The 60948-nt window shown below is 41.9% G+C and overlaps 4 protein-coding genes and 1 non-coding gene across 6 annotated transcripts; 4 read left to right on the top strand and 1 right to left on the bottom strand.

Annotated features, from left to right (window-relative positions):
* Positions 1–881: 881 nt before the first annotated feature.
* Positions 882–5667, top strand: setd7 (SET domain containing 7, histone lysine methyltransferase). The gene is made up of 8 exons (XM_061291306.1): positions 882–1193; positions 2269–2398; positions 3501–3702; positions 4075–4267; positions 4595–4676; positions 4777–4894; positions 4963–5120; positions 5192–5667. The coding sequence occupies exons 1-8, from the start codon at positions 1154–1156 to the stop codon at positions 5382–5384; spliced, it is 1116 nt and encodes a 371-aa protein (XP_061147290.1). The 5' UTR covers positions 882–1153; the 3' UTR covers positions 5385–5667.
* Positions 5668–6250: 583 nt separating this feature from the next.
* On the top strand, positions 6251–13366 carry zgc:113425 (uncharacterized protein LOC541425 homolog). Its single transcript, XM_061291342.1, has 6 exons — positions 6251–7253; positions 11113–11172; positions 11351–11482; positions 11577–11723; positions 12834–12891; positions 12978–13366. The coding sequence occupies exons 1-6, from the start codon at positions 7089–7091 to the stop codon at positions 13082–13084; spliced, it is 669 nt and encodes a 222-aa protein (XP_061147326.1). The 5' UTR covers positions 6251–7088; the 3' UTR covers positions 13085–13366.
* Positions 13367–15728: 2362 nt separating this feature from the next.
* On the bottom strand, positions 15729–17556 carry rab33ba (RAB33B, member RAS oncogene family a). Of its 2 annotated transcripts, XM_061291329.1 has the most exons (3): positions 17402–17545; positions 17018–17261; positions 15729–16469 (listed from the first exon to the last, which is right to left on the bottom strand). In XM_061291329.1, exons 2-3 carry the CDS (start codon positions 17246–17248, stop codon positions 15975–15977), a joined length of 726 nt encoding a protein of 241 aa, XP_061147313.1. In that variant the 5' UTR covers positions 17249–17261; positions 17402–17545; the 3' UTR covers positions 15729–15974. The 2 variants fall into 2 exon arrangements, with proteins under 2 accessions (XP_061147313.1, XP_061147305.1); XM_061291321.1 differs by having other exon boundaries at positions 17018–17556.
* A 1281-nt stretch (positions 17557–18837) lies between these two features.
* On the top strand, positions 18838–29954 carry hspa9 (heat shock protein 9). Its single transcript, XM_061291279.1, has 16 exons — positions 18838–19137; positions 20061–20119; positions 20382–20469; positions 21226–21407; positions 21479–21603; positions 21701–21774; positions 22931–23037; positions 24386–24548; positions 24628–24720; positions 25392–25601; positions 25687–25914; positions 26016–26238; positions 26908–27002; positions 27299–27391; positions 29156–29296; positions 29591–29954. The coding sequence occupies exons 1-16, from the start codon at positions 19057–19059 to the stop codon at positions 29681–29683; spliced, it is 2055 nt and encodes a 684-aa protein (XP_061147263.1). The 5' UTR covers positions 18838–19056; the 3' UTR covers positions 29684–29954.
* Positions 29955–60489: 30535 nt separating this feature from the next.
* Positions 60490–60602, top strand: LOC133165552 (U5 spliceosomal RNA). Its single transcript, XR_009717617.1, has one exon. It is a non-coding gene; the product is annotated as a U5 spliceosomal RNA (small nuclear RNA).
* The last annotated feature ends 346 nt before the right edge of the window (positions 60603–60948 follow it).

The raw sequence follows: 60948 nt of genomic DNA, 5'->3' as shown, positions 1-60948 counted from the left end.
CTCTGAAGCAGGTAAACCGTGATGGCTTACTGACCGGGGGCTGCCGGCTTTAGGCGGGCGACTGCTGACCAGTGAGACTTCGATGGTCTCTCCCACCGTCGAGGACAACCCGTAGCGTACGACTCTGCATCAACTGAGCATGGACTTATAACTCGTAAACTGCTGTCAAGTCAAGTCAAGTTTATTTGTATAGCCCTAAATCACAAGCAGTCTCAAAGGGCTTCACATAGACAAAAATTGACAATTATTCCCAAAGCATCCCCTGATCTTAAGCTCCCAAAAGGGCAAGGAAAAACTTAAAAACCCCTACCAGGGGAAAATGAGAAACCTTGAGAAGGGACCACAGATGGAAGGATCCCCCTTTTAGGATCACCAGGTTGAAATGGATGCAGAGAGGGCACAAATGATACAACATGAAAATCAATTAAATAAAAAGTGGATGTCCATGTCATAGCAGAGGGCTGCCGAAGGAGCCCTCAATTGTCCTGGCAGTGTCTTCGAGGAGGCTGTCCTCTGTGTTGTGCTCTCACCAGACGGCGAGGCTGGAGTATCCTCTCCAGGGCGCTAGCCAGGGCAGAACTTAGAGAGAGACAGAGACAGAGAGAGAGACAGAGAGACAGAGACAGAGAGACAGAGACAGAGAGAGAGAGACAGAGAGACAGAGACAGAGAGAGAGAGACAGAGAGACAGAGAGACAGAGAGAGACAGAGAGAGAGAGAGAGTGTGAGAGACAGAGAGACAGAGAGAGACAGAGAGAGACAGAGAGAGAGAGAGAGAGAGAGAGAGAGAGAGAGAGAGAGAGAGAGAGAGAGAGAGAGAGAGAGAGAGAGAGAGAGAGAGAGAGAGAGAGAGAGAGAGAGAGAGAGAGAGAGAGAATAATTATAATTTGCTGTATTTCAGGACTGATTCGGGACTATTTCGGGGGGAAAAAAAAACGTCTTCCCAAATAGATTTTGGGTATATACTGGTTCATTTTTTTCTGTTTGTTGTCCATCAGATAACTCGTGATAAACACATTCGATCTAATCGTAATTCGATGCTTCAGTGTGAAAAGTGGCAGAAGGCAATTGCCATGTCCTGGTGACGCCCCACGCGTGGCGGACACTGTAGCTGTGGGAGCTGTGTTCATTTCTGACGGTCATCATTCAGCAGTATGGACAGCGAAGATGAGAACGTGGAGGAGGCCGTGGAAGGTAAGACAATAGAGATGCTCCGCATTTAAAGGATATCTGAGATCTCGGTGGCAAATCTCTCTCGAATGTCCGCACGACGGCTCGCTAGTGGGCCCCCACGGTAATTTAACGCACCGGGGACTCGATTTCACAAGGAAAGCCGTCTGGCCGGCGCGCGAGAGCGGTCTGGCTTCTCCCACCTTCACGCAGCAGCTTCTCGTGTCCCCAAAAAGGGAAAAAGAACATGAAAATCAAACGTGTATTATACGGCAGTGGTGCAGGAATGCATGTTTTGTTCCGATCGGTTTTAGATCAGTACGTCTGAGATTTAATTGTTAAAGGTGTCGGTCGCATTGTGAACCCGAACTGCACATTCGACAGATAATGTACAATCGTTAAACACCCTGACTCTAAAACGTAAACCGCAGCATGAGCATGGGGAATCTGAGATCTGAGAATCTCATGTGTGGGTCAAAATGTTCGGCCAGGGTTTGTCTGAGTGGTCACTCTGAGACAGAGATAGCGCTCCACCGGGGCTAACGGGTCTGCAGCCCCGTCACATATCTGTGTAGCGGTAGCCCCACCTAATCCCCTTTAGCATTTGGAGTATGGTATTTTAAAATAACCATAAATTATTTTATTTTATGTATCGTTCAAGCCCCCCTGTTGTTCTTGTAGCGGAAATGGTATAAGGAGAGTAGAGTAGAGTAGAGTAGAGTAGAGTAGAGTAGAGTAGAGTAGAGTAGAGTAGAGTAGAGTAGAGTAGAGTAGAGTAGAGTAGAGTAGAGTAGAGTAGAGTAGCGTGCCTTTATTGTCATCAAGGAGCAAGTATAGAACAAAATTGGGAGCACCGCTCCATTGGTGCGTAATAGAGGGAAGAAGGTAATACATGATCTGTCTCAAACCTAAGTTTGTACATGCTATGAGGTAAGTCCATCACCAAAATTGTTTGTTGTCTATAAAAATATATTAATATTGAAAACATTGAATGGCAGGTGATGTATTTAGGAATGTGCTGTCCTTAAATTATGCCTCATAACTTTAGTCTTACAAATTTTATATTTTATAATTATTCACCAAGTTCAATACTGTTTAGGTCCACTAGATGAAGACGAACAACCTCATGGACAGTGCACAGTGACCTACTCATCCAGTGATCGCTTTGAAGGCCACTTTATACACGGAGAGAAAAATGGGAAGGGCAAATTCTTTTTCTTCGATGGAAGGTATTTTCATTAGAAGATATTGTTGGGTTTCATTACTTTGACTTGACATTTTTAAGTTCTCAAAGTGATATTCTCTCACAGCACCTCAGGCTTGTACAAGGAACACTGAAATAACAGCTTCCATATACTATTCAAAGGGGAATGTCCCATTTAGAATTCAAAGTTTTCCTTTGTAACGTAACAGAGTTATTAGATTACAGGTGAGTAGTAACAGGCTAAATTTACTCAGTTAGAGTCAAGTCAAGTTTGTTTCTATAGCCTTTAATCACAGAAACGTCTCAAAGGGCTTGCATGCCCACAGTAGACAAATTCTAACAACATTCGCTGATCTTAATTCTGAGGAGGGTACTGCAAAATTCAAAAACCCCAACTGGGGGAAAAAGAGAAACCTTGAGAAGGGACCGCGGATGGGACAATCCCTCTTCCAGGCTGCAATGGTTACCAAATGGGCAACATGCAACACACATTGTACAAAACCTAGTCCTATAATAAATGCATTGCAGTGTAACGTCATTATTTCGCCTAATCAGCCACTCGTTTCATCACATAAAACGTTTATCATTTAAAATTTATCCATTGCCCTTAATGGTAAACAGAGTAATTTATTGCAATATCGGAGAAACAGCGCTGAATCAATTTTCCTTCATGTAGCAAATATAAGGCAAAAAACCTGGAAAAGAAACTGGGTCAAAGCACAGAAGAAAAAAATATCTCCGTATTTTTCACAACCCAAAGTTGGCAACTGTATGTAACATGGTATGAGTTACGCACAGTGAGTCAGTAATTGAGTAGTTGTAGACTACTTAATTAACTTTGACTTTCTTCCAAAGTATCAGCACACTTAGTTAAGTAGCCTTGAGTAGTCAATCATATGAACCAATAGACATCTCTCTTTCACTCATCGTAATAATAGCATATAGTTTAGCTCTCATTCTTTAATGTCCCCTAGTGGTAAATCACTTGGTTAAATAAATAATTGGTAAAGGTCCCAGTCCCAAGCCACTTTAATGAAGTACTGGATCAAATTTATTCAATATGTACTAATTGTGTTCAGGTTATTTAATCGAGAGAGCTCTGCTATTTTTCTGCCTCATCTGCTCAGCACCTTGGAGGGCTTCTACGTGGATGATGTTCTTCAGGGACAGGGCGTGTATTCGTATGAAGACGGAGGTGTCATGCATGGCACGTATGTGGATGGTGAACTCAACGGGCCGGCTCAGGAGTTTGACATAGAGGGTCGCCCGGTGTTTAAGGGCCAGTACAAAGACAACATCCGCTGTGGGGAATGCTGGGCGTACCACACTGTGAGTCATCTCGGATTTACCGCCTATAATTCTACAGAAGCATGGAGTTGCCAATGTGAAGTAAAAATATTTTGACTGGCAAGTAGGTTAAAACGTACAAGTACATTCAAAAGTACGTAGTTGTAGCTAAATGCTACCAACGCAGCTTTTTTCCCCATAATGCAACGGGGTATTGACTTGTGCACGTGAGTGAAAAAGCTATTTTGTTTTTATCATTTGGCCTACATTATACTAATATGTTCACAAAAATGAGGAAAGTTGTTTATTCATAAATTTATGGTTTTATTGTGTGTATGCGCATGCGGAAGGCTATAATTGATTATTTTTTAAGTGTTTTATTTTGTATGTTTGTATGCACCGTGTTGCATCCAGGATGGAGGCTGTGTGTTTGGGGAAGTGAACGAGGATGGAGAATTGACTGGTGATTCATTAGCGTACGTCTACCCTGATGGCCGCACAGCTCTTCATGGAAGTTTTGTGGATGGTGAACTCATCCAGGCTCAGCTCGCCACCCTGATCCTCACTGAGGATGGAAGACCATCTTTTGAGGTCACACCGCGTCGTGGTAAGCAATGTACATCCTTTTGCACTATATTTCACTGTATTTTACAGGGAAACGTATTCCAACTTGTTAAATTATAGGGATTCGGCCGGGATAGTCCTTTTTCCACTAACAATCACAATTTCAGTTTTTTTTTTCTTTTTATCAGGTAAATGATTATAACTTGTATTTTCAATTTTTTTAATTTATTTTTGAGAAATCAGTAAATAACCAAAACCCACTGTCCAGAAATGAGGAATATGGCTACCCCCCCCCCCCCCCCCCCCCACTGTGTCATCCTAATGTCTGTAAAGCACAATACAATTTCAAATGTGGTTCTGCTTTTTCAAGGGGCTGTATATACATATGACAAATCTACATCCACTTGTATTGCTACCCATGCTATGCTGCCAGATCCTTATGAGAGCCAAAGGTACTGAAGGATAGCTTTATATGTATATATATATATATATAACGCTTGGACGCAAACTTGCAGGACTTATCCATATTTACTTTTTTTTGTGTGTGTTCAGGGTATTTGTGTCAGGCTCCTTGATTAAAGGAGCTGGCCAAGGTCTGTTTGCCAAGACAGATGCTGAAAGAGACACCGTGATGGCCTTTTATAATGGAATACGAATCACACACTCAGAGGTGTGGAACCTGTATGCTTTTGCTTGCTGTGTGGATTCTCATTGAACCTGTTTCCCACTAATCCTCAGGTGGACAACAGAGACTGGACGTTCAACGGCAACACAATCTCACTGGACGAGGACACTGTGATTGACGTACCTCAGCCATTTGACCAGATAGAGTGCTATTGTGCCTCTCTTGGTCACAAGGCAAACCACTCCTTTACCCCCAACTGCAAATATGATGTGTAAGTACAAAACTACTTGAAATATTTGATAGTGTGATTGAGCTTGAAACTGTTTTGTCCCCACCCCCTAGGTATGTTCATCCCCGTTTTGGGTCGATCAAATGCGTCCGAACAATAAGAGCTGTGCAGAAGGATGAAGAGCTGACCGTTGCCTATGGGTACGATCATGAGGCGACTGGGAAGAATGGCCCAGAGGCCCCTGACTGGTACAAGCAAGAGCTGTATGTGTTCCAACATGGACAGGCACTTCCCACAGCCTCTTGAGGCTACACATTAAACTTGTGGACAGTACAATAACACCCTGCTGCTTGGGATTCACTTTGTCTTCCCTGTAGCCACATATCGTACCATAAATGCAGTACTAAAGGTTACGATGCTGAACATGCTAGGCAAACTGTTTTGCGCTGTGGCCCTCTGAGATTGGGGCAAGATTTTTAAGTATGCACTCAAAAGTATTTTTAATGTTTACATTTAGGGTATTGAAACACTGTCATTTTGCCCCTTTGGCTAACAATTTACAATCTAAATATATACATTTTTGAAAGTAGTTGATTGTCGAGTCACATTCTTACAGCCGCGTACGCACAATACACATGGTCTTCATTCATTGAGCTGTTAGTATGATACAAAATAGTCACAGCTAAAATACAAATTAATCTGCTATCAAGTTTTACTAAATACAATCAGTGTACATATGCATTCTGATTTATCCATTTGGTGGACTGGGTATCTGGGCTATCAGTGTATACTTGCCACTTCATAGCACCATTATGACACCCCAGGTATAGAACCCCCCATCAATACTGTATTAAGGTGTGCACAATGCTTGATATGATTTGCTTGGCCAAGTTGCAATTTCTCCTCTGACCAGGCAATCAAGAGACGAAAATGATGCTGATTCTCTGGCTGATGTGAAATCTGATTGATTACAGAAACAGTACTGTTCCTTAATCGTTGGAAATTCATTGACTGAATGAAATAAAATTATTCAATACAACACGTGCTAAAATATAGGTGTAAATGTGGATCATTGCAGTACTATAATAGTCAAAACTGTAGATAAGGAGGCCTTCGTTACTCTCATACTATATAGTTATATACGTGTTTAGTGGCATAATTTGTAGTACTTTATTTATCGGCATAAATATTTATGAAGATGAGGATCCTAATGTGTGACGGGAGTTACCGTTTTTTTCCATGTATAATGCGCCCCCATGTATAATACGCACCCTAAAAGTGGCCTGTTGATGCTGGAAAAAAGCCTGTACCCATGTATAATACGCGCCCAAATTTTGACTCCTACTTAAGTCCGTAAACGTAAAATTATTTCAGAAAAAATATCATCTTTGGGAACAACCGGATGTTATTCTGCCGGTCAGTATCACTGCGCATGCGCTAGCAAACTCAATAGCGAAGAAATGTTTCAGATTTGTCTAGGGTACATTGTGACAGCAAACGAGCAGGTGATCGAGCAAGCGTCTGATACGAGAGCATTGTGTTCGTATGGAGAGTGTTTGAAGTGAACAGCAGAGAAGAAAGCGCATCTGTAATGGCGGCCTCCGTATGATATACGGATTAAAAAAAAAAAAAAAATTGTATCCATGTATAATGCGCACCCCAGATTTTAGGACAGTAAATTAATTGAATTTTACGCATTATACATGGAAAAACGGTATGCATAAATTCCTGCCAGTCTAAAATCAGGACAAAACTACCGGAATATCCTGTCGCTTCATGCACGGGGGCAGGTTAATGATTAAACTTTCTACACTTCAGACCGAAAGCAACTTCACAACCAGTCCGCTGCCGCTGTGACGCCACTTGAAGATAACAATGTCGTTTTTCCCCAAGACACGATTTGTGTTTCTCTCCTGACAGCTAGAAGCGTGAATGCTAAGCTAAGTTTTTGCTTGGGTCAGCCTTGGCGTCCGTCCTTTGCTCGACCATCGAGCAGGTTGACGTCTGGAGATGGACCGCTTCAGGTACTTCATTTTTAACCAAAAGCGCATACTCGTCCTTGGTATCCTCCAAGTGGCGTGTGCGGCTATCTGCGTGATTTGCGGCTTCATGGATGCTTTTTTCCGCAAGGATACCCCGCTGAGCATAACCAGGACCCCAGTATGGGGAGGAATGGTGAGACACCACACCCTTGACTTGGCTTTCCTATGTTTCTGTTTGAAACAAGAATTGAAACTTGGCTTCATTCACATTGACCTACATCCACAGCAGGAGTTCAGAACATCCAGAGAGCTATATTTCTACATTACCATCAGAAATAATAAAAAGATCATTTAAAGCCCCAAAGTATAGCAAAATTGCAACATTTAACAGCACAATGGGTTCCATGAGTCTATCCCAGCTGACTTTTGGCAAAAGGTGGGACACACCCTGAATTGGCCGCGAGCCAAGCTGGCTACAGGCAATTTACGCTCTTGACCCTATTATTTTGCAACATGTGAGAAACCCACACAAGGTGAGAACCTACAAATATCAAATGGGAAAGCCGGATCCCTGATTTAGACCCACAACTTTGGAATTGTTCGGTGGACGTGCAAATCTATTGGCCAACATGTTGACTTTGATTTTATTAAACGATATATAAACTGAAGGGTGGCGTTTTCAAAAGGTTACTTTCATCCTTCAATTTATCAGAAGATTGATTTGAAAAATAATTTCCTCTCTAGGGCAAGTCATGGGCAAGGCAGCTTTAGTCATACTCTGTAGCAGAGGTCCTCAACCTCTGGGCCTCGGACCGGTCCGTGTATCATTTGGTATGTACAAGAAAGAATAACTTGCATTAGTTCCCTTTTATTTATCTGCGTCTGTTTGATCTTTTATCTTGAAAAATGGACCGGATTCTCTCCTACGCCTCAGTGATGTGAACATATTACCGTAATTTTCGGACTATAAGTCGCACCGGAGTATAAGTCGCACCAGCCATAAAATGCCCAAAAAAGTGAAAAAAACCCATAAATAAGTCGCTCCGGAGTATAAATCGCATTTTGGGGGGCAATTTATTCGACAAAATCCAACACCAAGAACAGTCATGAACGAGCAACAACAGGCTAAACGATAGGTATGCTAACGTGACATAAACACAAACTAAGAGCTGAGAACGGCCCTGACGGGAAATTCAGAGTTATTCAATAAACTATTACATAAATAACACGTTAATAAAACCATCTGCGTCACTCCAATTCATTAAATCCATCAATCGTCCTTTGTCAACAATGCGTGCGCGCCGCTGACGGCTCTTGCACTTCAAAATATTCCACAGGCCCATATAACGATATATAAATTATACATCAAATAACTATTATATAAGCAATAATGTTATCAAACATCTGTGCACTCTAAATCTTTAAATTCATCGATCAAATTCCTCGTCCTTTGTCAACATCGCCGCGCGTGCGCCCTGACGTCAGCCTCGTCGTTATTCCACAGATCTACTATATAACTATATTGTAGCGTTAACAAAGTTCAAGGAAAGACGTGGGTTTGGTAAACGGCTCTTTATTTATCAAAACAAACTTACAGGCGTGTGGCGGCGTGGACTTCCAGCCACGGAAGTGGAAGAGAGCTCCATAGAATAGGACTGGGCGTGCGTAAAAGCCATGACCGAGCCCCATCCACCGTCCTCGGACAGCCACCCGGCTGAGCGCCGGCCCTCGACTTCCATCCACGGAGGTGAAAGACAGCTCGGTAGAGTAGGACCGGGCGTGCGTAAAAGCATTGTCCAAGCCCCATCCACCGTCCCTGGACAAGTCGATCTTTGTCCTTTATGTAAACAACCGCCGCGCTGCTGACGCGACAGAGCGCTGCTGCTCATGTTAGGTTGCGAGTAAAGTTGCATAGGAGTATCCAATGGATTCACGTTTTGTATCGTACCATTGTTTTGTTTTTTTGTGTTTTGTTTTTTTGTGCGTTTTTTTTTATTGCCGGTCGTATCATTTTATTTTGTTGTATTCATCCACCACGCCTTAAAGGCAAGTACCGTTTTTTTCCGTGTATAGTGCGCCCCCATGTATAATACGCACCCTAAAAATGGCATGCTGATGCTGGAAAAAAGCTTGTACCCATGTATAATACGCACCCAATTTTTATGAATTTTTAAAAAACAATTTTTTTTTTTTTTTTTTTTTAAGTCCCAATGATTGTCACACACGCAGGGAGACAATGGGTCCCATTTTTATAGTCTTTGGTATGGTCTTAACTAGGCTGGATGTAATTTTTTTTTTGTTGGCGTTGATTTCTCCGACTGCCCGTAAACGCACCACCGCGCTCCGTGCGCGCACGGGAAAGAGGCGGCTCTGTATGGGAGAGACGTTGAAGAGGAATAAAAACACCCTTGGAAACCAAAACTTGCCCCTCGTCGTGACTCGGAGCCGCAACAAATGTTTCGGATTTGTGTAGGGTACATTGTAACAGACAGCAAACGAGCAGGTGATCGAGCAAGCCTTGTCTGATACGAGAGCATTGCGGTCACATGGAGCGTGTTTGAAGTGAACAGCAGAGAAGAAAGGAACAAGGCAAAGTGTTGTGAAATAAAATGCACAGAACGGATGCGCAAGACACGTCAGCTATATAAAGAGCGAGAGTTGTTTTCTTCCTATTAGTTTCAATTCACAGTTTAATTAGCAGTTTCAATCAGCAAATAACAAAATGCGTATTACAGGTAATATTTTATTTCACAACACTTTAAAAAAATTAAAAAAAAAAATTAAAAAATTTTTGTACCCATGTATAATGCGCACCCCAGATTTTAGGACAATAAATTAGTTAAATCTTGCGCACTATACACGGAAAAAAACGGTACATGAAAATATTGTCTGACATTTATCCGGTCCTTGGTGCTAAAAAGGTTGGGGACCACTGCTCGATAGTACAGAAGGTAAATCAATGTGTGCTTCACCTAGTGACATAACATTTAAAAGCCAGAGAATTAGACATTAGAATTAGACAGGGAAATAGAGTACCGTTTTTTTCCATGTATAATGCGCCCCCATGTATAATACGCACCCTAAAAATGGCATGTTGATGCTGGAAAAAAGCCTGTACCCATGTATAATACGCACCCAAATTTCGACTCCTACTTAAGTCCGTAAACGTAAAATTATTTCAGAAAAAAGATCATCTTTGGGAACAACCGGATGTTATTCTGCCGGTCAGTATCACTGCGCATGCGCTAGCAAACTCGATAGCGAAGAAATGTTTCGGATTTGTGTAGGGTACATTGTGACAGCAAACGAGCAGGTGATCGAGCAAGCGTCTGATACGAGAGCATTGTGTTCGTATGGAGTGTGTTTGAAGTGAACAGCAGAGAAGAAAGCGCATCTGTAATGGCAGCCTCCGTATCATATCCGGATAAAAATTAAAAAAAAACTTCTTTTTTTTTGTACCCATGTATAATGCGCACCCCAGATTTTAGGACAATAAATTAGTTAAATTTTGCGCATTATACATGAAAAAAACGGTAGTTTACTAAAATTACTAAAGTGCAAGATCATAAATTTTGAAAAAGATATTTCAAAATTTAGTAATTTTATAGACCAGTAGCAGACGTTTTCATTGAATAATCCATTCTACAACTGGGATCGTCTTTAGGACGAAGAATATGTTCTCATCTCTTTCTTCCGGTCCAAACCTCAGTTGCAGTGTTCTGAATGAGTTGCAGCTGTTTGATGCTCTTCCAGCCCAGACAGAAGACCATTACAATAATCATGTTTACCAGTCATAAAAGTGTGGATGAATTCTGGCTTTCTGAAGAATTTCACCCTGGTTAACAGATACAGGGTGAACTAAAAAGGTGCAAGAACTGACCTGTGAGGGACTCCACATGCCACGGCCATTTAGTCAGATTTAAACCTTACGATGGTTGCAAAATAAATGTTTCCTTCAAATAGGACCGGAATCATTTTATGGATTCTACTACATTTAGTCCTGCCCTAGTTTCCAGTATGTATCGACTTCATGGACCTGACACTCTTTTCAGATCATGGCTTGTCCTGGTGTTTTGGCTCTGTTTGCATCTCAAAGGAAAAACCCAATACTGGTATGTATTCCTGTACACGGGTTCTGTGTATTGAAAAACATTAGTTTCAAGTGATAGACAAAAGTAAAAGTTTATAGGTGATAATTTTTTAATATTGCCTGGGTATTGCGCCACAGGCTCATAATTAAAACATGAATGGCAAGTCGTGCACTTGATTCTTTGACTGTGCTTTCTTCAGGTGAGTGTGATGGTGGCAGTAGGATGCCTCTCTTGTGTGGCTTCTTTCTTTGTATTGGGCTATTCTTGTCTAACGCTCACTTATGGAGAGGAAGATAAGGAGGTCTTCCACCATCATGACAGTCCCAAAGTGGTAATCACATCCACAAAACGACCCCTATTTCCATTTGTTATCGTTATCACACAGGAGTGCAACAACCATATTTGCTCTTTGTTTTTTTCCACAGACTTTCGTGCTCCATCGAATGGTGAAGGGCGCCAACGCCACCATACTGCTGTGCTGCATCCTCAATGTGCTCCTATCGTCTCTCATTGCCTACGTGGGTTGCTCTAGTCTACCCCGGTGTGGCTGCTACGACACACATACCGGACTGGTGGGAACAAATATTGTCGGCATTAGTGATTACATTTACCATCAGATTAACAAAAGCTATGCCATGGACAGTAGAACCTTAGAACAGGGCTCGAAGCTTATTTTTTGCCCAAGTTGCCCTCGGGCAAGTTGGAGAAAATTTTACTTGCCCGAAACAAAATTTTACTTGCCCGAATTTTTTTGGAGTGGATTTTTACTTGCCCGACACATTTTTGCAATAAAAAAGACAACACTATAAGTTTTGCCTTCATATGCCTTCGTATCCGCCAACCGGAAACAAGCTCTGCTGGTGCGCAGGCGCAGAAGAGCCAGGGACGGGTGAGAGAGCATGCATTTAATTACGAAGCGCTTTGCCGTTATCAATGTATTGCAGACTTACACGAGAAACTAACCGCTCCCTAGAAAACAAAATGTCGGACCAGAAGCGGCAGAAGTTGCGAGAAATTATGCACAAAATCGTCTTTTTACAGCTTGAAAACATGGTATTATGGCAGGGCAAGTTCGGGCAAGTGAGGAAAAAATTCTACTTGCCCGTCTGCCATCGCTACTTGCCCCGGGCAATCGGGCAATCGTTAGTTTCGAGCCCTGTAGAATCAAGTACACAACTAATCATTTGTACACAAATATTTTTGTGTAAACATAACTGCACTCTGAACTGTCCAAGCTGCTTGACAACATAATCAGAGGCAAGATGAACTGGTAAGAGTATCTGGTTAACACATTTATTTTTACTGACATATGGATATGTCTGATGAGGATCACAGATGACAACCATGGATCATTTTGGACTTTTTGATGAACAAGAATCATCCTAAATATAGAAGATGCTTGATTGACTCACCTAAATTCTAATCTGTAATCCTATTGCTTTATGAAGACCACCACAATAAATACTAGACACTGGCTTGTTCCATTGCTTTTATGTGTAACATCTAAATGAGTGGTTGTCCAATATTTGTAGATTTTTTAAGATCCCCTACTTTCCACACATACATATTTTGCTTTATAGCCCTTTAATTGTATGCACTTTAATAAATTAAACTTGTACTGAAATATCAAAACAACATATGCAAACAAACCAACTCTCTCATTTATATTGTGTGTATTGTAGGCAACATTGGTTCCAGAGTGTGACCCTGGGGATACTGAGTTAGTGTGTACCTGGCAAGGTAAGTCTTCAAGTCATTGAGATTTGACCATTTACAACCCTCGTGCTGTCAGCTGTGAGAGTCTGACGTTGTCTTTCTGCTTGAAGCTGGAGGGGACGACAGGCTCTTCAACTCTCCAGCTCAAACTACAGACTCTGGCACAGCAGAAGAGAAAGTTTCCTCCAAGTTGCCTCCATACAGCAGACTGACTTAAGACAAATCTCTGTCATACAATCATACTTGACTTAAAGATGTGACACTATTTTAAAAGATTGTGCCAATTCATTTAATTTGTTTTCTTGAGAGAGCAGATAACAAGCACTAAGCACTCCAGTAGCATCCTTCTTTTGAATATTACTGTACATAAGTTGCTTACATAATATATGAACTGATATCTGAATGTAAGTGAATGAGAGTACTGTATTTTACTGCCTCTATGTTGTCACAATGTGAGTTGTTCTTAATTTCTAAACCATTTAATTAATAAATTCTGCTATACAGGTAGTTTTGTTTTGTTTACCTGCTATTTGGAGATGACACTAAATACACGTTAAGAATGTTTATTGCAAGGTTACACGACAAAACCAATCAATGCACCTAAATCTCAAGTTTACGCGCTTCGATTCTACGCGACTTTTTGTCTAATGCAGTTTGGTCATGTACCCCAATATTGTTTGTCATGAATACATTTTCAATTAGTATTTTAAATGGAGCGACTCGGTGGGGCACCGGTTAGCACGTCCGCCTCACATTTAGGTGGGTACGGGTCAGATTCTACCTCCGGCCCTCCCTGTGTGGAGTTTGCATGTTCTCCCCGTGCCCGCGTGGGTTTTCTCCGGTTTCTCCCGGCACTTTGGTTTCCTCCCACATCCCCAAAACATGCTTGGTAGGCCGATTGAGCACTCCAAATTCCCCTTAGGTCTCTGTGTGCCCTGGCTGGCACCATAACCCGCCTACTGCCCGATGACTGCTGGGAGAGGCTCCAGCACGCTCGCAACCCCCGTGGATGAAAATGAAAAATAGAAAATGGATGGATTTTAAATGGATGGATATGAGGACTGTATGAAGCTAAATGACTAGCGCGTAATGTTAGCGCCAGACCCGGATAGCAACCTTAGGTGGAAGCACCTCATTCACACAGTCACTCAAGTCACTAGTCCTTACATACACTGTTTGGCACCTTTTTAGGACTGTCTCACACACAGCAGTCTACTCATTAACTGAAAGAATAGTTACGAGTTATGTGTGACAACAGGAATACAATGGTATCTTTTTCCAAACAGCAACATACCAAGAAAAAAAACTAAATACTGGAGGTTGTCCATTGCTGCCCTTTGTTAACTGTGTTATAATACTCTCTCTACTTTGCAGAATTCCTTGTTGAATGACAATATATACAAAATATACTGTAGATATGCCGCCTTGACTACCACATCTTGACGACAATGCCAGCCATTAGATTCCACATTTCAATTACCTTTGCCAACTGTACCATGTTGAGATTTATATAACAATCAAGTACATGTATAGAGGTGCAACAATTAGTAATCAACGAATAATCGATTATTATTCTCAATTAATCGGTTCATCATTAAGATCCTTTTTTTTTTCTTCTAATTGTACAAAATGTCAGCTTCTCAACAATAAATATTTTCTGGTTTTCGGTTGTGTGTCCTCCGAGATAGCAGATTGATTACACTGGGGAACAATTAAAAAAAATAAAAAATGTTGGGTTAGAATTTTATGCTGATTAGAACTAAAATCGGCAAGATGATTCCAAAATCAGAGTCACCCATTTCCATCCGTTTTTTCCCCCACAACATAGAAACAAATTTCCACAGACTAAATGTAGTAAGACTTGCCAGGATATTATTATTATGGCTCATCTTCAGCTATGTGGCAACTTGTTTGTGCGGTCGCAATACCTAACAAAGAGGTGCAGCTCCCAATAGGTCAATATTATCAATACTTGCAAACAGAAAGCTAGCAAAGTAGAAATTAAGAGGATTACCGCTGACTTTTCTCTTAACCCTGTCAACATGGGCATAGCGTGTTTTATGCTGATTTTTTTTTTAACGTTTCCATCTTAATGGTTTATACATATACAAACACACTTAATAGAAAAAAGGGATACTATAGCTCAAAAACTTGACGCAATAAAGAAAAGACAAGCTCTCTTCCGTTTTGCATTAGTTGAAAACAGCTGTCAGACCGAACGCAACAAAAATTGTGCTCCCTCGTGTTATTTTTGAGTGGAATTAAAATAAAACTTGATTATACTTTGGAAAACAATCTGGAACCTTTTCTACTGATTTGTCTCCAAACTGGTGACTGAATGTTTGTTTCATTGTGCATTTACTGCAGTCAATTTGAAATGTCATGTTTGTTGGTTTGTTTGTTTTTAAATAAAGGGATGTGAATTTGGAAAAAATCTGATTCATTGATTAATCATTTACTAAAATTGTTGGTTGTACCCCTATATACGACATCAAATGGACACATACATGCAGAAATCCTATACAGTGGATCCCCGCTACACGCAGGGGATAGGGACTGGGCTGACCCGCGAATAGCTAAAGTCTGTGACTAATACTGTAAAGGTGTTTTTACTAATGTCATTCTTGCAGGTGTGTCCTTCAATCTCAGTTCAAAAGAATCGTCGCATCACATGTTGCAGGTTGCACAGTTGTGACTGACCGTTTGAACGTGTACTGTTAGAGCAATGCATTGCCAAATATCTAGTGGTAAGTTCTCAAGAACTTAGTAAGTATTGTATTGTTAGAAAAACTGACTAAATGCGGCTGACACTTTATCATGCTTAGATTTCACATTTCAAACATTGTTGCAACAAATCCAGGTGAATTTTAAATTCTGTATTAAAGCTACAGTAATTATTGTTTGCAAAGAGCACACACCACAGATGAAGTGATTTATGATCATACAGGTGCACCATCTCATTTTCATTCCAACACGGTAATCTGCCTGCGACCCAGCCAATACAGTCATTGACGAATATAAGCACAAGCATGTACGACTGTCGTTTCTTTGTAGCTGCAAATCAGTTTGTGTGTCCTCATGAACCATTGGTCTGGTACCTCCAAAAATCAGCAGCTGGTGCAAGCCCAGCCCCGCGACCCATCGGTGCCATCCTCCCTGCTGCTGCTCAAGCTGATGCTGCCTCCTGATCCCACAGGAAGCTGGCTCAACACCAGAGGCTTTTGAGACTTGAGCTTGTGAGCCACCGTCATGAAAATAGCCTCAACATGGTCACTATTGCCAGAGCTCATGCCGCCCTGGCTATTTGGGTTCTTAGCAGAGGTCTCAAACAAAGGCATAGAGTGGGAGTCAGCGAACTGCTGCGCCACATCTGTTCCTACTTGGACGGAGTCTCGTAGGTCGCACTTGTTTCCAACGAGGATCCTCGGCACTTCTGTGCCTAGCGCGTGCTGCTTACACTCCTCGATCCAGGCCGGGAGGCTGCGGAAGCTGGCAGCGTTGGTAACATCATAGACAAAGACGACAGCATGCACATTGCGGTAGTAGTGTTGCACCATAGACTTCCTGAAGCGCTCCTGGCCTGCTGTGTCCCATAGCTGGATCTGTCCATTGAAGTGGTGCCGTTTGGAACAAGTATTGCCAAGAAATCCAAAGAAAAGGAAAAACATAACTGTAGTGTTAATCACAATGAATTCACTGTGATCATTTGAGTCTATAGTACATGTTACAAGCGAGCGTTGCAATTTAATTTAGCTAAAATCATTGAACGACATAATTGTACAGTGGTGGAAAGCAATGAATACCTTTTTTACTGTACATAAGTAGATTTTTCAGGTCACTTTACTTGAATATTACATTTTTGATAGATTTTTTACTTGTTTTACTCCCTTCATTCAAAAAATGGTAAGCTCTAGGCTAATTGAGTCAAAATAGGTTTCTTTCTTTTTTTAAAAAAAAAAAAACCCTCTGCGGATGGTAGGCGTGCAATCATCTTATAAGTATTGTACTGTACGTCCCGGTTTTGGGCAGATAACAGATTTCTACTGTGGAGCACTCCTTTGATTGATTCACGTATCTATCTAACAGTTAGATAGATACGAGTTAGATTCTAACTCGTCAGGTTACGCATGACGATAGGTACAATGCCCACCTTGAGCTTCTCGCCGTCAATATCCACCAGCCTCTCCCTGAAGTCCACCCCGATCGTGGCCTCGGTTTTCTCGGGGAACTTTCCGGCGCAGAAGCGGTAGGTCAGGCACGTCTTCCCAACCCCCGAGTCCCCGATGACGATGATTTTGAAGATTCGAGTCCTCGGCGGAGGTAGCCCCGCGGAGTTCGTCAGAGAGCTCGAGAATTCACCAGAGGAAACGCTCTCCGCCATGGTCGCTGACAAGCTGCTGAACGACAACCAATGAACGCACCTTTTCCTTCACGGCAGCTGAGTCTGAGCCTCCGACGCAGTTGTTGACAAACAAGCAAGCAATAAAACGAGGTTTCTGAGCAGCTGCCACTGTCTCTCGAAATGTATGCTTACTTGGTATGTCTGACTGATCATGCATGACTTTCAATCATAGTCATTCATTTGTGATATATCTGTAAAAGTGTGCAGATTCTTTCCATTATTTGCGTTTCAGCCCGAAAGCCACGTTGACCTCTCTACTCACTTCTCGCGAGATGATCGAACGTTCCATTCTTGGAGGCGGAAACGGAAAAAGTTTTTTTTTTTTTTTAATATTTATTATTTAACATTTATATCAAATTAAAAAATTATTCAAACACATTAGATATAATAACACCCCTTTGCACATATCAGCAACTACAGACAAACAAAAACAAAATAAAGCATACACGATACCAGGAAACACACGCACACACGGTACACGCGCACGCGCACACGCACGCATACATTTTAAGGAAATGTAGGATTTCAGATCATTCTTCCAATGAAGGATGTTTGGTTTGGTTTGTGTATATATTTAAAATATTAATGTTAATGAAAGAACATCTTATTTAACATGATGAAAAAAGCCATATTTAATATGATACTAAGAGTAACAAAGAGTAACCCTTTTGAACAAGTCCATTGTTAAAAGTCAAGCCAAAACCTTTGTACAGACTCACATCAAAAGAAAAGATGGTCTAAATCATCAGTTTCCTTTTCACAAAAAAAAAAACACCGTTCCCTCCATCCATTTTAAATTTCGTCTTCAAAAGTTTTTTAGTTGGGTAAATATAATTGATAATTTTAAATTGAAGTTCCTTTGTTTTTGCTGGGACCGGAAATCTCAAATATTTGCTTCGAATCACTCATATATTCTAAGCTAAAGTCTTTCAAAATATAACCACGATCGGAAACGGAAAAACTCAATCGAGCAAATATAATCATTATTATCGCAAATCTACAAACTATATTGGCATAGTACATTGTTAACAGTGTTAGACTACGTTCATAAAACTGGCGCCTGAAAAGCGACCATATTCAACTTGGATTTTTACCAATGCTATCTGATCACAAGGAAATTATAACAAATGATACATTGTATTAGTCTATCTCACTCGTTTTTTAACATGGTACATAATATTGAATTTCCCGTGAATGATCAATGACTCTAGAAAAAAACTATGTAAGTATAATTATTAATGTAATACCAGGGGAAAATTTCCCAATGCCAAATTACTGACTCCTGACAAACTACACGTGACACTGTCGATGTCGACGGCACCGTTACATCATGACCTTCACATGGAAACAACCATAGTTGCCCGATACTAATCGCGATTATAAAATCCTCCCAAAATATAACAAATATTATTTTTATGAAATTATAATATTCATAAAATATTCAAAATATATGTATCGTTCATCATGAATTAAATTCATTTTCTCTTAAAGGGTATAGTATTTCTTAATTGTAAAATATATTCAGGCATTAAATCTCGATACTGTTTAGGGGTCCTTCAGCCTTGCATGGTGTAACATGTGTTGGATAATTCCAGAAGGTGCGTCGCAGTTCTAAGGCCTTTCTACTGTCTACTCACCGGTAGCTTGACTGCACGTCGGAACTAGCATTGATCAGGACGTGACGCTTGAGAATCTCCAAGGCAGCGTTTATTAAAATATTCGCTAATATTATCTACTGTCAAACGGTTTAAGTCGTTTTATTTCAGTTGGTTAGCCGAGCTGTCAAAATGTTGAGCATTGCCAGAAGCGTTTCAAGGACTCTGCCGACAAGAAACTGCGCACGAAATGTGTCGTCTTTGCTAACAAAAGTAAGTTGCTCATACACGCAAACGACATTAATAGACATCCTCTTCTCCGTTAATTGTGGCTTTTGCAGTGTCACTGCGAGGTTTAATATGTTAGCAGCTAGCTTGAGGCTAGCTTTTACTTGTGAATTTTGAAACTCAATTTCTCGTATGGTTGTTAGGTGAAATGCTGTATATTGCAGTCTTTGTGACTTTCATTAATTTGTAGCATTGGTTTGTTAATTCTTGCTTGTTTTGAGTAAACGCATTTTCAAATGTTAGCCTGAGTAAGACATTTCGGCGGGTGGGTAGTTTGATCATGTAACCTATAATCGTCGAAAATGTCTTATGTTATATTGTTTGATGGTTGCAGTCTTTAGCAGATACATTTAGCCCATTCAATTTGTCTGTCTGTGGCGGATGTGTGACTGGTTGACCTTCAAATTGATGCCCTCCTGCTGTAATTTTGTTCCAAAGCGCACTAATGAGGAGTTTCTCAAGCATTGTGGGTCCAGAGACATTTAACGGGGTGAAATTTCCCAAAACGGATTGTACTGATGCCAACATAAAACTACCTGTATATTTTTTTATGTGATGAATAAGGAACAACCAAATTCAATTGAAATAAAACCAGCGTTTCAGTACATGAGGTGCACTGCTTCCCCTAACATAGCTGAGAACAGAGAGCACATAAAATACTTGATCACTGAATTTATCATCTGTTCTCGCCACTTCAGGAATTTGTTTTTCTAATAAAATATGCGATGAGTGAGTTTGAGTCCATCCTGGAAACAGACAACATAAGTGGAATTGTTTCCTCATTTGACCTGAATTATGTGCTTCCCAGCAGCTGTTACGGAATGATTTATGTCCATATTTGAGCATTTTCTTGGTCCAAACCCTTGGCTTTTTAAACTACTATAGTACATTGTGATATCACCCCACAGGCTCATTGGAGCGGCTTCCAATCTGATGCGCTCAGAGCCCTGTCCAGAAGAGACTATGCGTAAGTGTACTTAAATTGTTTATAATGAGTCTGGACATACATGTCATTCCAAATGTAATCAATAAGTATGATGTATACATAAATAGAACTGTTTCAAGAAGTTATTGATAGTCTTTGTTGCCTTCTTTTGACAGTTGTTGGATTGTTTTAATTTGTATTTTGCGTAAGAGGTCCAGGTAAATGTTAGATATAGCGATAAATTGGAGGAAAATATATTTTCATTGCAAAAAAAAGTGTCTCATGGTCAAAAGTTGTCTTGCAGGTCAGAAGCCATCAAGGGGGCAGTCATTGGAATTGACCTGGGAACCACCAACTCTTGTGTTGCAGTCATGGAGGGTAAACAAGCAAAGGTGATACCAAATATGTCGATTCCGTTGTTATATGGATGTAATTCAGTTTGCGCAATGTACTTTAGCGCATTTATTTTCAACATTGTAGGTCGTCAAAATGTTTGTTTGATCATGCTGTATAATCACGGGTCACCAACTCTGGTCCTCGAGCTCTGATCCACAGTGGTTTCAATGTATCCATCGTCCAAAACACCCGATTCCAACAATGCGCTGATCAGCAGGCTCTGTAACAAGCATGATGACGGTCCTGATCATTTCAATCAGGGGTGTTGTAGGAGGGACACACCTAAAACACTGTGGGATAGGCATCCCGGAGGACTGGAGTTAGTGCACCCCTGCAGTACATCTTAAACAACTAAGTTTGCTGTAATTCTGTACAAACGATTAACCAACCTTTTGTAACTATTATTCACTTTAATGAGGTTACAGGTGATCAATCTTAATAGTTTACCTTTTAGGGGCAAAACATTGCAAGTGACCGCTTATGACTTTCTTTTTTGATCCTGCAACGTGACGTACGTTGCAGGCTAGCAAACTTGTTATTCATTGTCGACCTGCTTCCAATAAAAAGTGCCTTGAGATAATTTGATACGACTCAATAGCGTCGCTTTCCCAAAGCTTCCTGAAGAAACTGAGCATTTAAATCAGGTGTGTAGTACAAATACACCTAAAATAGGCTGGATAAGGGCTTTTGAGGACCGGACTTGGGCATCTAGGATGTACATGAAACCTATTGGGTATGTTATTTCTTCACAGGTGTTGGAGAATGCGGAGGGAGCCAGGACAACTCCTTCGGTCATTGCATTTACCGCCGAAGGGGAGCGCCTCGTCGGTATGCCTGCTAAACGCCAGGCTGTCACCAATCCTCAAAATACGTTGTACGCCACAAAGAGACTGATTGGCCGCCGCTTTGATGACCCTGAAGTCCAGAAGGACATGTAAGGATGTGCTAATGTCGGATGAGAAGAAGATCTTTTAGCTAATGTAATTGTGGTTTATCCATCAACAGGAAAAATGTCTCCTACAAGATTGTGCGTGCTTCTAATGGTGATGCTTGGGTGGAGGCTCATGGAAAAATGTACTCCCCCAGTCAGGCTGGGGCCTTCGTTCTGATGAAAATGAAGGAGACAGCAGGTAATGTGACTCTTTTTCCTCTCTGGTTTGTTGTACACAAACAGTCAAACGACCCATTTTGATCTGGTGCTGTTTTTTTTTATTTGCTGTGTTGCAGAGAACTACCTGGGAACTAAAGTGAAGAATGCTGTTATCACAGTACCGGCTTACTTCAATGACTCTCAAAGACAGGTAAAGCACACACAGTTAGATTGTTACTGTTGCACATAAGCAAAAAATTGGACTGTCGTTCTGTTGCTTAATAAAAAAAAAAAAAAAAAATCTTCATTTTGAGTTGCTACTTTTTTTGTAATCTGCTGATACCGTACATGCATGCATTCATAACAAGAGTACATACTCATCTTGATTGTCCTAATTTTATTTATATCAATGAAAGTATTCTATCATGCTACCTTATTATTTGGCTATATTTCCAATCATATGATCATTATCTTAGTGGTTATTTGTTTTGACAGGCCAAAAGTACGTCAGCTCATCGTGTTCAGAGATGACAATTTTCCGTGGCTCTGCGGAGTTCCGTGTTTTTTTCCGTCGAAAGTATCATCTTCGTGAATTGTGTAAATCCGTTGAGAAAATGTTTATATATGAGGGTGTGTGTAGGGAAGCAGGGCACCGCTAGCCTCGGCGACTCGCGAGCATTCGCCCGCCCGCCGGCTGCGACGGCATCTTACGGAAATCGGCTTGCCTCTATAAACCTAACTGGCAGCAGTGATGCGACAACGTCCGCCTTATTTTCGGCAGCATCTTGGTGCTACTTTCGTAACAGCATTTCCACTTGTTAACTTAACTTACGCTGAGAACTAAGTGTTTTTACACCGCCACAATGTGAAATTGCGATTGGGTTTTCATCACTTGTAGATGAGTTATTTAGTTAAATAGATCTAGGGCAGGGGTCACCAACTCCGGTCCTCAAGGGCGCCAATCCAGCCTGATTTAGGTGCAGCCCTACAACAACACACCTGATTCAAATGATCAGCTCATCAGCAAGCTCTATTAAGGCTGATAGCGATCCTGATTATTTGAATCAGGTGTGTTGTTGTTGGGCTGCACCTAAAACAGGCTGGATTGGCGGCCTTGAGGACCGGAGTTGGTGACCCCTGATCTAGGGCCTACTCAGCCTCTCTCTCGCTCTCTCCCTCTCTTCCACCTCCCTCCCCTTCCCCCCCAGACCCCCGGCTACTTTTCAGTGTTTTTTTCACATTTGCCATTCTCATCCCTGCGAGTTTGTAAAATCTGAGCAACAAATGATTGGACGATTACAATTATTTCATCCTTGTCCCCTGACCACCTGCCATTGCCACTAATTGCTGTGTTAATGTGCATTCAGGCTACCAAGGATGCTGGCCAAATTGCTGGTTTGAACGTTCTGCGTGTCATCAATGAGCCCACAGCGGCCGCACTGGCCTACGGCTTGGACAAAACCCAGGACAAGATGTGAGTCGAAGTGTCACTTGTGAAAGCCAAACAAAAATTAAACTATTCAGTAGTATGGACTGGGTTAATAAGCATATTCTAAATCAGTAATTGCCCAAAAGGAAAGAACACATTTGGATTAATGTCATCATTTAACCATAGCATGTGTGAGCTTAAATAATGACATGAATTTGACTTAACAAATGCAAACAATGATTTATTAACTGGGTTTACACTTAGTTCAGAGCATTGTGTTCGTATGGAGCGTGTTTGAAGTGAACAGCAGAGAAGAAAGCGCATCTGTAATGGCGGCCTCCGTATGATATCCGGATTAAAAAAAAAAAAAAAAAAAAATTGTACCCATGTCTGAGTCGGAGTCAGCTTTATTGTCAATTCCTTCATGCCAAGACACACAAAGAAATCGAAATTACGTTTCCTCCGTCCCACGGTGACGAGACACAGTACACGAGTAACATACAAGTAAACAACGGGGCAGAGAGTTATAATGCGCACCCCAGATTTTAGGACAATAAATTAGTTAAGTTTTGCGCATTATACATGGAAAAAACTGTAAATTTTATCTTTTTAAATGCGCCCAATAGCGCGGAAATTACGGTAATGTGTGAATAAAAATAAATAAATAAAGAAAAGATTGATGCAACAAGATGTCATCAACAATAGCCCAGTGCCCACTAGTGACCGGAAGAAACCTCGACAGTGCATGTTAAGACCCAAATCGACTGTCTTTAACTTAAAAGCGGCAGTTGTACTAAGTTCATCTTGTTTTTCCTTTTTAATCACTTCACGGTTCTTTTATATCAAACAAATTATTTTAGGTGTATTACTTGACATGTTTCGGCGGTTTCTTCCGCCTTCGTCAGAGCATCATATGCATTTCTCTTGTCCTCGATAATGAGGGTTTGTGTATAAAAACCTTCCTTTCTTTAGTAATGTCCGTCTTGATCTCGTTCTGTCTCTTCTTTGTGTGAATTATAGTACGGCACTATTTGCCTGGCGGATGGACATGCGATCAACATACCACTCTTCTCCTCAGTGTCCATGTCACATATCCCTCCGCCCAACAAAGCGGTGCCGCACAACAGCGGTCCACAGCCTTTTCACGAGTGTATAAGTGATCGAGTCATCAGAAAAATCCATAGATACGCCGCACCAGACGACAAGTTGGAGAGTTAAAAACTTGAGCAAAAAGTAGCAGCTTATATTTTGGAAATTTCGGTATTTTAAAGAAAGATTTTGATGGAGGTGACTTTTAAGTTGGAATGGGATAATTTGGCCCCTAATTTGTTTTGAGTGGTACGATGCCTTCTTGTGCTCTAACCTTCGTAAAACTCGCTTGTCTGTTTTCCAGTATTGCTGTATATGATCTTGGAGGAGGTACGTTTGATATCTCCATTTTGGAGATTCAGAAGGGAGTCTTCGAGGTGAAGTCCACCAACGGCGATACCATTCTTGGAGGAGAGGACTTTGACCTCCCCCTACTCAAACACATTGTCAAGGAATTCAAGAGAGAGGTAATGAATGGGAGACCATCTCTATGGCTCCCTCATGGGTAGGAATTCTGTTCATTTACATATTGTTTTGCCACCTCAGTCTGGTGTGGATCTGACAAAAGACAACATGGCCCTCCAGAGAGTCAGAGAAGCTGCCGAGAAGGCCAAATGTGAGCTGTCATCTTCACTGCAGGTACATATGCGCGTCACCTGAGGGATTGACTGCTGTCCAAGCAGGGTTTTCACAGGGTCTTAAAATGTCTGAAGATTCAAAATCCAAACTTTACTCTCAGTTGTCTTATAATATCCATGATTTTACCTTCCAAGTCTTAAATTCAATTTAGTCTTCTATTGTCAAGCAACCCTAACCCTAATTCCAGAAGGAAGTATTTCTTTTAACCGGATCAGTCGGTGACAAGACAAGAGGATAGATCAAAAAGCACTGTGAAGGAGAATGAAATGGGCTGCATAATATCGAATGAGAAGTTCTAATGCAAGCTTTGCTGTTGTAAAAAAAAATTCTGAGCATTCTCATAGTCATAAACAAGCTGCTGTAGAGGACATGCATTGAAAAGGGGCTGGTATGGAGACTGATTAGCACATCCATTTCCCACTTCTGAGGTCGTGGGTTCAAATAATGGGGTGTGGCTTTCTTGTGTGGACTTTACATGTTCACATTGTGTCTGTGTGGATTTTCCCAAGCCCCCCTTCCCACACACACATTCCTAAAACTTGCATGCTGTTTTAACTAAATGGTCTGTAAGTGTGTCTGGTTGGTCTTAATGTGCTCTGCGATTGCCTGGTGACTGTTCCAGCGTATGTACCCATCTCTTGCTGCTCAGTAATGTGATTGTTTTCTTGTAGACTGACATCAATCTTCCCTACTTAACCATGGATGCATCCGGCCCCAAACATCTCAATATGAAGGTGACTCGTGCTCAGTTTGAAGGCCTCGTAGCCGATCTGATCCGTCGCACAGTCGCTCCCTGTCAGAAGGCCTTGCAAGATGCAGAGGTCTCCAAGGGCGACATTGGAGAGGTGCTACTGGTTGGAGGCATGTCACGCATGCCCAAGGTACACAGCAGTTTGTTTTCTGGACTTAAAGATGACTGATCAATAGCTGTGCACATAAATCTAATGCACATTCGTCCACTTTTAGGTACAACAGACTGTTCAAGACCTGTTTGGCCGCGCACCCAGCAAGTCTGTCAACCCAGATGAGGCTGTTGCCGTAGGAGCAGCCATTCAGGGCGGCGTTCTCGCAGGAGACGTCACCGATGTCCTGCTTTTGGATGTGACGCCACTCTCGCTGGGAATTGAGACTCTGGGTGGGGTTTTCACCAAACTTATCAACAGGAACACAACCATTCCCACCAAGAAGAGCCAGGTACAGACATGTAGTAGGACTCCAGGGACATATTATGATCTTACTCTGCTAATCTTGCAAAAATATCGCTGCAATGCTACTTTCTTCCTGCTCTCGCTCAGGTTTTCTCCACAGCAGCAGATGGCCAAACGCAAGTAGAGATCAAAGTGTGTCAGGGTGAGAGAGAGATGGCAGCAGACAACAAGGTGCTGGGACAGTTTACCTTGGTGGGACTCCCCCCTGCCCCTCGTGGTGTTCCCCAAATTGAGGTTACCTTTGACATTGACGCCAATGGCATCGTCCATGTGTCCGCCAAGGACAAAGGGACAGGCCGGGAACAGCAGAGTGAGTTTTTTTACCCTCATTGCAAGTGAAGTCCGTTCAATCCATACCACACCACAGTGTACACAATCACTTCAAGATGTTTCACACCAAATTTTTGCCACTATTTCCACAAATGGTCAAACTCAGGCAGAATTCAGATTGAATGTTTACGTGCTTCTATTAAGTTGTTGTAAACTGGGTTTAACAGTGAACCATTTGAAATTGAAATGGTTAGGAGATGCTTGTGTTCCCCCTCTTGCTGCTGCTGCTACTATTGCTACTGTAGAGATGGGCAATTTTAATGATAGATGGGGCTACAGTTTTTAATCCGTGCTTCGGGATCCTAACTAGATGTTTCAATAAGGACCAAATATATCCATGTCTAGTTTTTTTTGCATCAATGTACAGAAGTGTATGCTCATGTTTACAAATACACACAAATACTAGATCCATTGCGTATCAACACAAAATAACCACTGGAATTGTGAAGATGCTTATCATTCTGGTATAACACCGGTATTACATCTTTCAATGACTCGACCACAGTAAACATATTTATTTGCAGTAATTGATCAAGGTCCACGCCAACTTTGGGCCAAGGGCCCATCCCCGTACTACTACTATTACAGTTAAGTGTTTGAGTTTTTTCTTTTTTTTTTAACTCTGTGTTGCTTCTTCATTTGTCCGTAGTTGTTATCCAGTCATCAGGAGGTCTCAGTAAAGATGACATTGAGAACATGGTGAGAAACGCTGAGAAGTATGCTGAGGAGGACAGGCGGCGAAAGGTGAGGACCTGATGTTGAAGATGTAGATACCTGAGGGATGTATTTAGCTAGAGTGATCAGAGGTCATCACAAGCTGCATTTTGGGCCGTTATATAACGTTCTGTTGTTTCATTTTGAAGATTCTTTTTGTTGTGCTGAATTTCTAATGCATGTTCAACAAATGACCACATACATTAAACATATCCCGAGGTCACTTCTTTCCCACATTCATCCAAGAAATTGCAATGTAATGTTTTTACTTCTGATTGAATCGTATTTGACTGTACTTTCTGACCCTATGCCATTGTGTCTACCAGGAGCGTGTGGAGGCTGTAAATATGGCGGAAGGCATTGTTCACGATACAGAATCTAAGATGGAGGAATTCAAGGACCAGCTTCCTGCTGATGAGGTCAATTACATCTTTAGTTGGTGTGACTTACAAATATATATATTTTGTAAACATAGCTCACAACCTCCAGCATTTATAATCTGTGAATAATTTTCTCTGTCATCAGGAAACTCGAATGAAAAGAAATAGTTTTCTTCTGGTGCAATTTGACAGGCTGGCAAATGACTCTCATGCTTGGGCATTCAATTTGACACATAGCAAAAAATGAAGTACCGTATTTTCCGCCCTATAAGGCGCACCTAAAAACCTAAATTTTCATCAAAAGTTCGCAGTGCGCCTTATAGTCCGGTGCGCTTTATATATGGATCAAGTGATGAATTTGTTGATCCATACTGGTTGTACACAGTGCTCTGCCAAAATGTTTTAGTACGTTTTAGTACGACTAGTAACTTACAAGGTCGCATCGCTTCCCAACATTACGGTAACTGTAGTCAGGGGGCGTCACCGAATAGCTGTTGTACCCGCGAGGCTATTTCATTTCAAAATAGGCTGCTCCGTTAATGTTTCGAGTAAATCTACGGATCGATATGGAAAGGAAACATAGGTAAGTAGTACCAATGTGTTAGATCGAACTTTAGTCAGTTCTGATCATTTTATAGGAGATCGTTTGAGAAACGCGATTGTCTACAGAGGGCTCGTTGGTTATTGGCTAGTGGGTGCATACCGCAACCCTAGTCAACCTCAGTTTGTTGCAGTAAAGCTTCTATTTTATGCGCCTTATAGTCTGGTGCGCCTTATATATGGACAAAGTTTTAAAATGGGCCATTCATTGAAGGTGCGCCTTATACCCCGGTGCGCCTAATAGGGCGCAAAATACGGTAATTGTACCTGACAGTTATCAATAATTGCCACACTGCGTACAAAAGATTGAGTCAGTAAGAAATATTCCTTGTCAAAATTAACATTTTATTAGAAAAATATCTTTTCACAAAATTAACTTGGTTTGCTCATTGAACAAAAATTGTGCATTAGTGTTACTCAATTAACTCTTGAGCATTTTCAAGACGTTAACCACTTGTGTATTATTATAGATTTTTTATGTCTCAGAATATTGTGTTTAAACACAAACTACCAAATGAAAGTTTAGATTCTTTCATCACAAAAAATGCTTTTACCATGTAACATTGCATCTCCAAAGGTCTGCCATGTTTTAGAACAGGGTGTCCCCTGGGCACCAGGTGTAGCCCTCAATGGGTAGCCCACAGGCCCGTTCCAAAAATAGCTCACCAGTGATGGGACGCTGACATTTTTCCAGGAATGTTGTCAGTGATTATTTCAAAAATTTAACCTGGCACAGATTTATACCATAAAGTATTGCATATTGATATTTATTGATTCACTTATTATTCTGAGGATCGTTAACATGAATGCATTAGTGTCTTTACATGAAAGAATATAATTATCATAACATAAAATCTAATAACGCATGCTTAAAGGTCTCACAAGTTTGGCGATTACTTGCACGTTGTGGCGTCCAAAAGCAGTTCAATGCTGCCATCTACTGGAAGACTAAGACATTTTTTTTTTTTTTTTTTTTTGTACTACTTTTTCATTGTGTCCATAATTCAAAGTTGTTAGTTGTATACTAAACTACCCAGAATAAGATACAAAAGTGAACAAGGTAAAGTAAAAGTGGTGTTGTATTACAAAGAGAAGAGGAACATATTCGGGGACACGGAAGTGTGTAGTATGTACGTAGGGACACAGTCTGTCTGTTGGGGAATAAACTTGAAGTACAACTTTTGTAATTCTTCCTTCTCGCAGTGCACCAAGCTGAAGGAGGAGATCACCAAGGTACGAGATCTTCTCGCCAACAAGGACTCCGAAACGGGGGAGAACATCAAGCAGGCTGCCAGCAACCTACAACAGGCGTCACTCAAGCTCTTCGAGATGGCCTACAAGAAGGTGTGTACATTGATGTAGTAAATAATCATTGCAAATTCATTTCATAAGATTTCCCTCAAGTACGTTTATTAAATAGCTTCTGTTTTTAACAGTATAGTGCAGCAGTCATCAGCGCTCTTTCTGTTTGTCAAATAGTACACTCGTACCAAATTTTATAGAAAAGCGCTTGCATGGAGCAGATCCTAACAGCGTGTTATAACCGGCCAACGCTACGAGTAAACGTTTTGTAAATTAATCGTTACAGCCAGATTTTAACACACAATTTTTTGTGCACTTGGGCTCTTTTTCCTGCAGATGGCGTCAGAGCGCGACAGCGGCAACAGCAGCGGCGACAGCAGCAGCAGCAGCAGCAGCTCAGAGGGCGAGAAGAAAGAGGGCCAGCAGTAGACTTTTGACAATTGCACTGTGTGTTTGCTGTCATAAAATTTGACAACAGGACTGTTGGGGGGGGGGGGGGGAGGAATTGCAGGGCCGATGTGTGAATGTTGTGAAACATGATCATGTATGTATGGATGGATGCATGTATGTGTGTGGGTTAATATGCAAGATCAGCCGTATGCAGCTGTTCAACTGAAATTTGGCCAGGTGGATCACAATTGCATTGCTGTCTTTTGTAGTAAAATAAAAAAATAATCAGTCCTGGGACTGATTGAACTAAGTGTGATTTGTAACTCCTAAGACAAAGCTGAGCTTCAAGTTGCGATCCCTTCTTGATACCTGGTTATGGATCCTACTGCATTTGTCCAGCAGAGGAAAACTTGTATCTGCATCTTAAGAGATCCCTATCCATTTAGTTTATGTAGTTAGTGGTTGTCCTCTTTAGCTGAAGGCATAAGAATAATGAGGTGCACCCGGAACTAAGTGCCAGCATATAGCAGGGCCCCTGGAATGTAAACAAAGAAGCAACCATTCACAGCAATGGACAAGACTGTTCAGCTTTATTTAGTGGAGCACTTGAACTGCAGCGGTTACAAAAGCCTACAGTTAACAATATGAAGCTTTAGAAAAGAGTTGATATGAGTTAGGACTTCATGTGAGAGGTATTCCCACAAGCAGGATATGTGAGAACCCAAGGTCAACCTCAAAATGAAGGGGAAAGTCTGACTTGTCCATTGCATAGAGCCAATTCAACCTAAAAAGTATGCTTTTGAGTCCTGTGATATTTGTTGCGTCAAATAAGTTGTTTCCTCATGGGTTAAATGTATGTTTTTCAATTTGTTTATTTTGTAATTGTTTCTCTTATTTGATAAATGGCTGAATATTAGTAAAATAAAATACACATACATTTAATGTTTTATTTGAATGATTATTTCTGATTATGACTACATTTTTAGTGGTAAACAATTTTTTTATGTAAAATTTACATTTGTAGTTTATTTCATTCAATGAATAGATTAAATTCGTTTATTCAATTATATAGCTTATCACTTAAAATAACAGTTAATTACAATGTCAAACTAGAATTGCTCCAGTTCATCTAAATAAATTATTTCCCAAAATAATGTGAACATTATATTAATAAACTTTTAGACATCTTTTTTTAATTTGATTTTCATTACTGAATGTCAACAAGCCTAATAAATGCTGAAATATTGCATTATTAAAATTCACTATTTTTAAACCTCTTTTTCAAATGACTTCGCCCATCTACATTCAAAACATCCATTGGAGCCCTTAAGCACATTTGCTTTCCTCACTTTCTTGGAACAGATGCCTTAATGCTCCCAAATGTGAATCAGCTGCTTCTGCAGAGGAAGTCTTTCTCTCTTTCTCTTGGTAGATTGCTAATTGAATGTTAATCATTTTGTAAAAAAAATTTTTGGTCAACAAATTGACGACACGGACGTAAATGAAACTGCGCTATATTTAATAGTAAATGAGTCAATTGTTAAATGTCAGTGATATTAATGAATAAACTCTGAGGTCCAGTCATGGCTTATTTCATTTTAAAATGCTTTTAAACATGCTTCTGTGGTGCCGGGACCTATAAGTCAGGGTTCATCACCGGTCCTGGCTGTTTTAGAAGTTTTCTCTCCTCAGCACACTTGATTTAAATGATCCTCTCATCAGCAAGCTCCGTAGAAACGTGATGATGCCGATCATTTTAATCCGGTGTACTAAGAAGGGGAAACCTCTAAAACAAGCAATACAGCGGGTTTACTGGACCGAAGTTGCCTACCCCTGACCCAAATGAAAATGTTTGTTATTCATTTAACATACTGCAATATAAAATGTGGTGTTGTCAAGTTATGTTCATCAAAACGTAATTGAAAGTTCTGCATTCAACATTAACTCCTGAGTCAGTAATTGTCTTCACTTCATTGCTGCATCAATGTTACTTTTTTCTTGTCATTATTTTCTACGGAATATACAGTACATCCTTGCATATTCGCAGTCTGGTACCCACAAATTCTCATATTTGCAGGAATTTTCCTTTTTTTTTTAAATATTTTGTTTACCTTGGGGATGTTGTCTTTCTGGGACTCCCCCCACCTTTTTTTTAATCTCCAGTTCTTGTAGAAAATGCATACTGAATATTTCCCATTGTTTTTTGATCAATGTTTTTATTCCCAGAATACATTTACCTGGTCATCAATCTGCAAGGGAGTAGTAAATAGCTTAATGTTTCTTCCAGTTTTTATAGTGTATTGACATATCAGGGTTCCACCAATGTCTTTTTTTTCTTCTGCATGCGTGCACGTGCTTAACGGGAGCATATTCAGACTGGATAGCACTAATTCAAATCAGCTATTCTGGACCCAAATGATCACATTTTCTGAGTTTGGAGGAAGTCGCCTCTGAACTCAGGTTTAGATTATGAGTATGTTAAACCTGTTTGCTGGAATTCCTTGTAAATTTATTAACCTCCTTACATGCTGACATCACAATTTGGCAAATTCAGAAAGTAAATACAAGATATACTCGGTACTGTGGGCAGGTACTCGGAGAACAAATTACTTTTAAACAACCAATTAAAAAGTTGATTTTACTCATAGTAGGTTCTTTTCGAAACTAGTGTCTTGACTGGGTTCATTTTTATCTTTGCCCACCCCAGTTGAACATAATTAATGTTAGAAAAATGTATATATATATATATTATCATGCGTTCTCTAATCAATGCTTTACCGCAATATTACTGCAATATATGCTTGCTGTTTTTATGATGTACCACAGAAGGACAGTCCTTTCTAACAAAGACCACTTTGTTAGACAACGTGCCTCATTGCTGTCTTGCACCCCAGATGAACCTCCAAGTGACCATTAAAGTCAGGGTTTCCTAACTATCTTGATCGTAGGATTAGGTTGGAATGTATATAACCAGTAATAAATAACTTAGTTTGTTGCATCCTACACAATGTCGTAAAACTTCCCATTGGTATGTTTTTACTTGAGGCCAAAGGTTTTCTCTTCTGTATCCAGTCCACTCAAACTCCTTCTTCCCAGATGTTTTTATTAGTATGTAAACACTTAGTGATTTTTCCTTACGAGGCAAAGCCCACGTGCTTTCCCCCTCCTTTCTTTAGGGGCTTGTCTCACAAATTGTGGGTAGGGCAAATCCAAATAAAAAGAGCAGGAGTGCATACAGAGATTCAGATTGTGTAGAGATTGTTGTAAGCTATCTGTACTGCACTCCTCGCGAGAAAAGACTTAATATTCTGTCTCACTTGTGGTTTGTTTGCTGTTGCTCTTCTTAATAGTTATTCAGTCAGCGAAATAAACCTGACAATTAATTCGGGGGAGTTGTTCACTTAAATGTCACGTTAATCCGTTGGATGGTTAATGCTTACGGAATTAAAAGTGAAGCTGTCAAATGGGAGAGAAGCACAACCATTTATTAAAACATGAACACGATTCCTCTGTAGATTTAATAGCATGAGATGACTATTCATGACTTGTTGTTATAGCCTGTCAGGTCTTTTGTAGATAAGTTGCGGTGTTATATGAGGACAATAAGAAGTTCCCAGCACCATTTGTTCTACCTAATAGTTGACTGGACTGACCATTTGGAAGCACTGAGGTATGAAATGAGCTCGGCAATCTGCTGGTGTGATCACCTTTTGCTCCAGTCAGACACTCTAGAGGACAGCTCTGACAGAGAGGTCCTGACGATTGACAGGCACCAACTTAACCTCATGTCTAGTCCACATCCCAGTGAACAAGGCTGCCAAGGAGTTGAAGTTGCGTGAGTGGATGTGAGTGATGGCTGATGTGCTGCTTACTAAACAGTATACCAGACATGCTTTCTGCCAGCATTAAGTTGTCGGGAAGGCTTTTGTTGAGATCTCAAGGTCAGACAGAATAAGGGCCCAGCTGGAAGTTGAACGTCGCCCTTTTGTACGAGATTTAATAATGGACCAGCGCTTGTGGCATTGTTGTCATCAACTATTTATTTATTTATTTATTTATTTATTTATTTATTTATTTATTTATTTATTTATTTATTTATTTATTTATTTATTTATTTATTTATTTATTTATTTATTTATTTATTTATTTATTTATTTATTTACATTACAGCGGAAGTGCAGCTTGAACAATTGTGGAGCGGTGTATGTTTTCTTCTGCCAAGAGAGGAATATTGCCATGCCGATATGCAGTAAACGGCTCCCGTGGAGGGAGGCTGTTATTGGAAAGGGTCCAACCATTTACTGTACACTCACGAGTGGGAATTCAATGCTTCCTGCACCAAACGTAAGACGGGTACCATGGCATTCTCAGTGACTATTATGAATGACCACCTCGCATAATGGAAAATACGATACAAGGATGGCGCAGTGTGAGTGTAGTCTAAATTCCCTCATATATGTACATTTGATTTGATTTTCCAGCAAACTAACGGTTTCTACCTCTGCATACGTGCCACCCCTCTATAATTTTTCAAGGTAATCTGCTCTTTATATCGTACCTTCAAATAACTTCTGTTATTACCTTCAGGGCTATAAAAGTAAAACTGACCTGGCTTGCTGCAAATGAAATCCCATTTCAGTTATTTAGAAAAAATAACAAAACAAGCCAGTATACTTGGTCGTAACAATTATACTACATATAAAATTATATGCAGAATGTGCTACTTGCTTTGTGCTTATATACGTAGGAGACGTATATTTTTTTCCAGTAGGGGCGTGCGCCCACAGGAAAAAAAATCGAACATCACCCACGCCGTTCGCTGATCGCTAAAACAACATCCGGGTCCGGGAGGCAAACGATGAATGGATAACATCGCGGACATAGAATAGCGCAAGCACATTCGCGCAAGACCGAAAGAAAAAAAACGGCATGAAAATGAAGAATCGAAAAAGCTAGATTTTTTTCAACCGGGGCGCAGGGAGTCCTAACCCGTCTCAGCTACGCCACTGGTAGGAGAGTCCTGACTCGGTATACTGTACAATCACCTGCTGGATGATACTGCCACTCACATTGGCAGCATCATTATAACATGTCCCAGGGATAATTGTGTGCTGGCTGTATATATGAGTTTGTGGTGATTGACAGCTGCAGTCTGTTTCTCCACTCACCTCTCCTTTGACTTTTTGTACTAAGGAACTGTCAGAGTTTAATGGCAGACACACTCTCAAGCCATGCATTCATAGTAGATATTTTGGTCTCAAAAAGCTTTGCCAGCAATTAGACTTCAATAGCCAACTTGTTCATTACGGTGTTATTACATTCTACTGTCAATATCCTGTTTTGTTTTGCAGTGGAACGGCCTGCTAGGTCTTTATCACTTGAAGCACATTTATTTTAAGTAACATTTAGGAGCTATGAGGCAATTAGTACAACATGTCTTGTTTATAAAAAAATATATTCAAATGATTTCCGTCCGTCCGTCAATCCATCCATACAGTACAGCTTGTCCCCATGGGGTTGCAGGCAAATTATTTTCAAATGACTTTTTCAAAATTGTGTGACACAATAATTTTAGTTTGCGATACAAACGCATCATTCAAACTATTGTTCTGACTTTGACTTTATGTAGATTCTACAATGATAGAGCAGCAAAGAGGTTTCTGCCATATTTTTCTTTTTTGGTTTTACAATCTCCATTGTCTCTCATTTTTGCAAAATGTTGCGTCAATCTCCTTTCATAGCATCCAAGCTCATTCATCCCCGAGAGATGGGAATAGGGGGAGAGTGATCTATTTATGTTGCTGATGTGCATCTTTGATCTGTCATGTTGGAAACTTTGATCTGTCATTTCATTATGTAGACGAGGAACTTCCCCGTGTATTTTGAGCGCAGTTGTTCTCATGTCTTAAACTCGTCTCGAAAGCCTCGAGGCAAACTCCAACCTGATTTCTGGTCAGGACTCATTCTCTGTATCAAAGCTCATGCTTTCGACTTTGTTATATATTTCTTGTCAATCAAATGTTCAAATCAAACAGTACGTTCTGTCTCTGTCTCCCTCTCTCTCTCTGTCTCTCTCTCCCTCTCTTTCGCATCACACAGTCATTTGTCCCTAATGACGATGATGAATACAATAGATGAATTCATATTGCAACATTGTCTCGCTTGGATGGACTACTCCATCCATCCATCCATCCATCCATCCATCCATCCATCCATCCATCCATCCATCCATCCATCCATCCATCCATCCATCCATCCATCCATCCATCCATCCATCCATCCATCCATCCACATGTCAGAGTCCCGGATTTTTTATTTTTTTCCCCAGGACAGACCATGAAAATCTGGGCCAATCAGGAAAATCCGGGAAGGGTGACAACAATAGCCTTAGCTGTCTGAACGCCTTTTATGCTATGAACAAGTTCAGACGTACTCTGATTCTGACCTTGAAATGATTTCAAAATTCAGGACAGGCACGTATGGTGACACATCTGTTCACCTTTTACGGCCCCCGTGTTTATGACAGGGAACATTAAGCCTGAGAGAAAGTTCTTGTTTTTAAAACTACACTTAACATCCACATTTTTAATCTCTTTTAGATAATATTTAGTTTGAACTTTTTAAAAGCTTTTTTACAAATATTTTTTTAATTTACTTCTATTGTGGCAGATGTAAGAAACACATCTTTATTCTGTGACTCACTGCCAACAAGTGAGACAAGACATAAGTGAACAAAGGTACAAAGACAAGATGATGCAGCAAAGAACATACAGTATTCATATAACCTGCCCCTAACCTGTGCCAAATGAGAAGCAACCAATTAGTGGCTAATTAGGTACTGAAGTGTGAGAAAGAGTCATCATCTTTATTGTGTTCCTTCTTGTCAGACATCACCAGAGAACTACTACTATTCAGAACCCGCCCTGCCACCGAGCCCCGGCGCCTCATGGAGGTCCCGAGTCAATGATCGGCAATCTCGAGAGGTTCGACGGGTACCCCAAGCAAGTCCGATCTCTCCTGACCAACTGCCGCATCATATTTGATCTTCAGCCGCTGACGTTCGCCACTGATCGAGCCAGTCCTCACTCATCTGACGGGCAAGGTATGGCTGTGGGGAACGGCCAATTATGAGCAGCAGGAGCCCCCCTGTTCCTTGTTTAACACCTTTGTGGCTGAGCTGCAGCACTTGTTCAACTTGGGCTCCGTCTCGGAGGACGCCTCAGAGGAACTGATGACGCAGCCTCAGGGCCGCTGATCCGTGGCAAAATACGGCATCAAATTCCAGGCCATGGCTCTTAGGAGTGACTAGAACGCCTCATCCCTCGTCAGCGCCTTTCTTCATGGCCTCGCAGAATACGTCAAGGATGAGTTGGTTTCTTATGAGCGCCCCCCCGACCCTTGAGAACGCGATGGGGCTGGCAGCACGTGCAGCCCAGCGCATTCAGACCTGGCGGCAAAGCCACGGAGGAGTACATTCAGGACTCGCTCGCCGCTGTTGTCTCACCTCCCAGAGCCGGCTTCTCCTTTGTGGGGAAGAAAGACGGCCCACTCCGTCCTTGCGTCGACTACCGACGAGTGAACGAAATAACTGTCAAGAACCCTTAACCCTCCTTTCATTGGCGTTTGAAAGCCTCCAAGGGGTAACCGTCTTTACGAAGCTAAACCTCCAGAACGCCTATCACTTGGTGCACATCCTGAAGGGCGACGAAAGGAAGACGGCCCTCAAGACTCCCAGCGGTCAGTACGAGTATGTGGTGGTGCCGTTCGGTTTCACCAACGCCCCTGCAGTCTGCGACGTGCTCCGTGACATGTTGAATAAATTTGTGTTTGTCTATCTGGATGACATTCTCATCTTCTCCCGCACTCTCCCAGAGCACATCAGCCACGAACAAGGAGTTGTCCAACTGGCGGAGGCCTTGTCAATCTGTCCCGGGATGCCACTTGTTCGCTCACTGCTCTCATTCCGCCTGACTCTCGTTACCGTTTTTGCCTGTGTACTGACCCATCTAGACCTGTTTGCAGCCCCTCCTGACCACTTGTCCGTTACCGACCATGTCTTGCTCGCCGCCCACCCTGATGGGTACTCGCTCCCAACCACAATATTCTGCTACGCCCTGGGCAAATGCTCACATGGTTATATTAAGAGCTGTTTTTAATATGTTAATAAAAAGAACTAAATGAAGTAAAATCCCAACAAAAAGGTTGATCCTTCCATGCCATTCATCGTCAAGTAAATGTCAATTTCTCTGTGAATAATATACATTTATTATTGCTATTGCCATTCTTTTTGTAAAACTGTATTGATTAAAACTGAAAGACTCCAGCTTGTCTTTGAGTGTTTCGTGTGACTAAACAGCTTCTGTAAGGATTTTATTTCCTTTGTCACATCGCCTATCTTGCAATGCCATCGGCTCGGGTGTTGTCAATGTGCTGTAAATATTGCTTTGATGAAGACAGATGAAAGAAAGAAAGAAAGAAAGAAAGAAAGAACAGTTAGGCAGAGTAATCTTTATTACAGACATGAGTTTACTTTGTCAAGAATACAACTATAGCTTTTAGACTCCTTTATGGCCCTAAAAGCATCCTTTGCCTTATCTAACCACCTCTGACAACCCATCTCGGACTCATGCATCTATATTTATATATCTACACAGAAGGGTACCACTGTTGGCAAAAAGAAAAAACACACATGTCTCGCTTGCGCATTCCAGTGAAATTAATTAAGGCAGTCCATAGATTGCTGTATCATTCACTAAATGGGTTTTATTCTGGACTTATTGATCCCGGAAAAATTAAACCAGATCGACTTGGAGGCTACCCTTAGACTTTAAAGTTTCTATTGCATTATACATGCCCAAGTGTGACTAATGACAATGAAACTGTGAAGCTGGTGGCTAATCGGTTTTGCCAGAGTGTCCTGGAAACATAATATGACACTATTTGATTTAATTAGACAGCAAGTCGTGTAAATAATTTAACATGGCAACCCCCTAGAACTTTTATTTAAGAAGTGTATCGCTTTCTTCCAGACTGAATTCACAAGTTAACACCATGAAAGTGATGCACAGATCACAGAAAGGCCATTATTTTTATGGGACCAACAATCAAGGTGACAAAGGGAGAGGCAGTACTTGCAGTGATAAACCAGCAGAGAGTTATATGCTGAGCTTTAACACTGAGTTCCAACCACAATCTTTATTGTTTTGGTCTATTCTTTTTATTTATTCTATGACAGCAGGTCGTTGCTCTGCTCCATAAAACCCATTATAGTTAGTGACTAGCTGATTAACTTTAAACCTACATTTGGGTGTTGCCTCGTGACTTCAAATGAATGATAATGTTGCACAGAAATTGATTACATTGCTGATGCGGCTCTTGAAATGTGGATGACAACTGAATAAAAAATATGCATATAGATAATTGGGATACTTAGGGAGATATTTATGGCAGCTTGACTTGTGCATCGGCGGTGCAGCAGCATTTGTCTTCAACATATTGCGTAATTGGTGCTCTGAAGGCAGTGTGTGCGTGTGTATGTGTGTGTTGCGCGCGCGTGTCTGCCTGCATGCATGAATGTCTCAACTGATGAAAAATCATTTTTCATTCGGGAAAACAAGAACTTTATATGAAGTAATCATGTTTTCTAACATATCACTATTACGGCCCCATAAATTAAAAAAAGGACGGACAAAAAAACTTACCGTAAATTCCGGACTATAAGCCGCACCGGACTATAAGCCGCACCAGCTAAAATTGAGGGATATTTTAGTTTTTTTCTTATATAAGCCGCACCGGACTATAAACCGCATGCGCACACACGTTTTTAACAAAGAAAGACCGTTCACAGAAAGCCTTTTTAAAGTTTTAATAACATACTTTAACATGTCTTTCTAAACATTGCCTGTGACGCAGCAGTAGTACCGCAGCAACACGGAAGTGTGCACGCGAGTTATTAACAAAGAAAGACTGGACACAGAAAGCTTTTTTAAAGTTTTAATAACATACCTTAACATTTCTTTCCAAACACTGCCCGTGACGCGGCAGTAATACCGCAGCAACACGGTAGTACAGCACCAACAGGGCTCGTTAAAAAACATACCAGTAAAAGTAAAAAAAGAGCTTCATCGTCTTCATCTTCCTCCTGTGCACTGAAACCACAAAACACAAACTAGGACGTCTTCTTCAGCGCATTATCTCTTCTTTGTCTGTCTCGCTCTTGCTTCCTGCTAGAGCGCCCCCTGGAGGCGGTAAAAATCCATAAATATGACGCGCCGCGCCGCCATTTAAGCTCTATTTCCCTCTTTGACAGCCAAATCGATTGCTTCTAACTTAAAAGCTGCATCAAATGCATTTCTTCGTGTGTTTTCCATAATGAGGGCGTGTGCGTGATCCGCGAAATGTTCAAAACACAAACTAGCACGTCTTCTTCGGCGCATTATCTCTTCTTCGTCTGTCTCGCTCTTGTTTCCTGCTAGAGCGCCCCCTGGAGGCCGTAAAAATCCATAAATACGCCGCGCCGCCATTTAAGCCTCGGGGTTCAAAGTAACCTTCTGAATAAAATGCATTAAAAGTTCACGTTCATTACAACTTGTTTTTGGTGATCAAAATGTCAGAAGAATTGAATTTAAATGCTGATTGATTAGGTTTTAATAGAATGCAGATGGTCCAAACAGCGCCACTGCTTTGTGTAATCTCTGAGTCACATGGCAGAGTAAGAGAAAGGGTTTAGAGCCCTTTGACGCAGGTCACCTAGCGTGCATTCCTACTAAAGCTCATAATAGTCACAAGCAACACAGCCAGAATAAGCAGCAGCCATAGTCGTGTTTCAAAATAGTATTTTTGTTGTTGTTTTTTTCTTCAAGATACCGCAGTGTATAAAAGTGATCAAGTCATCACAAAAACCACGGAAAAAATCCTTATATAAGGCGCACCTGACTATAAGCCGCAGGGTTCAAAATTTTGGAAAAAAGTCGCGGCTTATAGTCCGGAATTTACGGTATATAAAAATTACTGTAGACTTTCATCTGCTGACGTGTGACAGAGTAAGGTCCTGGTAAAGCACAAAGTAACTGTAGAGGTTTCCTCCGGCCATTAGAGGACACCGAGCTATTAGTTATGGTGTACAACCTCTCGTTGCGTCACCCTTGCAAGCATTTGTTTTCTTCCCCCGGAGCTCAGTCAGCGTTGGTTTACAAACTTTATCCCATATTATTTATTGTTAGTCGCTGAGGCTTACATCAGCTTACACATTTGTACGTTTGCAGAGCTTCTTCACCTCTGTCATCAAACACTATCTGACATTTAGGAGTGCATTTCTTCATGAAAGAGCTTGGAATAAAGTTGGATGCTTTGTCCCAAGCTGCGCTTTCAGCACTGAATATGTCTTTGAGGCCCTCACCATGGTTTTGTTGGCAAATCATGGAGTCGCCCATCAAAACCCATCGTTTCAGGCAGTGGCTCAGGCCCTGACATTTAAAGATTAAGATTAAAGATTAAAGTCCCAATGATCGTCACACACACACCTGGGTGTGGTGAAATTTGTCCTCTGCATTTAACCCATCCCCGTGTGATTTTAATCCATCCCCTGGGGGAGAGGGGAGCAGTGAGCAGCAGCGGTGCCGCGCTCGGGAATCAGTTGGTGATCTAACCCCCCAATTCCAACCCTTAATGCTGAGTGCCAAGCAGGGAGGTAATGGGTCCCATTTTTATAGTCTTTGGTATGACCCGGCCGGGGTTTGAACCCACAACCTTCCGGTCTCAGGGCGGACACTCTACCTCTAGGCCACTGAGCTGGTTTGATTTCAGGGTCCGATGCTTGTTTGAACTGTGGGACCTCTTCCGCGCTGGTTCAGGCATAAGTGATGCCCAGGACCCTTTCCTACTGTTCCACTGTGCCGACCCGAACTTGGCTACAGTCTGTTGAAGGCCAATCCCGATGCTGCTTTCGGCCCCCTGCCCGATCTCATTGACGCTATGCGTTCTCAGTCCTTCGCACTGAGCTGTTCTGGTTGTGATAGGACCGCGACAAAGCGTTTCCTGCCTTTTCGGCCAGGGTGCGTGGGTATGTGGAAACATGCGCTTATTCGGCGATATGTGTGTGCGGCAGATATGTGCACTTCACTGACCAAATCTTCCATGATGTGCTCATAAAAGGCATTTAATACTCTGACTTGCCCCATGCCACACTGGGGATTCCCGATATCCTGCACAAACCAGTGAACAACGTGATTGTGTTTATTGAAAGCAAAGAGATGGCTCGTGATGCCATCCCAACGTCCACCCTGTCAGTGGTGTCATCAGTGGACAAGGCCAAATGGGCATCCTGCCCAGACTGCAAGGGCTCGTTCAACGTCTTTACGGAGGGCTCTCAGGGCTAGAATAGTAGGCCTCATCAAGTATGTCTTGAATGCTATAAGGAAGCAGGAAGCGTCAACAGCCTCCGCTAAACGGTATCAGGCCGCTACGGAGGATGAGCCAATCTTCCTGATCTCATCAATTCAACCAAGGACCGAACCGAGGCGATGTGGTGAGGCCCGGTGCTGTGCCTAGACTACACATGGCAGCTCCCACAAACCCGTGCCCATCAGACTCGGCCACCACATCTTTTCTAAGGGTGCGTGGAGGCGTGCCAAGCTGCAGGACCACCCCCGTGTGTCCATCTCTGCCTTGATTGACGGGTCGATCAGACGAGGCAGCAGGGCCCTTGGCTCGATTAAGACGGCAACAGTGTCTGCCGTTGTGGTTACTGGCGCTCGATTGGACCTTTGGTCTCTGAAGGAGTTCCTTACCAGTGGATTTTTGCGTGATGAACTGTACCGTCAGTCTTGGTTTGTCCGCTACCAAAAGCTCCCCCATCTCCATTGTGGGGGCGTTCTTCGCCAAGCTCTTGACGGTCCCTAACTGTAGTGTGGCATCGTCGTCCTGCCGCTCCATGGTTTACATATGTGAACAGTTCAGTCCACATCATGTACCTTTCCTTTGAGTCTTGCCTGGTGGATTCCCATCAAATGCCAGCGAAGCGGAATCTGGGGGCAGACCGACTCCTGACTCTGTTGTCGGGGGCAGACCGACTCCTGACTCTGTTGTCGGGGAAGCAGTCCATCCATCCCTCAACATTGTGTGGTCCATTAATGGTGACTGTGAGGGTCAAAATAGTCCCCACGTGTCACAGTGCTTGTGTCCCCTGCGCACAGCCATCCCCCCCCCCCCCTTGCCCAGCAGAGTTGCCATTTCCCTGCAAGCACACAGAATGGCCAGATGAAAGCCTGGCTCCTCGATAGGTATGCCTCATCTATATTCAACACCTGCCCCCATCGAGTGTTGCCATGTATGGATGGACCCCCAATTGAAATGCACATGGACCCGGACGCCACACCAAAAGGATGCCCTACCACCACCACTGTGTCGCTGCACTGGCAGCAAAGGGTCTATGAGGACTTGCTACGTGACAAGACGTTTGGTGTCATTGAGCATGTGCCTTAAGAAACAAAACAAACTCGTTCTTGCAGTTGTATGATTTTCAAGTTTTTGTACAGTAATTTCAAAATAAGATATCACAGTTTTAGACTTTAGATCATGCGCACTGGGCCAGTTCTACAATGCTAAGCTCTGGTGTCACTCTTACTCTTTCTGTTTAGTGCTGGCTCCAATTCTTTGCTGCATTGCACCCTTTTGATTGTTCAGGACATTTGTATGTGTCCTCACGACTTTGTGGAATTATTCAACTTTTCAGTTTTGTTCTATATAACAAGGCCGTTTAATGCAGCAACAAAACCCACAATGTGGTTGTGAATGAATAGTGAGGTTGAAGAGGCATGATGCAAGCAGAAGAGCCCTACAAAAAACAATTGGCAAATGTGTGGTATTGAGGATTTTTTATTTTTGGAGGGGGGTTATCGGGATATTTAAAGGTCAGCATATAAGCAGTTCTGCAGCAAGTTGATTAGATAAGTATACATAATAATGGTGTAAGGTCAACATGGCAATTGTGAAAAAATGTGTCATTAAATGTAAAATAAGACAATGAATTTGACCGGGAAGAAAGGCAATCACCCTCAGACCTTCTTCTGTGACATAAGTGGCTGTACGAATCTATATTTGATTTGATAAACGACTTTCAGAATTAATGAATGAGAATAAATGCAACATCCACCCCAAAGGGATGAGCCTTGCAATCTAGTCCTCGAGGACAAATGCTGAAACCTCATACATATTTATATAAATTTATTATTTACATCTAGATTATGTGAGAATGTCTTCAATGTTGGTTATCAAGGTAAAATCATGCATTCATATAAATATTTGTCATTACACAGTAAGCAATATGTTTCAACCTGACTACATTGGCTGGGATTTTACATATTTAGAACCATTCCAAAATACATCCTGTCAATCCTGGAAATGCAGTTAGAATGAGCTTGTCTATTGTAAATATTGAAAAAACAAGGAACAGTAGCACAAAGAGCTGAAGGTGAACTGAGGAGGGGGGTACACTGTACTGTTGTGTAAATAAGATATAAAATGGGAAACATTTTCATGATTAAGACCTTAAATTTAGAAGTGGTAAATACTTTACACAATCTGACTTTATGGAGCTCTCTTTTCAACTGTACAGGTAAGAATTCAAATATGGACATGACTGCACTGTAAATAGAAGTACTATTTTTGGGCTAAAACTGTATTTTAAGATCCAAGTAGAACACCTTCAAAATCTAAAATGTTGACATTTGTGGCAATAATAATGGTTAACGTTTTTTTCCATGTATAATGCGTAGGGGTGTAAATCGCGGGTTCTGTCACGATACGATATCATATCGATACAAAGAAACACGATACGATATTTGCCGATATCTTAAAGCCTGCTGTGATTCATTCACGATACATCGCGATCGTGCTCTTCGATCGATTTTTTTTTTTTTTAAATAAAAAATATAGAACAATATCCTGATTTATAACAATTCATAGGCAAAATCAACAATGTACTGCAAACTCTTTATTTAGGAAATTACAAGAGTATTGTAGGATACAAAGTGCTTATTTTAACACTGAACTTTGATGTCGTGTTTTTTCTTTAAATGTGCGGCGAGATTTGTGGTCCCTGAATATTTGATCACCGCATGGCAGGATTTACAAAATGCACGTGTCTTGTCCGTTGAGCCATCTTTTCTTTGGAATCCAAAGTGCTTCCAAACGAATGACTTGAAGCCTAAAGGGGAGCAAATTTCCTCGTCTTTTTGGACACTAGCCATAGCACCAGCCCAGGAACATTTGTTGAGAAAGTATCGGAATTATTTTCCACCCACTTTTGAAGCAGCGACCTTTTGCAAGTTGGGCGAGCATGATGATGGAAACTGGTAGCCTAGAGAGACAGGATAATTGCTTGGCTTGCAGGAACTGTTGGGGTGACCTGCAGTCCTGGTTAGTATAGAAGACAGTTTCCCCCATCACATGGATGCCTGGGGTTCCATTCTTTCGCGGAGAGTTCATGTGTACTTCACCTTGGTGTAGTGCAGTTTTTCATGACAAAAAAAGCCAATGGGACCTGTTTCCGCAAACCTTGTATCTTCCACTCTACTATGGAAACTAGTAAAAATCTCTAGTCTTCTAACTACTAACTTGTCAAATCTCATTCGCAACATGACTAGGATTTGATTCCTCGATGGGGGAATGGATTTTATGAACATCACAAATCTGTAGACCTGTTTTTAATGACAAATACAGAAAGAAATGTGAAAAGATGTGTCATATAAGGGCTGTGGGACAAGTCGATAATGCTGGGGTTCTGAATACAGTGTGGCTAAGAAGAGTGGAGTCATCTCCAAGTGCCAAAGTCTCTCCTGCTAAAGTGCTTTGAAAAGCTCTCCTGATCCTCTTTGATTGTCAGCATATGTATAGGTGAGAATCTTCCAGCCTCCTCCATAAACATGATGAGATGCCCCCCTTGATTCCCTCCATCTGGAAGATTTCCCATGGATGAATCACTGAATACCACCAGCTTTAGGGAGCTGTCTTTTCCCAAGTACTGAAACACACATCTGTGACTGCGGACAGAGAGATGGGAACTGCAGTCTTTCTGGTCCCTATCAAACAATAAACGTTTTGCTTACCCTTTTAACAGCAATGTGACATTACACTGATGGTTGAAGTGATGCACACTGACCTGAAACAACCTTTGGTGGTGGTCTGTGTGGAGGCTGGACTCACTGGTGGCAAGAGGGCAAGCTCAAGTTTTACGTACATAGCTAGTCGGAAGCCCTGTGAAGGATGAAAATGAAGTTAATTTATGGAGCACCTCTACACTCCCCACGAAAAGAATTCCAGACGTTAACTGTATGAAGAAATAAAATGTTATTCACCACAAAGAATATCCTTTTGGCAAATGACACTACAGACTATGTGTGTCTGGTTTTCTTGGATTGATGCAGTGCACCACAGCATTCTGCAAGCACCTTGCAGCACTAGGTTGGCATTACTTGTAGCACTCTCGAGTGGTTTACTGTAAATTCTATTTTACCGGCAGGACTTTTCAAGTTAGTCTACGTTGCTCTGTCCCTTTGTCAAACGCTGTTCCCCAGGGTTCTGTTTTGGGGCCCTTGTTGGCTGCTAGGTTCTATCCTACATAAACATGACATCTCCTTCCATTGTGCTGTAGATGACACTTAGAACTACGTCCTGCTGAGCAAAAATAAGACCACTCCTTAAAGATTAAAGATTAAAGTCCCAATGATCGTCACACACACACCTGGGTGTGGTGAGATTTGTCCTCTGCATTTAACCCATCCCCGTGTGATTTTAATCCATCCCCTGGGGGAGAGGGGAGCAGTGAGCAGCAGCGGTGCCGCGCTCGGGAATCAGTTGGTGATCTAACCCCCCAATTCCAACCCTTAATGCTGAGTGCCAAGCAGGGAGGCAATGGGTCCCATTTTTATAGTCTTTGGTATGACCCGGCCGGGGTTTGAACCCACAACCTTCCAGTCTCAGGGTGGACACTCTACCACTAGGCCACTGAGCTGCCTAGAGGAAATCAAAGCCTACCCCCCCTCTTGCTTTAGGACACTGTAAGAAAAAACAACTAAATGTCATATATTTTCATTTATCAAATTAATTATTCAAATACACCAAACTTGGGGCAGGGTGACGAGATGTATCATGATGTTTATTGTATATTCCTTTAAAGCAGGGTTCACTAAGTCTGGTCCTCAAGGGCCCCTATCCAGCCTGTTTTAGATTCATCCCCACTGCAACACACCTGATTCAAATCATCAGGGTTGTTACCAGGCTTTTATAGAGGTTTCTGATGAGCTGTTTAAGAAATACAGTCAAACCTCGGTTTTCGAACGTCCCGGTTCTCGAACAAATCGGAATTCGAACGAAAAATTCTAGATTTTTTTGCTTCAGTTGTCGAACAAAATTCGGAGGTCGAACCTCGCAAGATGAGCCGAAAGGACCCGAGAAAACCCGACTGCGCGGCCTGGATGCCGACTGACTCCGTTCGTTATTGTATTTTCGTTACTTTGAGGATTGTATTACCCCCTAATCATGCCTCCAAAGAAAGCAAGTGGGAGCAGTAAAGCCCTCCTAAAACACAAAGACACTCTTAAAGCAATGCAACAGTGAGTGCTCGGCGTGCTGCGGTTGCGCGATCGGACCAAATTAAGCTCCCTGCGCACTGATGTCCACTTAAAATTTGGAAAGTACATCAGGACTTTAAAAATAATTTCTAAATTTCAGCAACGGCTCTGTCATAATAATGCGACCAGCGCGGTGCAGTTGCACGGTCGGCGGCACGCTACGGTTGCGCGTTTGGCGGTGCACGTTCGGCGGTGCGCTGCAGTTGCGCGATCGGACAAAATGCGCAAATGAAAAAATGCTTAAAAAAGGCATGTTTTTTAGTCTTGGAACCCTAACCCTAATTTTTTTCCATTTTTTGCAATGGGAAAGATAGATTCGGAATTCGACCGATTCACTTCTCGAACCGCGATTATGGTCGAAAACCGAGGTTTGACTGTACCAGTGTCTGTCACAACAACTGATCATTTGGTCAGTTTTCAGTGATATGGGACATCCCACGCTTATATCCATCCAGTGGTTGTGGGTCATCAAGATGATTATGTCCTTCAGTATCATCATCATCATCATCATCATCATCATCATCATCATCTATGAGATGGGTGTCTAAACCACGCCCCGCGGGCCATCTGCGGCCCGTGGTTCATTTTTAATTGGCCCGCCGCAGCAAATTCTAAAAATATACAATAATGAAATATGGCCTACACATAAAAACTTGAACTTCAGTGTATTGTAGTCCTTAGTTTTAACACTACGTCTGTTCTGGGATTCTGTTACCTGACTTCTCATAATCATAAACAGTCCTTATTCCGTTATTCAATGCTCTCAACAGGTGAACACTTTGAGACGGTCACAACCGCCTAAACTACGCACTGATGCCTCCCCACTCTTGTCATCAGTTTGCGACCCCATCAATGCCGCAAACATAACAGATCTGCACGCAAACTTAATACAGTCGACACAACCCAGGGGCCTACTGCCCTCATCTCAACGTGTGCCCTCTGAATCAGGCTTGGAACGCCAGCAGGACAGTCGCATGCCAAAGTCAGGACAGGCTCACCCCAGCTACGCTAGTAAATATCCATAAAATCCAAAATACTGTGGCGATCCTTGTGATAATTCCAGAGATTGACAAATAGTAAAGTCTCCCACACACATTTAAATAATACCTGTTGTTATTGTGGCACTCAGCAGATTAGCACAAAGTTCATTGCGCGTGGTGCGATGTGCTTCGTCCATGAAATGAAAATGAGCACATGTACAACATCAACGTGGTCTTTTCAACCAACTCCCAGACTAATTATTCTGTGTTCCTCATTCCCGGTCGAGGAGAAGCAGGAATCTTTGGAGGCTCAAAACAGCACTTTTGCGACATCTGGAAAAGCCAGTTCAAATAATGATCTTCTAATCCACAAATTCAACTATTTCTACTTGTTAGTACAACTGCCAGCAACGCACCAAGCTCCTTCGCTTCTGGGAGTCATTATAATGACCTTTTTGGTCACAAGCTGCCTGCAGAGCCAAACGCTCTCAGACCCACAGTCGCTTGGATTTGCATCTGCTTGGATAAGCGAGCTGCTGGCTTTGTTCCATGTGTTATGACGAGGACAGTCACACGCAGCCACAAGCTTGAATGCACCTGGTTAGCCTGAAGTGTTTTAGGAGAACACACCTAATATCACGATATGGCTGAAACGCACACGCACGCACGCAGAACATATACAATTCACAATTGGACATCAACATACGCCAACATGATCATGAGTCTTCGTATCAGCGCTTCCGTTATTTTCTTCAGGGGTAGCTGTTTCCGATTGTACTATCTGGGGAAGGCTGTTTATCTAACACTATTAAAATATCTACCAAACATGCCAAATCCAAAACCGACATCTGATTTACAAAATATACTATCAGGAGGAGCATAAAATATGTAGATCCACATTTCAAATTCATCTTGTAGCCCAAAACTAAATCATTTTCTTTGGATTCTCTGCAGGTCTTTCTGTTTTCATGAAACCTGGTGAAGGAGGGCATTTGAGCCAAAGAAAATGTTAAAGTGGTCCATTAAACATATTGGCTTTTTTTTTTTATCAGCCTTGGCAATGGTATGCTGTTTTCAAAATATCTATCTTGTTTCTGTTTTGAGCAATTTTTGTTGAGTGATTTGAAAATGTCTGTATAAAATTTATTCTAGTATAAATTATGTATAAAAGGTGTATCCAAGAAGTATTAAAATGACAGTTGCCGATTGTCTTGTCTGAGGCGGAACAGAAATCACAAGCTGGGCCAGTTACATCAGAGGGATTTATGAAGCTTAAAAGGTTCTCTGTGATTACCTGTCTAGAACAGTAATTTATTTTTTTCACTTCACTGGTTCTTTTATATCAAACAAATTAATACAACTAATTTGTTTGATATAAAAGAACCAGTGAAGTGATTAAAAAGGAAAAACAAGATGAACTTTATTTTTCTGTTGTGTTCAAAAGTAATCTTCATTTCACACAACGTATCCAGATACAGTTCATTTTATAATACATGGTACATTATATGGAATATCATGCATGACATACATCTATGCTGGAATACTGTAGTAGGTATGATTCTAGTTTTCATTTACATTTCATTTAATAGTTTCAGAACCACATGGGGGCAGTACTTTATTAGACAACAGCCTTTAGTTTGTCACATACGCCTGTATCAGCTGTAATGTGCAATCATTAAAATAGTTCAAAGATATAATCCACTAAAACAAATGTAATCCAATCTAATACAATAGAGACGGAACAATATGTTTCAACACATTAGCCATAATATTTTAGTTCAAAAACAGAAGGGACACAAAAGCCATGATGGTCCATTTTTCACTTACAGGGTCAGAATTGTTTTAGGTTATTTTCTACCTTATCCATTCATTTTGGGGGAATATTTAAAAGAGTAATGCCTTCAGTAATGTTGACTTCTAATGGAGAAGGTGGCCACGTCCCCTCCCTTCATGTCATACATATAAATATATATATATATATATATATATATCAAAGTCAAAGTCAGCTTTATTGTCAATCCCTTCATATGTCAAGACACACAAAGAAACCGAAATTCCGTTACCTCCATCCCACGGTGACGAGACACAGTACACGATAAACATACAATTAGACAACACAAAATAAAAACAAGAAGGCACAAACAATAAATAATAAATAATAAATAAATAAAACGAGTGATGAATAAATAATAAACAAATAACCCAATAAATAAGAGGAGCAAAACTGAGCCAGTGTGCGTACAGCAGACAGTAAGCATAGCGCTAAGTACAGGACGCTACGCAGAAAGGGGGGGCGAGTTCAGGATCCTAACAGCCTGGAGTATGAAGCTGTTGGAGAGTCTGGTGGTGAGGGAGCGCAGGCTCCTGTACCTCTTCCTAGAGGGCAGAAGCTCAAACAAAGAGTTAGCGGGGTGACTCACATCACTCACAATCGTGGTCGCCTTGCGGGTGAGATGGGACGTGTAAATGTCCTTCAAGGAGGGGAGTGAAGCACCAATTATCTTACCAGCCGTGTTCACTATGCGCTGCAGGGCCTTCAAGTTGTAGTCAGTGCAGCCGCCACCCCAAACAGCAATACAACTGAAGAGGACGCTCTCAATGGTGCCGCGGTAAAATGTAGTCATGACGGCCGGAGCAGCGCTCGCTCACCTGAGTTTCCGCAGGAAGTACAGGCGACGCTGGGCTTTCTTCGCCAGTGATATGGTGTTGGTGGACCAGGAGAGATCCTCACTGATGTGCACCCCCAGGAATTTGGCGCTGCTCACTCTCTCCACCACAGCACCGTCGATGGTCAGCGGCAGGTGTTGGGTGTGACCCTTCTGGAAGTCCACAACAATCTCCTTGGTCTTGTCGACGTTCAGCAGGAGGTTGTTGTCCCTGCACCATGTGGTCAGAAGGTCAACCTCCAGCCTGTATTGAGTCTCGTCTCCCTTGGTGATGAGACCCACCAGACTCGTGTCGTCAGCAAACTTTACTATGCGGTTGTTGCTGTAGGTTGCAGTGCAGTCATGCGTCAGGAGGGTGAAGAGCAGCGGACTGAGCACGCAGCCTTGGGGGGCCCCCGTGCTCAGCGTGATGATGGCGGAGATTTTGTCGCCAACACGTACCACCTGTGGCCTATGACAGAGGAAGTCCAGTAGCCAGTTGCAGAGGTAGGTACTGAGGCCCAGCGTGCCAAGTTTGCTGATGAGGCTTTGTGGCACAATGGTGTTGAAGGCAGAACTGAAGTCCACAAACAGCAATTTCACATACGAGTCCCTTCTCTCCAGGTGGGTGAGGGCCGAGTGGAGGGCAGAGCAGATTGCATCCTCAGAGGGCCGTTTGGCTCGGTACGCAAACTGGAAGGGGTCAATGGTGGGGGGAGAACGGATCGGATGTGCTCCATGACAAGCCGCTCAAAGCACTTCATGATGATGGGCCTAAGTGCCACCGGGCGGTAGTCCGCCAGGAGCAGGTTTCTTCGGCACAGGTACGATGGTGGCAGCTTTGAAACACGAAGGGACGATGGCCTGCTGCAGGGAAGTGTTAAAGATGTCCGTGAAGACACCCGTCAGCTCACCAGCGCAGTCCTTCAGCGCTCGACCCGGGATGTTCTCAGGGCCCGCCGCCTTACGGATGTTACCGTTTGGCTCGGTACGCAAACTGGAAGGGGTCAATGGTGGGGGGAGAACGGATCGGATGTGCTCCATGACAAGCCGCTCAAAGCACTTCATGATGATGGGCCTAAGTGCCACCGGGCGGTAGTCCGCCAGGAGCAGGTTTCTTCGGCACAGGTACGATGGTGGCAGCTTTGAAACACGAAGGGACGATGGCCTGCTGCAGGGAAGTGTTAAAGATGTCCGTGAAGACACCCGTCAGCTCACCAGCGCAGTCCTTCAGCGCTCGACCCGGGATGTTCTCAGAGCCCGCCGCCTTACGGATGTTGATGGCGGCAAGCGCCCTCCTCACGCTGTCGGCGGAGAGGCACAGGGGCAGCTCGTGTGAAGGGGGAGTGGCCTTCAACGGGCAAGTGCTGTTCTGAGCGTCGAAGCGAGCAAAGAAGCGGTTAAGGTCATTGAGCAGACGGACGTCGCCTTCACAGCTCTGCGGCGCGGGCTTGTAATCCGTGATGGTCTGAATGCCCTGCCAAAGGCTCCGTGCATCCCCGCTGTCCTTGAAGTGGGTGGTAATTTTGTATATATATATATATATACACCGTAATTTTCGGACTATAAGTCGCACCGGAGTATAAGTCGCACCAGCCATAAAATGCCCAAAAAAGTGTAAAAAAACATACCGTTTTTTTCCGTGTATAGTGCGCAAAATTTAACGGATTTATTGTCCTAAAATCTGGGGTGCGCATTATACATGGGTACAAAAAATTTTTTAATTTTTTTTTTTTTAATTTATTTATTTTTATTTTTATTTTTTTTTAGAAAACAGAACCAACAACAGGACTGACCGACAAAGTCATGGAACAAAAAGACAGGGTGACATTACCAAAGACAGGAACAGAAAGCAAACAGACATCATGACAGTAACACATGCAATGATCCGACGGTGAGAGAGGTGCAGACAGGACTTAAATACAAAACACGTTACATCGATTGAGGTGACACAGGAAGAGATGGGCGACGCGAACAGAAACTATGGCCACATAACTTTTCCATTCTCTGATGGGGGACCGGTGTCAGTTTGTAACAGAAAAAGTGTGACGATCGTAGGGGAGCTTAAAAAATTTATTGTTTTCCAGAAAGCCACACATAACCAAATAACGGTTATTTACCGTTTTTTTCCGTGTATAGTGCGCAAAATTTAACGGATTTATTGTCCTAAAATCTGGGGTGCGCATTATACATGGGTACAAAAAATTTTTAAATTTTTTTTTTTTAAATTTTTATTTTATTATTTTTTTTTAGAAAACAAAATCAACAACAGGACTGACCGACAAAGTCATGGAACAAAAAGACAGGGTGACATTACCAAAGACAGGAACAGAAAGCAAACAGACATCATGACAGTAACACATCCAATGATCCGACGGTGAGCGAGAGGCAGACAGGACTTAAATACAAAACACGTTACATCGATTGAGGTGACACAGGAAGAGAGGGGCGACGCGAACAGAAACTATGGCAACCTAGACACATAGCAAAACTGGGGACGAGACGTGACAAATGTCCCTCGAAATGAAACTTGAAATCACCAAGTTTTGGTTTCCAAGGGTGTTTTTATTCCTCTTCAACGTCTCTCCCATACAGAGCCGCCTTTTTCACGCCCGCACGCCTCTTTCCCGTGCGCGCACGGAGCGCGGTGGTGCGTTTACGGGCAGTCGGAGAAATCAACGCCAACAAAAAAAATTACATCCAGCCTAGTTAAGACCATACCAAAGACTATAAAAATGGGACCCATTGCCTCCCTGCGTGTGTGACGATCATTGGGACTTAAAAAAAAAAAAAAAAAAAATCATAAAAAAAATTCATAAAAATTGGGTGCGTATTATACATGGGTACAGGCTTTTTTCCAGCATCAGCATGCCATTTTTAGGGTGCGTATTATACATGGGGGCGCACTATACACGGAAAAAAACGGTATATAAGTCGCTCCGGAGTATAAGTCGCATTTTGGGGGGCAATTTATTCGACAAAATCCAACACCAAGAACAGTCATGAACGAGCAACAACAGGCTAAACGATAGGTATGCTAACGTGACATAAACACAAACTAAGAGATGAGAACGGCCCTGACGTAAAATTCAGAGTTATTCAAAAAACTATTACATAAATAACACGTTAATAAAACCATCTGCGTCACTCCAATTCATTAAATCCATCAATCGTCCTTTGTCAACAATGCGTGCGCGCCGCATGCTAACGTGACATAAACACAAACTAAGAGCTGAGAACGGCCCTGACATAAAATTCAGAGTTATTCAAAAAACTATTACATAAATAACACGTTAATAAAACCATCTGCGTCACTCCAATTCATTAAATCCATCAATCGTCCTTTGTCAACAATGCGTGCGCGCCGCTGACGGCTCTTGCACTTCAAAATATTCCACAGGCCCATATAACGATATATAAATTATGTATCAAATAACTATCATATAAGCAATAATGTTATCAAACCATCTGTGCACTCTAAATCATTAAATCCATCGATCGAATTCCTCGTCCTTTGTCAACATCGCCTCGCGTGCGCCCTGACGTCAGCCTCGTCGTTATTCCACAGATCTACTATACAACTATATTGTAGCGTTAACAAAGTTCAAGGAAAGACGTGGGTTTGGTAAACGGCTCTTTATTTAACAAAACAAACTTACAGGCGTGTGGCGGCGTGGACTTCCAGCCACGGAAGTGGAAGAGAGCTCCATAGAATAGGACCGGGCGTGCGTAAAAGCCATGACCGAGCCCCATCCACCGTCCTCGGACAGCCACCCGGCTGAGCGTCGGCCCTCGACTTCCATCCACGGAGGGGAAAGACAGCTCAGTAGAGCAGGACCGGGCGTGCGTAAAAGCATTGTCCGAGCCCCATCCACCGTCCCTGGACAGCCACCCGGCACAGGGAGGGTTGCTGGTGGAAATTAACCGGCACCCTCCTAACGGCGGTCGTGCTAACCAGTGCGCCCACCGAGCTGCAGAACAGGGGGGATGAATAACAAAATTAAAACAAAAATAAGGGGTAAGCGTCATCAAACTTCAACCACTGCTTTTTTTGAGGGAGGGCGGGCATCATTCCATGAAAGTACTATGTGCATGTTCCATTCACACGGAAACGCAAGGGTTGGTGTTTAGAGATCTATCAACTCTCGGAACTGGTTAGAAAAGTTATCGTTTTCAGCCTTTGAAACATCGGAACATCTGACCCATGGAGTTGGAGGGAGGCGGTTGGCTCACACAAGAGATTAGATAAACGAGCCTAGGTAGACCCGATAACCTAATCAGACAAACACATCCAAAAGGAAAACAAGGAAAACATAGAACTAAATTCTAAATCAAAACCAAATCAAAGACGGCAATCATGACACATATCTGTGGGAGAATAGGGTTCTGGGCAGGGCAGCAGCAACAGGGGAAGCAGGACCAAGGAGGAAGGGGAGTCCGGACGGGGCAGTGGTCGAGGAAAAGGCCGAATCGGGTTGTGACAAATGTCGGGAAACGGGGTTAAAGGCAGGCAGGTTGGCAGGTATACCCAAAAAAATTACCTCTGCCTATTGCTGCTCTTAAAAAGTCAATGTTGTTGTACGTCTTCAATAAACCTGATTTTGTAAAGATGTTTAATGTGTTTGAGTTATTTTATAGGAATACTGTTGATTGTTAAAGTTACAAAAAAGCATTGTGAAATTTCAAGGTAATGTTGAGTAAAGTCATAGCGTTTGTCCATCTGCAGATGCCGTACTGCCTTTCGTGATAGCTGTGCTAGCTGCCTGCCTAAACACAGGCTGTTACACATGGGTGTCTTCAAGACTGATTTTAAATCTGATTTTAGCTTGAGAACTTTTACTAAAACATCCCTGCAAAACGGAAAGTCAGTTTGGCTGAAACAACCTCTAATGTGTGAGAAACATGTCCTAACTCTCCCTATGACCCAGTTTGGGCCCTGTCAAGCCTAGTTAAACCCACTGATTGTGTGTGCGTGCATGTGTTTGCGCGTGTGTGTGAATGTGCGTGTGCATTTGTCCACTTTCACACTAAATCCCTATAGAACAAATTCCCCAGACACTTGTGCTTGACGGTGATGATGTGCACATGCTTGCACGCACGTGCACACACACACACACACATGTGCGCGCCCCCCCACCCCCCACACACACAGACGCACACACAGACACACACAGACACACACCATAGTCCACTGTCTTTTCCAATTTTCCAATGAATTCCTGCAATCTCCAGAGTGCGGTTTTGTAACTCCCTCATCTGTGTCCTGCTTACATTCTCTCCCTGTGGAGTCTGTATGCATACCTGCACAATAACAGGACACTGGAGGGTCAGACATGTAAGAAACAGGAGGCAAGGATTGTCACCAAAAAGTGCAACATTTTGTGGAACCCAAATAATACAAATGAAAGGTGGACACAATGGATCAGCATCTCTACTCTGCATCACAGCTATACAACCGATTTGATTAGGGTTAACTGTACAACTGTTTATTTTGTCAGATGCTACAAAGTATGAAAATGTTGAACAGTACACTATGCACAATGTACAGAACAATAATAAATATGACCTGGAAGTTCATCTTCTGGTTTATCAAACAGAAAGAGCAGAGGAGCCTTCTTTAGCTGTTGTAAATTAAAAGCATCATAATTACTGATACTAATTTCTTTCACCGGCCTAAATGACACAAAGGCAAATTTTAAGAAGGCTGGATGAATATTTTATTGATCCCAGAAGTAATTCTGGAGTAGCAGAAGGCTTATGTTTGCTAATTAGCAGTCACCTTTACTCAACTTTATTTATAGTCCACTTTAAAAACAACCATTGCTGCATACAAAGTGCCTGCTTGCAAACTTTCCTGACTCACACAGGAGACTCAAATCACCCCCCATCTCATGATTTTTGAAATTTTGAAAAACTGGTTCTTTTTTTAAAATATAATCACAATTATCCAAACACCACACTCAATTTGCATAATTCCTAGACTGTTTGCAAAAATGGCACACTTCAGTCAAAACTTACACACTGCAGTCAAAATATATACCATATACCATATTTTCCGGACTATAAGTCCCAGCATTTTTCATAGTTTGGCCGGGGGTGCGATTTATACTCAGGAGCGGCTTATGTGTGAAATTATTAACACATTATATCATTTCACATGTTATTTTCACACTAAACCGCAAGAAGGTGCTCTAGGCCTGTGGACTAATTGGAACTGCAACTGACGATGAGACTGACGTAAGCCACATAGAAGAGGAAGTGCTGCATCTTCTACCACCGGAGTTAGCAGTTTTTTTAAAAAACTGACACAGAGGATGAAAATCTAATTGGATCTAGTGATTTGGAGTGACATGGATGGTTTGGTAAACTTGGTAGCATGTTATTTATGCTATAGTTATCTGATATGTTACGTCAGGCATATATATATATATATATACATACCGTATTTTCATATATATAAAAATGTATATATATATATATATATATATATACATACCGTATTTTTCGGACTAAAAGTCGCTCCGGAATATAGGTCGCATTAGCCATAAAATGCACAATAACGTGTATAAAAAACATATGTAAGTCACATTTTGGGGGAAATGTATCGACAAAATCCAACACCAAGAACAGACATGAACGAGCAACAACAGGCTAAACAATAGGTATGCTAACGTGACATAAACGGAAACGAAGAGCTGAGAAAGGGCCTGACGTAACATTCAGAGTTATTCAAATAACTATTAGATATATAACACGTTTATGAAACCATCTGTGTCACTCCAATTCATTAAATCCATCGATCGTCCTTTATGTCAACAATGGGTGCGCGCCGCTGACGGCGCTTGCACTTCAAAATATTCCACAGGCCCATATAACGATATATAAATGATATATCAAATAACTATTATACAAGCAATAATATTATCAAACCATCTGTCACTCCAAATCATTAAATCCATCGATCAAATTCCTCATTCTTTGTCAACAACGCCGCGCGTGCGCCCTGACGTCAGCCTCATCGTTATTCCACAGATCTAGTATATAGTAACTATATTGTAGCGTTAACAAAGTACAAGGAAAGACGTGGGTTTGGTGAACGTCTCTTTATTTAACAAAACAAGAGTTCAACGAGCCAACAACTACTGATACATATGCAAGTTGCCACACGAAATAAAATATATCAAATAACTCTAACATAAATAGTTAACCGCCACACGGCCCCAAGCACCGGCGTCGACTTACAGGCGTTTGGCGGCGTGGACTTCCATCCCCGGAGGTGGCACTTCCAGCCACGGAGATGGAAGTGAGCTCCATAGAATAGGACCGGGCGTGCGTAAAAGCCATGTCCGAGCCCCATCCACCGTCCCCGGGCAGCCACCCGGCCGAGCACCGGCCCCCGACTTCCATCTACGGAGGTGAAAGAGAGCTCCGTAGAGTAGGACCGGGCGTGCGTAACAGCCATAATAGTTTTTCAAACCTTCTGTGTCACTCCAAACCCTTAAATCCTTCAAACTCTTCGTCCTCCGTGTCACTTACAAACAAAGCCGCTCATGATGCTGGTAGTACGTGGGGCCCTTCGTCATCTTCGTCATCCCGTGATCGAATCTTTGTCCTTTATGTAAACAACCGCCGCGCACTGACGTCACTTGAAATTCAAATTACAGTAATCCCTTGCTACATTGCGGTTTCCCTTTTTTTTTTTTAAATTTTGATAATTGGTGAAAAAATTCACATATAAATCTCTCCTCTGTATAACTCGCCCCCCACCCAAACTATGAAAAAAACGCGACTTATAGTCCGAAAATTACGGTATATATATATATATATATATATACCGTAATTTTCGGTATATATATATATATATATACACATATATATATATATATATATATATATATATATATATATATATATATATATATATATATATATATATATATATATATATATATACCGTAATTTTCGGTATATATATATATATATATATATATATATATATATATATATATATATATATATATATACCGTAATTTTTCATCGATGATGATATTGTTAACTGGCTTCTGGATATCTTTGTAGTTTTCATTATACATAGTGTTAATTTTGGTTTTGGTTGTGGTTTTTAACAGTAAATACATTTAATTCATATTCGAGGCAAGTTGCTTAGTTTATATCCGTGTAAACACTGGGTTTAGTTTTGTTCAACTTTCTGGCTAATCTTTTATATATATATATATATATATATGTATATATATATATATAAAAAAATTCCCCTCTCACCCTCCGCGGGTGGTCTCCCACTCCAAGCTTGGGTCCTCTACCAGAGGCCTGGGAGCTTGAGGGTTCTGCGCAGTATTTTGGCTGTTCCTAGCACTGCACTCTTCTGGACTGAGATGTCTGATGTTGTTCCTGGAATCTGCTGTAGCCACTCCTCCAGTTTGGGGGTCACTGCCCCAAGTGCCCCAATGACCACGGGCACCACTGAGGCCTTCACTTTCCAGGCCTTCTCAAGCTTCTTTGAGGCCGTGGTATTTCTCTAGCTTCTCAAGTTCTTTTTTCCTGATGTTGCCATCGCTTGGTATTGCTACATCCACTACAACGGCCTTCTTCTGCTGTTTGTCCACCACCACAATGTCCGGTTGGTTCGCCATCACCATCTTGTCAGTCTGGATCTGAAAGTCCCACAGGATCTTGGCTCGCCCGTTCTCTGCCACCTTAGGGGGTGCTTCCCACTTTGAACTTGGGGCTTCCAGTCCATACTCTGCACAGATGTTCCTGTACACTATGCCAGCCACTTGGTTATGACGTTCCATGTATGCTTTCCCTGCTAGCATCTTACACCCTGCTGTTATGTGCTGGACTGTCTCAGGGGCCTCTTTGCACAGCCTACACCTTGGGTCTTGTCTGGTGTGGTAGATCTTGGCCTCTATTGCTCTGGTGTTCAGAGCCTGTTCCTGTGCAGCCATGATGAGTGCCTCTGTGCTGTCCTTCAGTCCAGCTTTTTCCAGCCATTGGTAGGATTTCTTGATGTCAGCCACTTCACTTATCTGCAGATGGTACATCACATGTAGGGAACAACATCAGACATCTCAGTCCAGAAGAGTGCAGTGCTAGGAACAGCCAAAATACGGAGCCTCTGGTAGAGGACCCGAGCTTGGAGTGGGAGACCACCCGCGGAGGGTGAGAGGGGATTTTTCTATATATATATATATATATATATATATATACAGTGCCTTGCGAAAGTATTCGGGCCACTTGAACCTTTTAACATTTCACGACATTTCAGGCTTCAAACATAAAGATATAAAAGTTTAATTTTTTGTCAAGAATCAACAACAAGTGGGACACAATTGTGAAGTGGAACGAAATTTATTGGATAATTTAAACTTTTTTAACAAATAAAAAACTTAAAAGTGGGTGAAATCCCGCAAAGGAGGAGGGACAAACCCATTTAAGGAGTGTCAACTAGTACTAGTAGTAAACTAGGCTAGGCTTGGATAGTATAGAATAGAATAGAGGTTGAAAGCACGAAATTTAGTTTACAGGTTCGTGTGAAAAGTCTTTTTGTTTTCCGTATGTTAACCAATACTGTACAAGGTTTTCTTCAGATCACACAAATCTTTTGCCCTTTACTAAAGATTTCCGTGGAGAGGAATACATTGAGATAATTCCGAATTTTTTGCTGCTTTGATCCATCAGAGCATCTTTAAATGTTTCCATATCAAAATCCTAATGCAGCGTTTTTAGTGCTGGTCTTCCAATGCAGCCAAAGCATTGCTGGGTAACCCTTGATAAAGCCCATTTTTCTCAAAGTTCTTTTGAGAAGACTAGCAAACAGATATTGTCCCTATGGACTGTATAGAGCAGGGGTGGGCAAACTTTTTGACTCGCGGGCCGAACTGGGTTTTAAATTTGGACTGGAGGGCCGAACCAGGAGCAGTGTTTGTGTGAAGTATAAGCTACCTGTAAAGGTCATTGCACAAAAGATTTTGGCCTTTAGTAGGTAGTAAAGCATGGATATTCCAAACATGTTTTTTGAAAACAAATGC

Source organism: Syngnathus typhle, linkage group LG1, assembly GCF_033458585.1.
Source record: "Syngnathus typhle isolate RoL2023-S1 ecotype Sweden linkage group LG1, RoL_Styp_1.0, whole genome shotgun sequence".
NCBI classification, from domain to species: domain Eukaryota; kingdom Metazoa; phylum Chordata; class Actinopteri; order Syngnathiformes; family Syngnathidae; genus Syngnathus; species Syngnathus typhle.
The sequence above is the reverse complement of the archived record's forward strand: the minus strand, read 5'-3'. Positions and strand labels throughout refer to the sequence as shown.

Excerpts from the sequence above, each read along its gene's own strand:
- setd7 (XM_061291306.1), top strand. The coding sequence starts at position 1,154 with ATGGACAGCGAAGATGAGAACGTGGAGGAGGCCGTGGAAG. Across the intron at positions 2,399-3,500 it reads TTCTTTTTCTTCGATGGAAG|CACCTTGGAGGGCTTCTACG; the intron begins GTATTTTCATTA and ends TCATCTGCTCAG. Across the intron at positions 3,703-4,074 it reads AATGCTGGGCGTACCACACT|GATGGAGGCTGTGTGTTTGG; the intron begins GTGAGTCATCTC and ends TGTTGCATCCAG.
- zgc:113425 (XM_061291342.1), top strand. The coding sequence starts at position 7,089 with ATGGACCGCTTCAGGTACTTCATTTTTAACCAAAAGCGCATACTCGTC. Across the intron at positions 11,483-11,576 it reads ATCATGACAGTCCCAAAGTG|ACTTTCGTGCTCCATCGAAT; the intron begins GTAATCACATCC and ends TTTTTTCCACAG. Across the intron at positions 11,724-12,833 it reads ACGACACACATACCGGACTG|GCAACATTGGTTCCAGAGTG; the intron begins GTGGGAACAAAT and ends TGTGTATTGTAG.
- rab33ba (XM_061291321.1), bottom strand. The coding sequence starts at position 17,248 with ATGGCGGAGAGCGTTTCCTCTGGTGAATTCTCGAGCTCTCTGACGAAC. Across the intron at positions 16,470-17,017 it reads TTGACGGCGAGAAGCTCAAG|ATCCAGCTATGGGACACAGC; the intron begins GTGGGCATTGTA and ends TTCAATGGACAG.
- hspa9 (XM_061291279.1), top strand. The coding sequence starts at position 19,057 with ATGTTGAGCATTGCCAGAAGCGTTTCAAGGACTCTGCCGACAAGAAAC. Across the intron at positions 20,470-21,225 it reads TGGAGGGTAAACAAGCAAAG|GTGTTGGAGAATGCGGAGGG; the intron begins GTGATACCAAAT and ends ATTTCTTCACAG. Across the intron at positions 21,775-22,930 it reads TCAATGACTCTCAAAGACAG|GCTACCAAGGATGCTGGCCA; the intron begins GTAAAGCACACA and ends ATGTGCATTCAG.